Raw genomic sequence first — 67607 nt, 5'->3', positions numbered from 1 at the left:
GAGCCCCAGATCCTGCACAGGCCCTCCTTTGTGGGTGGTGACGTGGAGGCGAAGCCGGGCAGGAGGTGGGGAACTGGATTGGGACTGGAAAGAGCCAGGACAGGGAAGCAAGACCCCAAGGTGGCTGATCCTGATCAATCCAGAGGGGAGGAAGGTGCCCTAAGGGTGTACCAGGGATCTGACTGAGCCCTGAGGTGATGGTGGTCCCTGGATGTCACTTAGAGTCACCACAAGCATGGCTGGCTGCTGAAGGCTCTTCCAAGCTGCTGTCAGAGGTCCCAGGAAAGGTGGGGGAATACTTAGGCACACCTTGTGTGTTGCAATTCCGTGTAAATATGCAAAATCTGGGCTCTGCAAGGTTTTGATTCACACTTCCTCCGCTTGGTTTCACGTTCAAAAATCCCCACCAAACCCTCTGCAGCTGCCTCCTCCTCTCTCCCTCACAGGGACAACTGCAGGAGCCCCTGCTTTTACCATTTGTCTCTCAAAAGATCAATTTTCACTTTGCTTGAGCTAAATGGCTTCTCACCCTTTCCTCACACGTTTCCATCAGTGGGTAATGAGAGCAGGGGACGTTCTCAGCTCTCTGCTGCTGTGACAGGGTGCACATGTTCATGCAAGGCATGTTGCTGGGAAACCCAGCGGCCAGAGTCCCCCTTGCTGCCTTGCCCTGGCCCTGAGCACGTTAATCTCTGCCTCAGCTCAGCAGACAGACATCTGCTGCTGTTTTTCCAGGGTGATCACACACAGGGACAGCTTCTGCAGCTCAGCTGCCTCTGGAGGCCACCTCAGACCCAAGCCCAGCACCAGAGTGGGGCCACAGGGTCAAAGGCTGAGACCCACCTTGCATGGGGGTCTCCAGGAGGGAAGCTACCCCACATTTCTGCTGCACCATGTCAGGGTGATTCCCACCTGTTATTGCAGAGTAGGGCTGGGAAATGCCCCTTCTGCAGCTGTTTAATTTTGCTTAAATCCCTCTACAAGAATGTTAAAGCACTGTTTGCAGCCAGGCCAGCACCCTTGATGCACAACTCCAATTTTGGTGCTCCACCAGCTCAGTAACTGCAGGGCATTCCCATGGCACAAATCCTGGAGTGATCAACTTGGCCTAAATGTGCAGAAGCAGCTGAGACTGAATAATTTGTTTTCTAGGGGCTGCCAAGTGCTGTGACAAGACTTGTGTGACAAGAGCAGCCGTGCAGAGGCTGCAGGTGCTGAGCTGGTGCCCAGGTGGGTGTGGGAGGTGCTGGTGATCTGCAGGCTGGGATTCTCCTGCTCACAAATCCAGGTTTCACATCCTCCTTGTGCCCTGCAGCTGGGTGCACCAAGCCTTGGCTGGAGCAGTGTCAGAACTCAGCGCATCCCTCTGGGTGTCCAGAGTTGCCGAGGACCCTGTCAGGGGGCTCAGAGACCCTGGCAGGCAGCCCAGAACACCTGGGGATTTGATTTTAAGCCCTGGAGCAAGTTACCAGCTTTGTATGAGGACATGAAAGTCACAGAAGTTTAAATAGTATAATAATAAAATTATCACAGGGTGAAAATGTAGATTTTAAGATTTCTGGTATGGGGGTTATGGAGACAAGGTGGAGGAATCAGGCTGTGTCTAGTCCTTCTTTCTTCTTGTTCTCCATTTTCTGCAGTGATGTTGGCACTTTGGGATTGGTTTAGAGTGGAAGTGGACTGTCTAACATAGGTGATAGGTGTTGGAAAGTTATTGTAAATATGTTATACATAGTTTGTAGTATAAAAAAACGACACCACCTTGGGGGTGGTCAGAGTGCCTGTGGCTGCCCTGCTGAGCAGACCTTGGCTGGGCAGAAAGAAAATTTTATAGATAAGAATTAATAAACAACCTCTAGACTGAAAAGTGAAGAGTCCAGACTTGTTCTTCAGTTGCTCGGGCCGAAGCAGAGACACCCTGCACATCTTGGAGCAGCAATTAACAACAGCCAACCTGAGAGAGCAGGCAGCATTGGCACGTTGTTACATGGAGGGAAACCTGGGAATTGCTTCTCTCAGCTCAGTCAGTGCTGATGGATTTGGGCTGGACAGGGTCCATAAGGGAAAGGCTTGCCCCAAACTCAGATGGGAGGCACCAGCCCCAGAGTGCTTGAGGCTGGCAGGTTGGGATCACACACCTCTTTACCAGCCTGGAAATCCTGGTGCTGGGCTGCCCATTGGCATTTTTGAGAAGCTTTAAATAAAAGTATTTCTTATACACAAGCCTCTGCCCAGAAACCCATGCAGCTGCATGGCCTGGAGAAGCTGGATCACCTGAAACTGCTGCAGAAGAGCAGGATGCTTTTTTTAAATGGCCCCTCCATCACAGATTGCAAACTAATACCAAAAGTGAAAAAAGATACAAGAGAACACCCCTTTCAGAATGGCAAATAGCTCCCTGAGATATATGGGGATGCTAAAGCCAGGCAACAGGTGAATTAAACAACTATTAGCCACTTTTTTTATTTCTTGAAAGTGCCAAGGTGTATTTTTAGCACCAGAATTTTTGGTGGTTTAGGTCTGAAACCACCTCAAAGGCTGAAAAATCAAGCCTGCTTTACTGAGCCCCACAGCTGTGCTTGGGCAGCCAAGCATTAAAAGAGAAAAAGCCACGTAGCTGGAGAATTCAAACACAATCTGTTGCAAACCTGGTTTGCAGGGAAGATGAGGCAGGGCCAGGGGGAAAAAAATGGTCCAAGTGGGATTTTGTTGCTTTTGCAGATCTGTGCTGAGGAGGGTTTGGGGGGATTTAGCAAGAATAAATGTCCAGGTGCTGCAGCAAGGGGTATTACAGCTCACCAGGGCACTGGGGCTTGTTGATGTCTGAGGTACAGATATCAGTTAAACTAATCTTCTAAAAATGCTGTAGCATCCTCTTATTTCCTTTTAAACTGGGCTTTCCTCAGGATAGCAGGACCCTGAATCTGTGCTGCGGTTGGATGAGCTGTGCTGAGGTGTTGGATGGGGAGCTGAAGGAAGCTGGTGGGTCTCATTGTCTCCACTCTGTGAAGGGGCAGGAAATTTGGCTGGAGGGACTGTGGGATGGCCAGGCTTATTTTTCTATATGAAAATTTACAAGGAACAGGGAGAAAAGCAACTCCAAAACTTCCCTCTCCTTGCTTTCCACAAAACTCCCAGCAAAGCAAGCAGTTGCTTGAGGCACATCTCACATTTGGGCTCACCCAAGTTTCCAGAGTCAGGAAACAAGATATAAACTCCATCCCACCAAGCCTCTTCTTTCAGGAAAATGCTTTCTTCTTTCTCTTCTTTTTCTTCTTTTTCTTCTTCCTCTTCTTCTTATTCTTCTTCTTCTTCTTCTTCTTCTTCTTCTTCCTCTTCTTCTTCTTCTTTCTTCTTCTTCTTTCTTCTTATTTTTTCTTCTTCTTTCTTCTTCTTTCTTCTTTCTTCTTTCTTCTTTCTTCTTTCTTCTTTCTTCTTTCTTCTTTCTTCTTTCTTCTTCTTTCTTCTTCCTGTCATGAAGGAGGTTTCCCTCATGTGAGAACACTGTGACATACAAATTGTGGGCTTCTCACAACAAAATTTAGAGGGGAAGAAAACTTTCCCCATTTTGCAGGTAAAAGGCACTCCCAAAGGGACGATATTCCTGCATCAGGATCCAAGGCTGCTGCTTGTCCTTGGAGTTGGGCTGAAAGAAATACCATTGGAATGGGAAGGAGATAAGGGAGGGAAGAGGCAAAGCAAAGATGGAGAGGCAGAGAGCTGGGTACAAGGAGAACTGAGGTTACTGAGCATGTCAAAATCAGGTTTCCTGGCATCTTGTATGACATTATAGGTACAAAATCCATGTTTTTCAACAACAGTGGTTCAAATACAACCCTGAGACTGCTCTGGACCCTCATGCATCTGTGAGCAGTCTCTTGCATGCTGAGGGCAAAGTCACACGTGTACCAGCACTGCAGATTCATCACAGCGGGGATGATCCCTTTTTCCCCTCAGTGCCCTCCAGATTCTTTCAGGAGCTGGGCTGTGGCTGGTCAGGCTTGGAAGAAGGGCTGGAAAGAAGGTGGCCAGGTGGGTTTCTGGCAGCCAGAGTGGGTGAAATGTGGGTCAGATGATCCCAGGAGAAGGGAAAGGTCACCTAGACAAGGCCAGGAGGAACGTGGCTCCTCCACCTAAGGAAGAGAGACAACAGCAGCCTTTGGGGACACTTTGTCTCCTGGGAATTCATGCTGCTGATTGCTGCTCACTGAGCCCAGACAGGCCTTCTGGGGGAAGTCTAAACATTAACAGAGCAAGAGGTGTGCACACAGCAGGGCAGCTCAAACACAGCGTGGGTGGTTTGCTGGAGGGCATTCGCACTCAGCCGTGGCTCAGGGGGGTCCTCCCGATGCTGGGCATGCACTGGTCAAGGCTGCATTTTATCAGCTCATCAAATATTTGTTTGCATCTGTGACCTTCAGAATTTCCCATCATGGGCATGATTTTGGCTGCAGCTTTGCTGGCAGCCACTTGGACTTCCAGTACGGGCCAAGAGCAGGGCAGAGTGGAAGAGATCCTTGCCCACCCCTCTCCTGGGGACAGGGCTTTCACCAGCACTCCTTCCTTCCAGAAGATTTGTTTTGAGGAAAGGAGGGGCCAGGGAAACCTCTGGAATGGCTGTCACTCTGAGCACGAGTGAGGAGCAGTGGTTTTGTTTTTTTTTAGTGGTTTTAATGGGGAGCAGAAAGGGGGACACCCCCTTTCTGCAAGCAAGCAGAGACTGAACTCTCCTTATCGAGCCAAAGTCATCTCTGCCATTCTAGTGAAAGAAAAGCATAAATGTCTTTATGTGAACACCTCAGCTCCCTTCAGACATCTTGCTTGCCCCTCAGGGGGGATTTGGGGTGAGTGGGGTGGAGCTGTCACAATAAAGTTCCCTTTTCCTCAAAGGTGGCTGCCCTGCAGACAGATCTCTGTGCTTTTAGAAGGGGAGTTTGAGGCTCCCACACCTCAGAGATGTGGCCCCACTCTGCACAGGCTGTGCTGAGGTACAGGACAGGCTTTTCTCAGCTTCTCAGTGGGAGTGTGTTTGTTCCCTTTGGAGTTCATCAAGTGTAACCTGCAATTTTTATAAGTTATGGCAACACTCCCAGTTTATGGCTATTTGGGCAGCACCATTTCTGTGCTTTTCACTGCCTAAAAGCTGCATTGCTGACTGGAGTATTTCCTGATAATATCTTTTTCTGTGTTTCTGAGGAAGCTTTCCCTTATCCCAGACCTTTCTTCCTAGCCCAGGGCTCCCTTCCCCAGCCTGACGTGCTCTTGCTCCTGGGCAGGGTGCCACAGCTCTCCTGCAGGGTGGCCTTGCTGATTTGGTAACCTGCTTGCTCACAGGCTTATCTGAGCTTGGTCTGGCTTTCTTGGTCACTCTGGGTGTGCATTTTCCTTTGAGGCAGAGAAAGGGAATGGGCTCTGCAGCTGCTGATGGCTGCAGCGACCAGCAGTGATGCAGCTCTTGTGTCAGCTCCTGTTTCCTCTTTCCAGAAAGGCCAATTGCTGTCACTGAGCTGTCAGTGATATGGACAGAGGCCAGGATTCGGGCTGGCTGTGTGATTTTTTGAAGGCTCTTGCTTTTTTATGTGCCAGTTGGGAATTACCAGCGACAGTTCTGGTGGTCAAGGCTTTTGGCAGTGCTGAGGAGAATTCAGCTGGTTTTATGCTCTGCTGTTGAGGTGCTGCTTTCATACAAACACCCTTCCCAAGCCCAGAGGGTGCATCCTTTCCCCAGGATTTATTTTTAATATGGGAACTTGTCAGAGAGAGGGGCAGCAATGTTCTGCAGTGTTTCCTGGTGTATCTGCATGAACAGCTGGGCTCAGGCTGGACATGAGTGAGGAAAACCTGCAACAGCACCTTTGGATGTGATTGGCTTCAGACAACAACTTAAATAAAGTAATTTAACACAGCAATGTGAAGTCCACAGATGACTAATTCTCCTCCTCCTCCTCTTCTTCTTCTTCTTCTTCTTCTTCTTCTTCTTCTTCTTCTTCTTCTCCTTTTTCTGCTTCTGTTTCTCCTACTTTCTTCTTCTTCTTCTTCTTCTGCTTTTTCTGCTTGTTTCTTCTTCTGCTTTTTCTGCTTCTGTTTCTTCTTCTCCTTCTCCTTCTCTTCTTTCTTCTCCTCCTTCTCCTTTCTTCTTCTTTCTTCTTCTTTCTTCTTCTTCTTCCCCATCCTAAGCTCTTTGCTGCAGCCTGACCTCAGTCAGTCCCTCCCTTTTGTATGCTCTGGGTGGCCCCTGATATTATTTTTAAGCTCTGCACAGTGCCTGCTTGATGGGCTCCAAGCTCAGCCTTTCAAAACACATCTGTGCCCACCAAAAGCCTCCTTCCACATGCTGGAAACACAAATGAAATGGAGCACTGGGGAGCAGCCACAACTGGTCTTTATTGCCAGCTCCTCTTGGTTAGCTGGCAAGGAGGAAAGGATGTTTCAGGCCTTTTTTACATCCCTGTCCTGATTTTTTCAGTGGGAAATTGTGAGCACATGAGTTCAGCAGAGAGCCCCAGGGAATGGGAATCTCCATGGGGACGTATTAAGGACAATAATAATCCAGTATTATTAATAATATTGGAAAACTCTATCACTCTTTAAAAAATCAGTTTGAAAGGGCTCAGGGGGATAAAATGTTAAAAGAGGGGAAATGCTGAGCAGATGCAGCTCTAGCTTTGGTTTTAATGGCCTTAAAAAATCAGAACAGACACCACATAATTTAACCCACAAGACTTCTGTAAAGGGATTACTCTTAGGTGTTGAGCTGCCCAAGGATGGGGAGAAAGCATTTTGTGTGGAGAAAAAAAACTCCTGATGCTTCAAAATCCTATGGGAAAGAGGAAATAACTGTAAGAAAAAAAAAAAAAAGGCAGACCAGGCTTTTCTCAGTGACTTGGTGGATGAGCAGAAGGACATCAGCTTACAAAGAGGCAGAGATGCAGCTGCAGGTGGTCTGGCCCAGGATTTTTAGCACTTTCTGGTGTGGCTCCCTGAGAGGCTGCAAGCAGCTGGAAGCCTTTGTGTCCAGGCAGGAAAGTGCTCAGAAATCAAGAGTGAGCCCAGGACCCCACCAAGGCAGCATCAAAGCTGAGCATCTGTTAAATGTGAGCTGCCTCTGGGGGTGGTTACAATGGAAAATGTGAGCCTGGAAAGCTGGAGGAGATGCCATGGTCAGCTCTGCTGGCAAGGAATTGTAGCAATCTCCTTCAGGGATGGGACCCTTTGGTTTTGGCCTTCAGAGGAGCTCTGGGTGGCACAGGGGCTGAGCCAGTGCTGAGGTGGGTGACAAAGAGCAGCCTTGCTGATATCCATGTGTGCTTTGAGTGGAGTTAAACGTTAAAAGGGGGGAAATGCTGAGCAGATGCAGCTCTACCTTTGGTTTTAATGGCCGTAAGAAATCACACTAAAAAAAAAAAAAGGAGTTGTTTCCAGGAAAAGTTGTCCAAAGTCGCAGCTTGTTTTCCTTGTTTTCCTTTCCAGTGTCATAAAAGCTGTTCTTTGATAAAGACTGTAATTAAAACCCCAGCAGTCTTATCTTTTCTCTGATTAACTTCAATGCTATAAATCTAGAGGAGGAAGGGACGCTTAAAAAGCAAATGTCCGTATTTTCTCATATAACATATTGTTCTCAGGAAGACACTTTATTCTTTGACAAGGGTCTTTCTGTTGGAAAACCATTGCTTAGCTTTGCCCTGACAGCCCAGGGACAGCAAAACTTGTCAGCATGGAGGAACTGAGTGGCCAGGCTGGAGATGGAAGATGTTGCTATTAAGAGGGCAATTGTCTTTCTGACTTGGCCATGCCAAACAATCCCCTCCCATTCTCCTGATCCCCCTTCAGAGCTCCAGGGCAGCTGCTGGCTTGGGGCACATTTCTTTTCCTCGATGTCACCTTGGGGGTTTCTTTTCCCCCCACCCCCCTGGATTACTAGGATGCTTGAACTCGTTTCTGACTGTGGTATTGCAGATGTGCATGGGCTGGGCTGCATTTATAGGATCTGATTCAAAGCCCACTGAAGGCAGGAACAATTTGCTGTTGATGTCAGTGGTCCCTGGAGCAGGCACTGTGTAACTGCTAATTTTTATTCCAGGCAATTGCAGTTAAAAGGAGCGAAGTAAAACCCCCACATTTTATTTTAGAAGTAAAGTGGCCAGCCAGCTTCACTGGCTGCTGAGCAGCCAAAACAAGGATCCTACTTAAGCCAGGGTTTTGCACCCTGGTGCAAAGTGTGCCTTCTTCAACCTGGCAGCTCCCTGGCTGCTCCTGTCCTGTGTCCTCTCCGTGCTGTGGGATGCTGGTCCCCACTGAGTGACCCATGGATCCCACACCCTTGGTTTGGAGCACTCTGGGGTCACATGGAAATGTGCTGCTCTTGGGGCTGCTCAGGGGCTTTTTTCCTGCCTTTGGAGATCTTTAAATACCCTTGTAACTACAGGAAGCTCAAGGAGAAACACCAACTTCTCAGTCTTGTGACAAGGTCACAGACATCAGAGAGGAGCAGGACCCAGGAGCAGGTTGTGAGTAAAAAATGTATGTATGGGTACAAACATGAGTAAAAATTCCCATTGTGGGGGCCAAGCTGCAGGAGAGGAGCTGCCAGGGAAGGTGTGTGAGATTTGGGTGGCTGTTTCATTGGGAAGAATTACAGACCCATTGGGACCAGACCTCTTATTTCAGTTTCTTTGGGCGGCATCTAAAAGCTAATAGGATTTTCTTTTCCACCAACTTCCATGGGCTTTGGATCAGGATCTTTGTGCCTGGAGGGTTATCTCAGTTTCCTGGAACTCTTTCACTGTTTGAATTTGCTAAGTATATTTACTGCCAGGCTGCTTTCTTCTTTAACTCCGATTGCAAAAACGTTTTGTTCCCGGCAGCTGCCGGTGCAGGAGCGGCGGCGCTCCCTCAAAGCTGGGCTGTGCACGTCCCTGGGTGTCCGCTTGTCCAGCTGGCCCCAGGTCAGTCTTGAAACTTCACAAGATCCACTGTGGACTTGCCCCTTGCTAATTATTTGGTGCAGCTGGAGAAGGTTCAGCAGAATCAGGCAGTGTTATTCATATTTTTCATTTCTTTTTGAGCCTCAGACAGCCTCTCACAAAGACATGGGCTCCCTGGAACAGATGTTTGCTCTGAGTTAATTCCCTCTTTATTTGTTTGGTCACATGAGGAGGGCAGAATATTCAACTGGCTGAATGTAGCCTCATCAATGCTCTCATTGAATAAATAATCAAATGTTCTGGTTGGCTATTATTAAATGAGGAAAATTTTCTAGCAAAAGCCCTGGCTGTAGGTGCTCAGCACCTTCTGAAGAACAGAAGAACATGGCCTGACATTTAAAAACAGAGGAGCCTAAAGTGAGGGGGCAGTTTGGAGGGCAGAGGCTGGTGGAGCCCATGGATCCTCCTCCTTGGATGGAGAAGCATCACTGGAAGCACCAACCTTCCACCCAGCAGCACAGGTGCTGATGGTTGAGCAAGGCTTTGATGGTCAGGAGAGTGCCCTCAGTAATATCTATAGACTTGGGTATTGGAAAAAATCTGTGATTTGCTCTTCCACTTGACCTAGGGCAGGCTGGCAAGTACCTGCTCTTGATTTTTTAGGCATTGGTGGAAACATTACACTTTTAGGAGAATGCATTTCATCCAGGAGTCAAAACAGGTTTTTAAAATACAAATAGGAGTGGAGGCAGCAATGCAGACAAGCTTTACATTGTGTTTCCCTTGAGTACACAGAGCCAAAGTACAGCTTGCAGTATAAATATACATGTGTGTGTCTAACCAGGACAGCTGAGAAAAAGTCTGAGAAATGTAACTCCCTGCCCTCTTTTAAGTTTTGAGTATGTGCTGCAATGTCAGAGAGACCCCAAAATGTGTTATTTGAAAGGATTCACTGCAGGGGCTTTAAAAGATAATCTTGGCACTTATGGCACATCTAAATGCTTGGATTTTACAACATGTTGTTCTTTATAAGCCATTCCCAGGGGTTAATTAGGCTGCATGAAGAGATTTACAAGAGCCTCTGCCCCTGGCAGTGCAAAAGGGAAGCACTTCTGCTGCCTGGGAGGGATCCATGCTCAGCTCCCAGGAGGAATGAGCATGCCAAAGGCCATTGCCCACAGCGCTGCTCTGCTGTGTCAGAGCACTTCCAACTGACCAGAGTCGTGGTGACCTGGTTCCCAGCCTTCCCATTCAACCTCCTTTGCTCCAGTTTTACATTTAAGGCCCTTGTCAAACACCAAATAACACTGCCCCTTGCCAAGGGAACTGCTGGCCAAAAGTCCTCTCTGAATGTGAGCTGAAGGTTTTCCAGAGCTCAGGGCCCAGTGTGAGTGGCTGGGGATGTGCCTTCCCCTCCAGGGCAGGTTTGCTTCCAGCACAGCTGAAAAACAAGGAGATAGCAGCGAGGTGTCAGGCCAGGCTGGTGTGTGAGGTGGTGCAGGAGTACCCAGGGAGCTTAAAATGTGAGCAGCAAGTGAGCCAAGCACAGGGGTGGCACAAGCAGCCACCCTGGAGTGTCAGTTCCACACCAGCCTCCTGTGCCATGTGGGGGGACAACAGAGACACCTCTGGCAAACCTGAACCTGGACTTTGAATTCCTCCCACAACCTGCAGCTTCCCCCTGCACACCCTGAGACCTTCCCCACGTCCCAAACACCACGTTTTGACATTGTGTTCACATTGTGCTGCTGCAGCAAGATTTGGGGCTTGCTTTGACCCACATCCAGCAACAGCTTCAAGCCCCTCACCTGGCCAAAATGCTAGCCTGGCACCTGGGTGTAATTGTATATGTACTTGGATAGGAGTTGTTTTATTTTTTTTTTTTAATTTGCTAATATAAAAATCCCTTTCCTGCTCAGAGACAGGATTCTGAGTACAAAGTGTTGTGTGCAGCCAGAGAGCACAGCATGTTCTTGGACAGCAATGTGCAGGTACACGACTCTGCTCTAAGGAGACCAATTCAGAGCCAGGATTTACCTTGGCATTATTCAGTGCCACCTCACACACAGATTTAACCCCAAGCCTGAGGTTTCCAGCTACATTTTTTGGAAGCGAAACTGCTTAAAAAATTACAATTAAAAAATGTTATCATTTTCTTTCTTATCTTCTTTTTTTCTTCTTTTTCTCCTGTTTTTCTGGGTAAATAACCATCCCTAGGTATGTATGTTTTAGAGACCTTTTGACACATTTCAATGCTGATGTGGCAAATCCCAGGAGATTCAAAGTGAGGTTTTTTTTCCTGCAGAGACAGAGAGGGACTGTTGGCCCTTTGCAAAGTCCTCTTTGCAACAGTGGACGTGTATTGGATGACTGTACCCAGCAAGAGAAATTCACTCTGAGATTCATGTGGAGCAGAGGGGGCTTGAAGTGACATGGAGATAAAGAGATTTAACAAAATGCAGGTGGAGGGCTTGGCTGCTTTCTGCTGCTGCACAGGAGCAGAGGAGTGGGAGCTGTATTAGCCCAGGTGATGTTGAGCTCAGACAGTGAAGGTTCCTGTCTCCCCATCAGACCAGAGGGTGGCTTCCCATCTCCCCTCCACTGCTGTCTCACAGATCACTGCCACCTTCTATGGGTGTCCCTTTGGTGTCTGTGGGCTGGAGAAAGATTCAAACAGGACAAAGGGGAAAAAATGGCAAGTTAATTCTTTTTTTCCTGCATAAAATCCATGTTCTATGAATGGGTTCTTCTTCTCCAAGAGAATATTCCACTTACAGAGTGTATTTTTTCATGGAGCAGAAGAAAAACCCCTTCAGCTCTTGGCTTTTACCTCATGGCTCCTGTGCCTGTATTTTGCAGTCCCTCCAAGTGCATCCAAACCTCTGACTCTGGACGTGGCTCACACTTTTTCCCTGTTGGCTCCTGGGTTCACCCAGGTGAGAAAAGGCATTGCACAGGTTTTACCTGGAGGGGTGGGGGCAGTAGGCAGAGGAGCCTTGGGAATGTGGGAGAGCCTCAACCAGGGAAGCCTGTCCTCAGCTGAGGTTTCCTCTTCTTTGTGGCTTGTTACTGAAGGCTGAAAGTGCTCTGTTGTCCTCTACTCATGCTCTGCAGCACTGGCATCCCCAAAATACCTTAAATTCTCTATCTGGGGCCATGGCCCAGGATTTCTCAAAACTGGGAGCTGTGCTTGTTCCTGGCTTATTAGGAGAGCCTTCCTGGGCTGTTTTCAGTTGGATTACAGTTTCCAGATGTTGAGTCAGGCAATGAGCATGAACCCTGCTAAGCTCATCCATGGGAAGTGGGAAGAGTTCCCTTTTCAGAGCCAGAGATTGGCCCATCCCAGTCTGCTGGCAGTGGAGCAAGGCAGGCTGCACTTCCCTGAACTGCTTCACCCCTCCTCAGCTGATTTGCCAAATTCTGATGAAGTTTCTTGCTAAGCTCCTGAGTCACGTAAGTTTGTGTCCAGCCAAACTTTCAAGAGAAGCCTGAATTTTTCAGGACCTAGAGCCAGTTTGGGGATGGGAAGGGGAGAACTCTCCTCCATCCAATGTGGATGGAGAGGGTCTGGAGGGAATAGGTCCCAGGGGTTTTTCCTTGCCCAGATGGAAATGCCCTTGGTCCAAGCTGTGCCTAGCCCTGGTTCTTCAACCTGGGCGCAGGGACACCACTTTGCAGGGTGAAGGATTAGGTAATTTCCTTCCCTTCTCCTCTGGAAGGTGTTTTGATTAGCACAACCATTGTGTTCCCAAATTAGCCTGTGTTCCTGCTTTGCCCTCAGGCTGGCTTTTCCTGTTACAAGCCTGCCCTGGCACAGGGATACAGCTTTCCACTGCAGCATCACAGCTCACATCTGGACAGAGCCAGCCACACTCAGTCCCACCAGCTGCCCTTTCTGAGTAACCCTGGGCTGATGCTGAGGCTACACAGAGCTGGTCCTACAGCCCTGCAGACCACCAGTGCATGGAAAACCCCAAACAACCCAAAAATTTTGTGAGATTGGGATGGTATGTGCTGGATGGAGACCAGCAGCAGACAGGACACGGGTGCATCCCACTCCCTGTCATCATGGCAGAGGGAAGGTTAATTTCTGGCACATTTCAGGCTGAGGTGCACATCCCTGGTGCCTCAAGCCATCCTAAATGGGGTCTGAGCCTGTCCAGCACATCCTTGACCAGTCACTCACCTGTTCCTGCTTTCCTCCTGCCAGGAATTGTTCTCAGCTGAAACAATGCAAAGTTCTGGGAAAGAATTAACAGGAGAATGCAAAATATTTTCCATGTGCCAACAAGACAGACACACACACACAGAGAAAATAATCAAAATAATCAGGGCTTTGATTTAATGGCTCTTGAGTGTCACAGAGAGCAGGAGCTGCTTGCATGAAGTTACTGGTTGGGAGATCTCTTTGGTGTCAAGCCTTATCCACAGCAGATACCTCTGGGGGTCTGAAATCAGATTATTTTAACACTCCTTCATTGCTGGCTGAGCTACAGGGGTGGTGTAGCTTCACAACCCTCCCTCTGTGGAGATGAAGCTGTTTAAGTGAATCCTCCCAGAGAACAGGTTTAAATTCTGCTTAAAACATCTCCAGTGAGGGATGGAGGAAGGGATGAAGCACATGGATATTTCACCTTGCCCCATTACAAACCACATTTGTTATTCATGCCTTGAGATGGCCCAGAGCAATATTTCACCAATTTCAGATGGGGTTCCACCTGAATGGGAGCTCAATTATGGCCAGGAGGGCAGAAGGAAGGATGCCACAATGAGCCCAGTGGGCAACATGGGAAGTAGGTGGGGAGGAAAAACAGAAGTTCCCTTCTTAAACCCTTCATCAGCTGATTGGACTCCAAGCTCCTAACCAATCTACTTCTCTAACAACACTTCCACTCTCGGTGCACCCAAAGATGAACTCATTGAACTTTTGGCTTCTGGTGAGTGCCTGATTTGCACTCTTCCTGCCAGCATTTGGGGCACCTCACAGAGCAGAGCTGTCAGGGCAGGGGAACAGCAGGACAGAGATCTAAGGCACGAACACCAGGGGTGCTCCTGGAAAAGTGTTGTTTTACAAACACCCAGGGCAAAGCCCAGCTGCAGAGACACAGGGATTTAGTGTCTGCTGGGAACTGGGCTGTCCCACTGGGCTCTGGCTGCCAGCCCACTGACGTGGGGTCATCCTGCAGGTCCTGGCTCATATTTCATATTCCAGTGGTATTTTCCAATCCCATGTGGAGTTAGGTGGAAAAACAAGGAGGCCATGCAGGAGGTACAGAAGCCAATCCAGCTGTGGCACGGTGCATTTTCTAAGCCAGGCCTCAGCTGTGCCATGGCAGAAACAGGGTTGAGGAGGGATCCAGAAGCTCTTGCCACCCTGTCCCTGCACTTTGCACTCTGCTGCAGCATCCACCTCTCATTTCCATCCCTGGAGCAGAGCTGCTCCTTATTAAACCCAGGCCAGCAAGGGCTTGGCAAGGCACGCAGGCTGGGAGGAACAGCCAGGGAGCCAGGGGGAGGCCAGACAGACTGATTCCTTCTTTTATGAAAAAGGGGAAAAAGGGGAGGCTGCTTCCAGAGCCTTCCAAAAGATCAAGTGTGGATGTGGTGCTGCCTGGAGGATCAGCCTGGCCAGGAGACAACACAGCATCACGTCCACAGAGCAGGCAGCAGCTCAGTCTGGAGCAAGGGGCTGCCCTGCTCTTGTTCCTAGCAGATTTTGGGTGCATTCCTGCAGCAGGAAGAATTCCATGGTGGGAGTGAGGGGGGTGTAAGCACCTCTGCACCTCCACGAGGGCACCACCAAGGCCAGGCAGAGCTCCCTGCTCTCCTGGATGAAAGCACAAGCTGTGCCTGTCCGTGTGCTTGGCCACAGCCTGGATGTGGATCTCACAGGGTGGCACAAAGCCCTTGGTCACAGTCCTGGGTGGCTCCCCAGGTGGGATTTCATGGTCATCTCTGCACAAGTGAGCAGAGATGTGCTTCAGAAGGAGCTGGGCTGCAGGGGACCTCAGGGAGTCCTGCAGACCTTGTGGCAGCGTTTGTTTGATGACTGCTGTGCAGAGCTAAAAATACCCCAGCTATGGTTAGGAGTTCAGGATAACTAATATACCCAGTGGAAAGATTTGGAGCCGTTCCAGGGCTAAACAACAGCTTCTTCACCAACAGCCAAAGGCTTGTGGATGCAAAAATAACTAGAAACTGAAAAACTTGGGCTGGAGCAAGCGATTTTCAAACTGAACCCAAAAAAAAACTTTTCTAGTAGTGAAGACGACCGTGGAAAATTGTCAGCACTTTGGTTTTTTTAACAACAGGGTACACAGACCTCTGGATTTAGGCTGGATTCTGCTTCTGGGCAGGAGTTGGGAGAATTTAAGGAGAATTTAGTATTTAAGGAGAATGCCTTCATTATGAAGGTGAAATCAAATTACACTGATAATATGTTATCCCAGTGGTCTGGACGAACAGCATGCGTGCAGAGGGAAGCACCGTGATGGGAGGTATCCACTTGATGTCTTATAAAGTGAGGGGAAAGACCCAAGAATAGAACAACAGTGACTGTGGGTGCTGGGAAGAACTCTCTGGAATGAGACAGCTGGAAGCCACACAGGGGCTGGGGAACTGAGGGCAAGCAAGGGTTTCAACATCTGTCTACAGACCCCAAACACAGCTGGGGAAGGAGCAGAGGGACCACAGAGCAGAGTGTCCATTTCAGGTCCCCCTGCAGAAGCTGTGTTATCATAATCAGCTGAAATGTTTCTCCATTAGCATATTTTTCCTGTTCTGCCACCACATCAGCCCTCATGAAACAGTCACTTATTCTCCCCTTGCCCTTGTGTCGAGATGTGCCAGGCTGCGGGCAGGAGCTGCTGCCCTCGCCAGCCTGGCCTCAATAGCACGGCTTGTTCTCCGTGCAGGGGGTGACAATCCAGTGGCAGCTGATGTAAATCCCAGGGACACCACTGAGAGCAGCCCCAGTGGCCACCCCCTGAGAAGTTCTGGCCACTGAAACACAATGATGTTGATGTGCCAGGCCAGGAGGCTGGAAGGTTCTGACAGCCTGTGCTGTGATGGTGAATTATCACTCCCTCACAGACACCTTTAAATACATTCCTTTCTTACTCCACAGCCAGCGCAGAACCAACACCTTGGTTGTGCACCACAGCATGGCCAAGGAGGATGCAGGGTAGGGAAAGAGACAACCTTGAGCTTGGCTGATGGTATTGAGGCATGGGAGACATATTCACACTCAAGACTAGATCTTTTGTCTGTTTCGGGGTAAAAAGTGTAGCCAATGCCACCTGTGTGTTACAGAGCAGGCAGCAAACCTCTGCCCTGTCAGACCAACCCTTTTTGCCAACCCTCACCCTCCCACTCTCGGTTGGGTGTCAGGGTGTTGTTCCTGGGGAGATGATTCTTATATTTTTATTACAGGCTGGCAGGGTGCAGCATCTCCTGAAGATGCTCTGGCTCATCTCCAATGGTTCATCCTGGCGGTTGCTTCTGACGTGAAGGGAGTCCCTTCTGACCCACTTCCAAATAGAAAACTCCCTCTGGTGTGAACAGGCACTTGGTTGATAAATCTTACTACGGGAGGCCGAGAGACACACAGAAGGCAAGTGCCAAGAGGACAGCCACCATCCTGTGTGGTGCTGGCCATCGTGGCCATGGTTTTCTCCCTGTCCTTGGACCTGCAAGCTGCAGGGTGATGGACCAGTCCAGCGCTGTTTAACCGCACAACATTTGCAAACCCTGAAAAGAGGGTCCCGCTGGGGCTGAGCACCTTTCGGGTTCCATCTGCTCCCCGGTGCTCACACCCAGCCCTTGAGGAGCACGGAGCAGCCCCCCTACCGCTGGCTGGGAGGGCTGGGTGGGATCCCGCACCACGCTGTCCCCGCCGCGCCGCAGGGATGGGGCTGACACCCGGGGCAAGGCCGGCGGGCAGCCACGGCCGGCGCACAGCGATCCCCGGCGGCTCCCCCGGCCCCAACGCTGCCCGGGCCGAGCGGCGGGACCGCGGCGGGACCGTGAGGGCCGGCGGAGGCACCGTGAGGGCCAGCGTCTCTCCCCCAGGGGAGGGCCCCGCGGCCGCCCCGCCCGGCCCGGCCCGGCCCCGCGCTGAGTGGGCCCCGCGGCGCGGCGCGGAGCGGCGGGCGGGACGCCACGGGGCGGGGCGGGACGCGGCGGCCGAGCCCGGCGAGACAGCGGCGGAAAGTGCCACGACTCCACACGGCCGCGGCGGCGAGCAGGGACCGCGACCCGGCACGGGTGGGTAGGGGCGGCGGCAGGGCAGCCCTTCCTTCCCCCGGTCCCTTTCCCGGCCAGCGCTTCCGCGATCCCCCCGCGCCGCCTGCGGGACCCCCCGGCCCCGGCGCTCGGAGCGGGGCGGGAGCTCCGAGGCGCGGCAGCCCCGGCGCGGAGCCGTGTGGCGCGGGCAGCGGCGGCGGCCCCGGCGCGGAGCCGAGTGGAGCGGGCAGCGTTGGCGGCGGTCCCGGCGCGGGGTCCGGTCCGTGCGGCGGGGCCGGGCGGATGAATGGCCCTGAGCGCGGAATGGCGGCGTGTGCGGGCAGGGCGAGGTCCGGGCCCCGCGCTGCCCCCGGCCCCAGCGCCGCCGTCCTGCCCCGGCGCCGGCCGGATGACAATTGCTAATCTGATTAACTCGCTGAAGGAAGGTCCCGGCGCTCGGGCCGCTGTCCCTTGTCCCTTTTCTTTCCTTAACTAAGCCCCCCCGAGGAAACTCTGCTGGCACCCCGGCTGCGCGGAGCTTTTATTAGACAGAGGCATCGATCCCCCAGGCGGGGACCCGCGGCCGCCGAGGGCTCCCTGCAGCCGGGACACGGGCAGCCTTCCCCGCTGCTCTCCTCGCCCGGCGGGGCCGCGCTCCAGCGGAAGAGCGTGTGCTGCACACGTGGCTGAGCGATGCAGGAGTGTCGGCCCCAGCAGTGCCAGCTCGCACCTCCGTCGAAGCCCTGAACCAGCGGGAAGTGGCTGGAAGAAGTCGAGGCTACCCGGGATGTGAGCCCCAGGGAGGAGCTGATGAGGACCGCCGGTGAAATGCCTCTGCGGGCCGGGGAGGGGAGAGAGAATTTCTAACAGCCGCTGCAGGGTTTAGTCGAGCTGCAGCTGTGTTGTGGTGCTGTTACACTCCTCTCCTATATACACATGTATTTTCTGCCTGTTTTCTCACTCCTGGGCTGAGGAAGGGAGCTGGCAGCGCTGCTGGCAAGCACAAGCCAGCTGGCTGCTGCTGCCAGAGCTAATGGAGCACTAAGACACGTTCAATTAAGCCGAGCTGTAACTGTTGACGATGGGCTGATCTGGAGTTGCTCTGTGGAGTAGCACATGCTGCTGGGAGCCTGGAAGTGCACAGTCACACAGAAAATGTATTTAAACTGGCAACATGGGCAGGATCTGCTCACGGCGTGCAGGCTTTTCTCGTTTGTTTTTAATTTTTGTCTCTATTGCAGGAGGGTGGAGGGAAAAGCTCCAGTGGAGGTATCTGGTGATTGTTTTTTTATCTGCTGGCAGTGCTGTTGCTGATCTGCCTTCCCAGTTCCCTCGTCCTTGCCCTTTCCCTCTTTTTTTTGGCTGCTGGGATATGTAGAGGAAGGGATGCTGCAGGAGCTTCACAGGCAGGCATTGCTGTGGGTTATGCAGAGCCTGTCTGTGTGCATCCAGTTCTCCCTCTGCCCCCTCATCACCCCTGCTGCATTGCTCTAAACTGAGATGCCACCTTCACACCATGGCAAAGTGGAAGCCTTGGGGTGCAGGGGTCAGTGTCCTGCTTGCCAAGAGCAGCTTTTCCTGTCTGCAGCACCTGTCGACACCAGGAGGAGATAACATGTGTTTTCCTTTGGCTGTGGGAAGAAATAAGATCTCTGTAGTTACTGCACAACCTGACTCTTCCATTGCTGCTGCCCACCTGTTGTGTGGCCTGGGTGATTTAAAAGAGGGTGGGTGGAGGGGCTGGGCCATAAAATGCTGAATTCCCGTGGATTTCATTTATGGTCACAGAGGGGAGGACAGGCTGAGCAGGTGGCATGGTTCCAGCCTGGTTTTTGACACAGCTGTCAGTGACAAATGTGACCACAAGACACTGAGCATGGCCCTGGTGCTGTCATGTCACATGTCTGTGGGCTGGTTCATCCTGGAAATTGTTTAGTGCTGAAAAACCAGCAGGGCTGAGTTTGGACTTTGGCTCAGGTCAAACAGAGGTGGCTGCATGTGCAGGGAGGTCAGGTCCCTTGGGCTGTTATCTGGGATTTTGGGAAGCTTGATGGATAACAGGAAAAAGCCACAGGAGTGGAAGAGTCAGAGCACAGCATTTCAGCCAGCTCCTCTACATGAGAAGGCCAAGTGAACACCAAGTGAAGTTGTTCACCTTATTCCTGTTCTGATGTGGGGAAAGGCTTTACCTGGACCAGCTGTTTTGGGGAAGGAGTTTGTCTATGGAGATATGAGATGATTTCTGCTGTTTTGGCTGGGAGAGGATGCTCCAGAAACATCATGGAAGTAAAATGCTCAGTGTTGGACGCGAACTTAATTTTTTGAGCATAGACTCCGATGATTGCTGGTGTCCACTCACTTCTTGGGCACACAGCCCTCTCCCAGGCAGCTGGAAAAATGCCGTCACAGGAGTGATGCCCCATGGAACACCAGAAGCTGCAGGAGGGAGGATCCTGAAGTCTTTGAGCCTCTCCAAAGCATGGCTGTCAGGCTGAACATGTGAGACTGCCTTTGGTGCCCCATTTTGCTGTGTCCTGGCTAAGACTTTGTCCAGGTGGGAAGCACGGAGGGGAGCACGTGCTTGAGAGGGGGATGGTGTCTTGCTCTGCAAATCCAGGAGCAAACTTCCAGCCCTTGGAAGGGCAAAGGTGGCAAGGTGAGGAAATGTCAAAGCAGAACTTCTCTCCTGGCCGCTGTCACCGTGGCACAAAGCTTCTGGCATCTCTGCACCAGGAAGTTCCTGCAGGAAGACTTTTCCTTATCTCCCAAATGCCAAGGCCAGCCTGGCTTGGTTTAAGCCTGTCTGTGCCCCTTTGGAGAGATGGGCTCTTCCCTAAACAAGGGATGGGCTCTTCCCTGAATGAGTTGCTGGGCTGGTCGTGCCAAGTCCCAACCCCAGGAGGAACGCTACAGGTGGAACTCGCTCCTCCCTCGGGGCACGAGCGCTGGGACAGCACCAGGGTTTGCTGCTGGCAGGGATCATTTCCTGGCTGGCACCTCTCTCTCCTTCCTGTGGATCTTCTGCTGGCACATCTGTCCTCAGCAGCAGCGTGGCGTTCCCCTGCTTGAGCTTGGATGGCCTCTCTGAGCATCTCGGCTGCTCTCAGGAGCTCTGGCAGCTGCCAGGGCTCTTGTGCAGGTCCACAGCTCCTCGGTGCTCTCAGCTGCTTTGTTCTGTATTGCTTTTGGTCTGGAGGGGGTTGCTGGGGTGCTTTTGTTTCGATGGGAAGGACTTTAGTGCTCATTTACATCCTTATCTCAGCCTGGCTTTAAAGCAGGAGGCAAGGTACAGGCAGCTTTTACTGCAGCCCGTGGAGCTGTGTGAGGCTCTCTGCCAGGGACCGAGGGTATGGGGCTCTGGAAGGGCTTGGGGGACAGTCCTGTGGGGTGAGGATGGGCAGGCACACGGCTCTGGTGCCGTGATGCCACATCCAGCACTGCCATCTCAGCACCCCTGTCCTCTCATCCATCCTCCCTAGTGGAGATTAGGATTTCTTGCCCCATTCCCATCCCCTGTGGGCTCCATCAGGCTGCTTTGGAGGGTGGCAGTACCAGCTGGTGGCGTTGCAGTGTGTTTGTCAGCACTTGGGGATGCCCTTGCCCCAAGGTGCATTTTTATCTAGATTTGAAACTGTGGTGCTGTGAGGTCAGGAAGGGCTTATTTTTACAAATATATTGGGGTTGCTGGGTGAGGAATGTAGGTCACCTTGTCCTGGCCCTAAAACAGCTCCTGGGTGCTTTGGTATAGCCCTAAACTCAGCACAAGATTGGGGGTTTGTGTTCTCCAGCCCTGCTTTCTATTTACTGACAGGGAGAGAAATTCCAGTCCTTTTCACACTGTGGTTAGGAATTACCTGTCTGTCCTGGTTGGGACATCCCAAAGCAGTGCTCCCCAGTCAGGAGGCAATGGCTTGGCACCAGATGTGCTGGAATAGAGTGGGCTGAGGCCATTCAAGTGCCAAATGGCCAGGGTGGATGTGAAATAGTAATGAGGGATGCCTGCAGTATCAGCTGGGATCTCCAGCAGTGCCCTGGGGTAGAAAATTGGCCCTGACAGGGCTGGCTGGTTCCAGCTGGCATGGAGAGCCCTCCTGCCTGCCAGCTTCTCTCTCTGCTGCTTTACCTCAGAGAGGTGGGCAGGGAGAGCTGCTTAGAACATCCTTTCCCAGGCAGATTGGGTGTCTCCAGTGGGAGATTGCAGCTCCTCCCAGCCCTGCACCCCCTGCTTGGGGGCTGGAGGTGAGTTTTCATTGCCCTGTCCCCACCTTCAGATGCAGATTCAAGTTTGCTGCTCCAGCACTTAGAAAGGAAAGACTCTGAGGTGTCTCCCTGCAAGCATTGAGGTTTGAAGAGATGCTGATCTCCTTAGTTTTAGTCTTATTTCTGCCTCCTCCCCTTCCAGCCCGTCCCTCCCTTCCTCCCTCCCTCCCTCCTCGACCCACACCCCCTTAAAGAGGAAATTTGATAGTGTCACCAGTTAATCGTGGGGATGAGAGCTCCTGGTGGCTGAGGACTTCCTGCATTTTGCTTGTTCTGTTTTGAGTAACAGTGATGAGGAGCCACAGCCATGGCAACTCCTGGAAAATGTCCCTTCCCACATTACCTGCATGACAACAGCACCTGGGGGACTGGGAGCCACCTCAGAGCCACATGGAAGTGATGCCCTGGTGGATGAAACACATGGATGGGCCAGCAAAAATTGGCTTTGAAACCAGGACAGGTTCAAGTAGCCATTAAGAGGAGTGGAGATAGCAGCATCTTCCCCCAGGTGTGGCTGAACCCTGCTGGCCAGAGCTCAGAGCAGGCAGTGTGGGCTCTGCTGCTGCTCCGCAGCGAAAAGGAAGGGTTGCTGCAAAGCTTTCTCCTCCCAGGGGGGATATTTTATCCCAAAGATGGCACCTGGATATGCATCTGGGGGCAGGTGCTCCAGGGAAAGCCCAGATTTTGGCCAACCTGCTCCCAGAGGTCTGAGAGTGGGCTCTCTTACTGCTGCAGGTATGGCTTAGGGTTGTACAAAACCACCCCACTGGACATAGAATGAGGCTCTTGGCTGTCTCTGATTGCATCCCTGCTTTTATTTCCTTCTCTCTGGTTCTTCTGGAGATGAAATTTAGTCACTGAGGTACAACTGGACCCCTGTGCACGGGCGGTGTAGCAGAGGAGCACAAACTCAGGGGTGCGCAGGCAGGTCAGGATGAGCCACGTGAACCTGGAGTGTTCCTCTTCCCAGTGGAAGGCACAGATGCCCGTGTGAGGATCCTCCTCAGAAAAGCCATTGCGTTTCTTCCCTCCCCTGCTGCCCCTAACTGCTGTCCTGGTGTCTTGCAGGCACAGAGGAGCGAGGCAGCATGGACGTGTACGACCCTCAGACGCTGGGTGTTGTGGTCTTTGGAGGCTTCATGGTGATCTCAGCCATCGGCATCTTCCTGGTGTCCACCTTCTCCATGAAGGAGACATCTTACGAGGAGGCTTTGGCCAAGCAACGCAAGGAGCTGGAGAAGAGCCAGCAGCAGAAATTAGAGAAAAAGAAGAAAGAGAAACTGGTTGAGAAAAAGGGAAAAGCGAAGAAAAAGGAAGAGAAACCGAATGGGAAGATCCCAGAGCAGCAGCTCACTCAGGAAGTGACAGACCCTCCCAAGGAGGTGCTTCCTGAGCCTGCTGTGGTGCCTGAGCCTGTGACAGCTGAGACTCCCATTGCAGCAGTGGCAGTTGTCCCCCAGGAAAAGGAGAAACCTGTCCCATCACCTAAGGAGAAGAGGAAGAAGGAGAAGAAGGTGGCAAAGGTGGAGCCTGCTCCTAGCCCGGTGCTCGCTCCACCCCCTGTCAGCGTCCCCAAAAGTTCTCCTGTGCGGGAGGTGGCCCCCAAGGAGGTGCCTGTGGTGGCAGTGCCCCCAGTTGGCACCCAGCAGAGTGCTCCTGTCATCAGCTCTGTCGCTGTCAAGAAGAGCGAGGCTCTCCCAGCCCAGGAGGACCAGAAGCACGATACACCTGCCAAGAAGAAGGCTGCATCCAAGAAGAAGAGCGAGCCAGGTGAGGCCAAATTCCTCTGCCTGTATCCCTCTGGTCCAGCACAGGGGTGTTGGAGAGTTACAGGCTCCTCTGGGATTTGTGTCTGCAGGTGGGAGTGAATGAGAGCTGCATGTCCCTGTCCTGGGAGAGGGACAGTGCCAGGGTGCTGCACATCTGGGTGGAAAGCCAGGGTGAGGTGTTTTCCCCATAGAACCCTGACTGTTAAAGCACAGAGGAGCTCTCCCACACTTGGTCACTGCTAGCATTTCCTCCTCCTTTGGTGGAGGTGAAGAAGGATTCCTCAAGCAGAGAGGATTGATGGAGTTCATACTGCAGGGGATTGATTGTAGAGTAATTAGAGGGAAGAGACTTTGGGTCTGCCACAGGGAAGGGAAAACTTACCCATCAGAAGTCATACCTTACTTGATTGATTTAGAGATTGCAGAGTTCAGGACTACCTGATCTGTTCTGAGTATAAAAAAAGTGTAGGGAGGGGAAAATCAGCTCTGTTGCTGGATTCTGGCCTCTCGTTGTACCAGTGGGAACAGTTTGGGATTTATTTTTGGTTAAGTGATAATTACAGGCACTAAAAACATGAATGCTTTTAGTCCTGTGGAAGGGTTCCCGTGTGGACACATGGCAGAAATCTCTCAGGTGTTCTCAAAGATGTCATGTGGTGTGCATAGATTTCTTTCTTTCTTTACAAAAAACCCAAACAACCCACCAAACTAAAAGACATCCCTTCTTGCTGCCCTTCTGCAGCACATCCAAACCTGCTGTGCAGCCTGGCAGTTTCCACACCCACATTTTGGAAGAGGGTTTCAAAGGTGGGTTAAACCCCTTGAATCTGCTCCTCTGAGGGAAGGATTTTACTAAAGACCATCTCCACATGTTGACAGGGTTTGGAATGACTGGAGAAGCTGCTCCTGGAGGGTATTGCTGGGGTGGTGGGCTTGGGGGAACTGCAGGTGACTGGCTTGTTGTGTGCATTCATGTGAAAAATACACAAATCCAAAGCCCTAAATCCAAGCTGTAACAGCTGAGGGAATGTGACTGGGAGGTGACCTTTTAGCATTTGTTAAGTTGGGAGGTTTTTGGGTGCTCCAAACTTAGATTCCCTTGGGTATGAAGTGCCAGTCCTGCATGTCCTGAAACTGAAGAGTGATGTCTTGGCTGCTCCTGTGGGATTTTGCCAAGGAAAGCTCTTGGTAGGATTTGTGCCACGAAGCCAGCTGCAGTTTGACCAAGGTGTTTTCAGCAGCTGTGGTCTCTCCTCATCAAATGCAAAGGAACAAATTATCCTGTGGCAGATAAAAATGGGTGTTCAGAGTGCTCAAGGACACATCCTCAGCACTGAAACAGATGGCAAACCTGACAGGAGTGGCTTGGGGTGTTTTTCTCCTGCGACTCCACGTGGAGAGGGGCGGAATTCCGCTTGGTGTGTCCCTGCAAGCCCAGGGCTGAGCCAGGGGATGCCATGTGCTGTCCTGCAGCCCTGCCCTTGCCAGCATGAGTAAAGTGTGAGCCAAGCCTCAGTCCTGGTGGCACAAGGGGTTGGAGCTGCTGGGAAGTGGCTGTGGCTGGGGACACAGACACGGCTGTTGCCAGGGCTTGGCACTGCTGTTCCGGATGGATCTACCAGTTACTGTCACTGGCCAGACAGACTCAGCTTGGGGAAAACTAATTTATTCCTCATAAAAATGGATGAGAAACAGAGATTTTTTTAGAAGTGAAAACAATGCCTTCCCCCTCACCTCCTGTGCTTATTGTCAGGCTCAACTTCACTCCTTCCCTCCTGACTCCTCTGCCTCCCATCCCTGAGTGGTGCAGGAGGATGGGGACTGTGGTCAGTTTATTACAGCCACCCTCTGCAAGCTTTCCTCCTCACACGTTTGCCCTGCTCCAGTGTGGGGCCTTCCATGGTCCTTTGGGAGGAACCTTGTCCAGCATGGGATCTGTTCTCTAGAGGAGAATCTCTGCTCCAGCACCTGCAGCACCTCCTCCTTCTCCTCCTTCTTTGGACCTTGCTGCTTGGGGCATTCCAAGCTTTGTATTCAGGAGACTCTGGTGTTAATGACTTCAGGGGCTCTGGAGCTACTGGATTCCAAACTGCTTTTCCTTCTGTGGTTTTCTAGGAAAAAGAGCCCACAGGGCCATAGATATATGCAGGAACCCCTAAACCACAGCCTCTGTGTATTGTGACCATGTGCACTGAGGTCCTACAACAGCACCATGGTCCCTGATGCTCCCTGGCTTTCCTAGGTTAGCAGGGTTGAAGTCATGTTGCTCCCTTAGCAAAGAGCTGGAACAAACTTGGCTGATGAAAGATGGGAGATGACCTCGCTGTCACCAGCACCACTGCATGGAGTGACATCCTTCAGCAAGGTTGTGTTTTGGTGTGGTCCAGCTTCTGATGCCTGACATGTCTGAGCCCCCTGGCACTGGCAAAGCACTCCCAGCTCCTGTTGAGAGTCTCTCAGTTTGGTAGAGGGTGATGGCAGGTGCTGGGACCAGCTGTTGAGCCAGGCAGAGGTGACAGCTGACTCAAGGAGCACGTGTGTGGTGTCATCTCCAGCATTTTCTCACTGTTCTCACTCAGAGGTACCAAATGTAACACTGGAAATCTGTTTGGATGATGGTTTGAGATGGCAGCTGTGGGCTTGAAGCCTGCTGAGATGATACAACATTTCTGCTGTTGTCCCCAGAAGTCCCAATCCCTTCTCTCTCCTCCCCAGCACCCACAGATTCGGATGGGGCCCTGTACCTGCCCTACAAGACTCTGGTGTCCACAGTCAGCAGCATGGTGTTCAGTGAGGGGGAGGCCCAGCAGCTCATCGAGATCCTGACGGAGAAAGCAGGGATCATCCAGGACACCTGGCACACGGTAGGGCTCTGCTGAGCCTCAGGAAATGCAAGGGGGGAGATGGCACCCCATTTTCAGACAGGCTGAGGGTGTCTGGGAGAAGGGAGCTGAGCTTTCCCCTGGAGCAGAGGGCAGGAGGTCCCCTGTGTGTGTGGGGTGGAGGGGATGGCTCTGGAGGTGTTGGTCCCCACTGATGTGCACCCCATGCTGGCAGGCCACGCAAAAGGGTGACCCTGTGGCTGTCCTGAAACGGCAGCTGGAGGAGAAGGAGAAGCAGCTCTCTGCTGAGCAGGAGGATGCAGCTGCTGCCAGGAACAAACTGCGGGAGCTGAGCAAGGTAAGGCCTGCGTGCCCCTCCTGCCATCCCCGCTGTGGCCTCTGCTCGTGGTGGCTCTCCATGTGCCTCTGCTCCCATCTCAGCCCCCTGATGGGGCTCTTTGCACCCTTCACCTGTTGGCTGTTTTCTTCCCAAGAAGCAGAGGAGATCTCCCCCTGCCCTCCTCTGTTGGGGCTGCTCCAGTCTGGGGAGGTGCCAGCCCAAAGAACTGCAGGGTAGTGCCCGTGGGCAGCCATGGGAGAAGCAGAAAAAACCCTTTCTGTGACAGACTGCAGCTTCTCCTTCAGGGAAAAAAGCAAATCCTCCCTCATTTCAGCTCCCCTGAGCTGAGATGGTGCCTTTGTAAGGAACCTGATCCTATTTACAGTGCCCTTCCCTGAGTCAGACCCCTGCCCCCAGCTCTATTTGGGCGTTGAAGGCAGAGCAGATCCCTGCCACCCCGAACTTGTGGCTGTCAAGTCCATCTGCTTAATTTTTCTTCTTTGCCCCAAACGTTGTGTGATGTTATTTATCCTGGGGGAGGAAAATAAAATTCCAGGCTGTCTTACTCCTTTCTCTTAGCTGGCCCAACATGGAACAACAGTGGCATCCAGTGGCCACAGAGCCCAAAACAAAATGCAGGAGGAAATGTAAGTGCTACATGTACCTGGGCGTGGGGGCAGCGACAAGAGGGCTAAACTTTGTATCTGCTGAGCTAGGAGGCCACATGCTCTTCAAATGGGGAGCCCTGTGCTCTGAGGACTAACTGGGGGCCTCCTTTCTGGAAGGAGCTGGCAGCTGAGCGGGCCAAGGCGGGGGCCGTGGAGGGCAGGCTGAAGGAGCAGCTGCTGAACCGCGAGCGCGAGATCGTGGCCGTGCAGGCACGGATGCAGGCCAGCTACCAGGACCATGTCAGCGAGACCCAGCAGCTGCAGGGCAAGGTGAGCCCCAGAGTGAGCCCTGCACCTGCCTCTTCCTCTGCCAGGTGGCTGCTGGTGGCGCATGGGTGACATTCTGGAGACGGCTGAGCCGTGCGAGGGGGCGAGACCCTGCAGTGCTCCTGGGCCATGGTGCTCAATGTCCCCCCAAAACCCCTTTAAGGCCCCCCTAAACACTCCTTAAACTCCCCCAGATCCCGTCCCAAACCACTTCAGAGCCCCCCACACCCCTCTAAGAGCCACTTAGTACCCTCCACACTCCCTAAATACCCCCCCAATCCCTTTAAGCCCCCTCCAAACCTCTTTGGAGAAGAGGCACGTTGGAGCATCTTCATGGGATGTCACACCCCTGGGGGCTGTCAGCATCAGCACTCACTCCCCTGCATTGCCAGTCCCTCCTGCTCATCTCCTGGGCTTTGGCAGGGGCAGCAGAAGGGCTGCTGGTGGCAGTAACCCCTGTTGGGCTCCTCTAGATCCGGACCCTGCAGGAGCAGCTGGAGAACGGCCCCAACACGCAGCTGGCTCGCCTGCAGCAGGAGAACTCCATCCTCAGGGATGCCCTCAACCAGGCCACCAGCCAGATGGAAAGCAAGTAAGGCTGGGAGGAGGGGCAGAGCCTGGGGCTGCCCTCTGGCAGACCTTGGCTTGACCACCCCTTTCCCAAAGGTTCTTCTGCAGACCCTCAACTAGCCGGAGGTGGAGGAGGGAATGAGGGAGGAAGAACTTTGCCAAATGGCTTTTGGGGCTGCACCAGGAGAAACAAAGGTGTTCTTCCCAAGTGAAAGGGCAGGGAATCCCTCTCTCCTTTGGGGTCACCTGGGCTGATGCCAGATCCAACAGGCAGTGGAGAGGAGAGAGGGCATCAGAAGGCGCTGTGGTGTTTTTCCCCCATAGGGGAGCTCATACTCTCAAACTTGAGAAGAAATGCAGCCAGCTCATTGATGGGAGTGATGCTACAGAGAACAGAACAAATAGGAGCTAGGTAGAAGGATTTCACACTCCTATTTATAGGCAGTCTGAAATGACTGGTGATTAACAGCAGGCCAATAATTACAGAGTGGACTCCAGCTGCAGTGCTTCCTCTTGTGTCTGGGAACACAGATCCGTGTGTCCTCTACTTCATAAGAAAGGAATGTCTCCTGTGACTGAACAGGGCTTTTAAAAAGTGATTTGTTGGCTCTTTCCACCCCCTCCCTGAAGGACCAGGAGTGTCCTAGGAACAGACAAACAAAGTTTTCACCATTTCAAGTCCTGTATTAGGCCCACAGGAGGATGTGTTTCCCCCGACCAACACCAGGGAGGCTTGGCTGGCCTGTGGGCTGAAATAACCCTGCTTCTGTTGCTGCAGGCAGAATGCTGAGCTGGCCAAGTTGAGGCAGGAGTGCAGCAAACTGATGAAAGAGCTGTCTGAGAAGTCAGAGGTGCTGCAGCAAGAGGAGCAGCAGAGGAAGAGCTGGGAGATCAAAGCGACGGCCTCTGAGAAGCGAATCGAGCAGCTGCAGGTCAGGCAGGCACTGGCACACCCTGTCCCCTTGCAGGGCTGGGTGGCTGAATGGGTCCATGCGCTTGGCCATGGAAAGTGTTAGGAGGGTCAGAAGTGTCCATGGTTGGGAAGGGAGCTGCCTGGCAGGTTTCCTGATTGCTCTGCTTGTGACATTCCCTGTGCCCCTTGTGTAGCACCACCATCAGAGCCCAGGGAGCAGCATGCCCTGCTTGAGGCCTTTCTTCTGCAGGTGCTCTCTCTCTCAAACTCAGATGCTTTTGAGCTTGTTGCTCTCTCTCCTTGGTGTAGAAGATGGAGCTTGTGGCTTTTTTAGTTGCCAGCAGGGAGTGGCTGGGTTTGGGGGTTTTAGGGGTGTTGAAAGGACACCTCCAAAGCAGAGTTCTGAGCACACAGAAGTGTGTTGCTGGCAGGCAGGCTGTACTCACACAGGGAAGAGCATCTTCTTGGGATGCTGACAGGGCTCCTGCTGGGATGTTGCTAAGCTGTGTGCTGGGAGCATTAATCTGGTGTAGCAGACAAGGTGAGGGATGTCTCTGAATTGCTCTGGCCTCTTCAAGAAGGGGCTGTGGTGTAATAGACCTTTACCTGCACATGCCAAAATAGTTTTATACAGGAGTTCCTAAAGCTAGGGGCCTTCCATATCCTTGCTTTTATTTTCTGTGTGCCTGAGGCTCACAGAAAATAAAAGCAAGGATATGGAAGGCCCCTCTGGCTCTCATTTTGGTGGGCTGCATTTGGCTCCTGCTGCTTTGGCAGGTGAGGAGCAAGGAGGGTGATGTGAGCTCACAGCTGGTGTGAAGGCAAGAGCTGCCTCTCTGCTCAAAGCAGGAGCTCCTAGACATACTTTTGGGAGAACTCCAGGGCTGTCAGCTCTCTGCACACCTTAATGCTAATGAAATAAATCACACTAGCGGACTCTAAAGTCAGGGATATGCTTAAGGTGCTAGGGAGAATGTGTTCCACAGTAACACCTGGAGCTCTGAGCTGAGGATATTGAGTCAAATCCTTAAAAATCAGAGCAGCTCTGCTTTCCTGGTGGTGCTGAAAGCATCCCTTGGACAGACAGGCCTGGTTTACCTTTTCCTGTCCCCTCCATGCAAAGCAATTTTTCTCCCTCTACAAGAGTGCCACTTTTACCTGTAAAGCTGCAACTCATCCTTCCCCCCTTTGCCTTCCCCCTCAAAACTCTTGCCCTTGCCAGCCTCTTCCTTGCTGCTTTCCATGATGGAAAATAAAAGTATTCCCTGGCTGAAATTGCACAGCCAGTTCCTCCTCCTGTGGAAGCGCGGTTGGGTGTCTGTGCTCTGCAAAGCCCCGTGCCAGCACCTCTCCCTGCTGGGCTGGGGCAGTTTGAACCGGGGCTCTGGGAGCTTTTTCAGAGCTCTCCAGAGGAGAGGTTGGCCATGGAATTGGCCCAGGACTGACACATTTGGGTATTGTCTGCTTCCCAGTGTGGGGGCTGGCACGGGATAAAATGTGAGCGCGACGCGGGGCGCTCGGTGTGCACCGGGAGCATGGTGGGAGGGTGACTTTAATCCCCCAAAACACAGCTTAAAAATAAGATTATGTGACACATAGAGCTTTGCTTCAAACTGGCTGGGGTGTCTGTCCCACTCCAGGAAACCTTCTCTTCCTGCCCTGCAGGCTTACCAACGGGAGGCAGAGGTGATGCTGCAGAAGAGGCTGGATGAGGTCAGCGACGAGCTCCGCAAAACCCAGAGCAGCTACAAGAGCCTCTTGGCAGATGCAGAAAAGACCAAAGGGCAGCAGCAGAGCATTGCTGGTGAGGAACTGGGATCCACATGGGGCGGACTGGAGACTTTGAGAGCTTGGAGGAACCACTTGTGGCAGGACAAATGGATCCAGGGATGAGTTAGGCTGGTGTTGGTGTGAGCAAGACATGGGCTGGTCCGTGGTTCTGTCCCTCTCCTGTGCTGGCCTGCATCCCTGCCTGCCCTTTCTGTGCCTCCTCAGAGCATCCTTGGCCAAGGAAGGCTTCTTTGGCTAAGATCCTGCATGGGCAGAGCAGGGTGGGGAGTGTCCAGGTTTGTTTGCACCTGCCCTACTGTGTTTGTCACCCTTCCCTCCAACAGAGCTGCAGGCCAAGCTGCTGAGCTCCGAGGCAGAGGTTAAAAGTAAGCTGCTGGAGTTGGACAGTGTGAAAGGGAAGCTGCAGGATGCCAGCTCAGAGAATGCAAAGCTTCTGGAGAGGATCAAGTCCATTGAAGCTCTGCTGGAGGCAGGCCAGATGCGGGAGGCAGAAAAAGACAGAGACCTGCAGGTTGTGTGTGTGATTGTGGGGGGAGGAGGGGAGTGGGTGACACTGCTTACACAATCCCTGAATTGTCTTTGCTCTGGGATGCCACAGAAAGGGCTGACCTGTGTCATCCCATCAAAGTGCTTTCTCTCTTCCAGGCAGCCAATGAAGCAGAAATGAAGCAGCTGCAGTCCAGGTGGGTCCAGGTGCACACCTTGCAGTGGCACCTCCAGCTTGCTGTCCATGTGTCCCAGGCTTCCTTGAGCACTGAGCCTGCGTCTGAGGGCTTCCTGCCTTCCAGGCAGGCTTGGGGCTTTATTTTCAATTAAAATATTAATTAGTTCTGGTGCTGGCCACATGTAACAGCCAGTCTGAAGCAGGACTGAGTTGCTGGCAGGCACATGGAGCCTGACCACTCCTACAGAGCAGGAGGTTCTGCTGGTGTTGGGGCTGGGTGTGGGATGTCTGGTGCAGGTCCCTGCTCAAGGCTGGGCCAGCCAGAGGAAATTTTTTGAAGATGGATGATGGGGACCAACACCTTTGAATCTCCAGGGATGGAGATTCAGCACCACTCTGGGTTCCTACTCCAGTGTTGGATCACCTCTTCCCCCACCCCCCAGCACAGAAAGGTTTCCTGGCATTTAACTGGAGTTTCCCATGTCCTGAGTCCTGCCTGTTGTTCCTTGTCCATGTGCAGGGCACCTCCAAGAAGTCTCTGCATGGGGGGAAGATTTCTCAGATGCCCCCATTGCCAGCAAGCATCCAGCATCCCTCTAAGGAAGGCAGATGTTGAGTTGTCCTGAGACCCCAGGAGATGTGTGTAGTTCTTCTCAAGGACCTTGGTTTGCTCTCACTGAGGGTCCCTTCAGGGCAGATGGAGAATCTGAGGGTGTGGAGGGAACCTGCAGCTTTCTGCTGTCTGGTTGGCAGCCCTGATTTAGGGTTTCTCAAGACAGTGGGATGATAGTTTCAAAATGCAGAGCTGTGGGCTCTCTCAGCCTAATGAGCCACGGATAGGAGCAGCCCCAGTGGTGCAGGCCAGAATTCCTGGCCTTTGCATCAGGTTGCTTCTTCCCCAGCATGTTAAGTGATTGCATTTTATTGCTGGTAAGGGGGTAGAAAACCAGATCCCACTCCAGTATTGCCCTGGCTGTGGTTTTTAGTCCTGCTCCCTCTTCCTCCTGCTGTGTGTAGATGTCAGAGCAGACCAGGATAGGAAGGGCTGTGTCTCCATCTCGGGAGCTTGCTGCCCGTGAGGGGGGTGACTGCTCAGACTCACTCCTGCATCCTGCCCTTGCAGACTCCAGGAGAAGACAAACCAGCTCTCAGCCTTGGAAAGGGAAGCCACACAGCTTCGGGAGGCAGTGGAGCAACAGAAGGTGAAAAACAATGTGAGTGAGTGACAGACAGCCCGCCCATCGTGAGTGAGTGACAGACAGACAGCCCATCGAGAGTGAGTGACAGACAGCCCATCGAGTCACCTTCTGATGGCTCCAGGGGTGTGGCCAGAGGCTCTTCCAGTCCCATGGAGCCCTGGAGGCATTGCCTCATCTGCCAGAGGGCAGGAATGCCCCTGGTGGGCGGCCTGAGGTGACATGTCTGTCCCTAAACCTTGGAAGGTTTAGAACCCGGTAAGGCAGGGAGATCCTACCCTGGTAGGGCCAAGGCAATCTCTGAGGAGGCTCCTTCACACCTTCCTGCTCCTCTGCTCCTTATTCCTCTACTGCAAGGGGGTGTCACTTGTGTGGAGGCCACCTTGCATCCCTGCTCTTGGCCTGTGTTCCCTGCAGGCATCCTGAGCTTGCTTCTGGAGCTCCTGTCCCATCCCTGCCAGAGCAATGGGCTGTATGGAGCCACTGGAAAGACTGGGGAGAAAGGAATGCTTATGGACAGACTCCTGACCAAACCCAGTTCCCTCAGCAGTGGCTTTGAAATAAATCCCCTGCAGTGCCAGCAAGCAGCTCTGTGTGGCTCATTGCCCTCTGTGTGTGTGGTGTCTCCACAGGACCTTCGGGAAAAGAACTGGAAGGCAATGGAAGCGCTGACCACGGTGGAGAAGGCGTGTGAGGAAAAGCTGCTTGCTGCTACCAAAGCAAAGGTGAGCCTGGCATTGCCCTGGTGTTGGAAGGGAAGCATTCAGCTTCCCAAGCCACCAGGGAGGCCTGCCCTGGGTTGCCTGCCTGCTTAGGAAGAGTGTTGGTCCAACTCTTTTGCAAGCTTCTCCAAGATTTTTCTTGAGGGCAGTGCATCCCTGGTACTGGTCATGGGTGGGGAACCAGGGATGTTGTTGACCTGGAAGTGATGCTTGCACCAGCAGTTTTCTGTGCTGGCTGGTTCCCCAGCCCTGTAGGCACAGAAAAGCAGGAGCGGTGTTGTCAGCCTGGCCAGCAGGTGCCCAGGAGCTCCATCCATTGCAGTTTGTCCCTGTTTCAGGAAGAGCTGGCCCAACAGCTGGACGCGCTCCAGACGCGAACCAAGCAGACGCTGCTCTCCGCCCTCCCAGGGGTCACTGTGTCCTCACAGCAGGTGGGACAGCCTTCCCCAGCCCTCCCCAGAGCCTCTCCTCATGGCAAGGACGGAGGTCTAAGCTTCCTCCTTCTTTCTTGTCCTCTTTTTTCCAAACTCAGGACTATAACACGTGGCTACAGGAGTTTAAGGAGAAGACCGTGGGTGTGCTAAAGCAGCAGATGATCACAGCAGAGCCACCAGTAAGTGGTGGCTGGAAAGTGGAGGGCTGAGGGTGTGCTGGAGGGTCACATGTTTCTTCTTTTCATCTCTCTCTCCTTCCTTTCCCTCTCCTTTTAGGATTCAGCTCTTAAATTAAAAGAGGCAGAGGAAGCACAGAGCACTTTACAGGCAGAGTGTGAGCAGTACAGAACGATCCTCGCAGAGACTGTAAGTTCCTGCCCTTTGCACTGTGTGGGAAACCCCTCTGGAGAGGTCTCCTGTCAGCCCAGGCTGCCCATGAGCTCAGGGTGGGCATCCCTTGGTGTGGTGGGGGAGCTGCTATGGGGTGCAGTATTTGTCAGTGAGACAGAGGAACAGGATAAAGGTGAATTTCTAGAGCTCTTCTTCAGCCTGATTGTGTTGGAAACCTTGCTGGTGGTGATGGGATGAGACACAGCAAGGGCTCTGATGAGCTGGTTGAGCCAGAATATGGATTAGGAGCCCCCAGCCCCACCTGATTCCAATTCTGTCCCCTGTTGTTTGGCCCAAATCCTTGGAGAGGCTTTGGAGGCTCCCAGCCCTTACCCTGCCCAACCTGCTGGGGCTGCAGGAGCTGTGGGCTCAGCTGAGGCTCTGCCCACAGGAGGGGATGCTGCGAAACCTGCAGAAGAGCGTGGAAGAGGAGGAGCAGGTGTGGAAGGCAAAGCTCACAGCCTCTGAAGAGGAGCTCCAAAAGGTGTGTGCTGCTGACACAGCTGGGTTTGGTGCTCCTGGAGCTGGACTTCCAGGAGAAGGGGCTGTAAATTGGTTGGTGGCCCTCAGTGTTCTGTCAGCTGTGAACACTGAGACACAGGAACTTTTTCTTCCCAAATCTACCCCTCCTGTCACCAAGCCAGCTGACAAAAATCCCACCTCATGTAGAATCTTCCCTCCTGAATGCAGAACTGAGACTGAGCTGTTTTCCATGGTCTGGCTGCTCCCCATCCATCACGTGGGGTTTTGGAGTTAGCTGGGGCTGCAGGGAGCTGGGGGAGGCTGTTGTGCAAGAGATGTTTGATTTCTCAGCCCACTGGTGGCTCCTGCAGGGCCAGCACTGCTGAGGCTGCTCTGGGATTGCACAGGGTGACATGGCTGCTGCTGCTGTTCCTGATGGGAAGAACGGCTGGTGCTAGGGCAGCTCCCAGAGCAATCCTGCCTCTCTGTGGAGAGCAGGGGAATTCCTCCTTTCCAAACACTTCTGCAGAGTCCTCCTCAAAAACCAGCCTGGGTTTAAGTGCTTTTTCTGGCAGCTTGGCCTCTCTTAATAACGAAGCCCTTGCCACCTCATTGGAAAATTGCTGCTTCCAGACCAAAAATTGCTTTCAGCAGGAAGCTTGTGCTGAGTCTCATGATGGTTTCTCGGGTGTTGAAACCTGAGTGCAGCCATCTGAAATGCTGCAGGCAACAGCTGCTGCCTTGCTCCACCATTTGTGGCCTGTGTGTGCTAGACTTGTCCTCCCTGGGAAGGAAAGCTCTTCCATGGAGCTCTCCTTGGATGGGTACAGAATGAAGTGGGAAGGGTGGGAGTCAAACAGCAGCTAGTTTCTGATTGAGCCAAAGGTGCTCAGTGTCCTTCTCTGACCCTTTCTGCTTCAGTCACACCTGCAGCTGAAATCCCTGGAAGGTGTGGTGGAGAAGTTGAAAGCAGATCTGCAGAGCACAGATCAGGTGAGGGTTTTTGTGGAGGGGACATCTCTGCACAGGTTGAGTCAGGCCCCATCTCCTGACTTGCCTTTAGCCACAGCATGTTTGGGATGTGTTGGACCTCACACAATCACCCCCCTCCTGCTTTCCTCTCTTTCCATGCAGCTAAAGGAATACACCTCTCTTCTGGAAACACAACTGGAAAATCACTTGGAGACAGCCAGCTCCGAGCGCCAGAACTACACAAAAGAAGTTGAAGCTGTAAGTGTGGAGGCTGCTGCCTTCTTCAGCTTTTTCTAACCCTGACTCCCCACCCATGCACGATTTGAGGATTTGAGGAGTGCCCTGGGGGTCATCTGGGAGGTGCTCCAGGGATCTGCAGCTTTGCAGAGAAAGGGGAAAACAAATGGGGATGGTTGCTCCAGTCGGGGTTGTAGACTCTAAAGCCAAGAATCATGGGCAAGGGGATGGGTCAGGGACACAGGACAGATCTCTGTGGAGGTGCTGTGTGGTTTCTGTGGCTCAGGTGAGACAGACCTGTCCCATGGCTATATTTGCCTGAGCAGGCACATCAGCATGTGATGACACCAAGACCTCTTTGGGAAGATGTTGCATCATGAAAAAGCTTCCTTGGGCCAAAGAGTTCCTAAACCAAGTGCATAAAAGGAGTTGGGTTTTTTTTTCCTTTCTTTGGCAGTTGAGGCTGCTCTTGTCAGAGTCCCAGGAGCAGCTGGAGGCAGCAAAGACTGAAACACAGAAGCAGAGCAAGGAGCTGGCTCTGGTAAGGAGGGACTGTGGGAGTGCCCTGCTGGGTCCTTGGGGCTGGCTTGCAAAGCAGCTGTGGGGCCAACACCCTTCCTGTGGGCTGAGGGGGGCAGGGAGGCACAGCCTTGGCAAACCTGGTGCTGCTGGGCACCACACGTTCAGAGGGGATTGCTGGGAGCCAGGGGAGATTTTTATTTCATTGTCTTTCCTCCTGTGATGGGGTGGGAAGGGAGAGCAGCAAGGCTTGCTCAGGCTGGTGTGTAGCAGAAAAAGCCAGCTGCCCCACCACTGGACACTTGTCACCAAAGCACCACCCTGGGGCAGGGGTTTGGGGATCCATCCATCCATCCATCCATCCATCTGTCCATCCATCCATCCATCATCATTTGCTCTGCACCCCTGGGAGCTGTTGAGCCTGCAGCTGCCCAGCTCAGATGCCACTGTCCTGCTCTGGCAGAAACTGAGGTGGTTTCCCAAGCATTCCAGCTGGTGTGCAAGCCAAAAATCTGTCAGGCTTTATCTACAGGCTCGTGGGAAGGCTGTGGCACAGGGATGTGTCACTGAGCCAGGCTTGCTGCTCATCCCTCAGGTCAGGCAGCAGCTGAGTGAGGCAAGAAGCCATGTACAGGAAGGAGGAGTGGTGGGGTTACCATGTGAGCCCAGTGAGGCTGCACCCCTCGAGGTTAGGGTGCTGAGGCCACTCCTGGGCAGGCTCTGGCCCTCTGGATGCTGAGAATGCACTAACCATGTGTCCTTTCCCATAGCAGTTGGCTTTCAGCAGGCTGTTTCCCTTGGGAACCCTCTGGCAAGCTTTGGGGGATGGTGGCAGTGCCCTGTGGGGTTCAGAGTCTCCTCAGAGGAAGGGGACACCCCCCTGACAGAGCTGTGCCAGGATCCCTTCCCTGCCAGGGAGGATTAGGCTTACAGAGGCTCCATAACTCCTGCTGCAGCTGGGCTGAGGGCATCAGCAGCAGCCGTTCCCTTCCAGGCTGACACCTCTCACCAGTGGCAGGGCTCTGTGTTCCTCCTCTAATCCTGTTAACTGTGGAGCCTTCTCCCAGGCATGGGGGCCTGCCAGGCACATTTTCTCTATGGGATGCCTCTCATCCCACATCCCATCTGCTGCTGCCTGAGGAGCAAGCAAAACTGGGCAGTGCTAAGCCAGGCCCCAGGCTTGCCATCAGCAAATCTCCCTGCAGAGCGGGGATGCTCTTACCTCTTGCCCTTTGGAGCTGTGGGGAAAGCTTCTGGTTTTATTTCTTCTGTCCAGCCCAGCTCTCTTGGTGCTGTCCCTGCTAGCTCATTTCTTGAATCTTTTTTAAAATGCTGTTTCTGGGTGTTTTCCCCTCTCCTCAACACAGTTGAAAACCCAGCTGGAGCAGAACGAAACGCTGGCGGAGAAGGAGCAAACGCTGCGGCAAAAGCTGGCACGGGAGCTGGAGGAGGTGGGTGTGGGTGAGAGGATACCAGGGTGTGCAGAGCCTTCCTTTCCTGCATTCTTGGCTGCTAATGAAGCCCAATAATTAATTTGAAGAATTAATCTGAAGGCTTTTCCCCATCACTGTCCACACCTCAGCCATCCCTGTGAGACGTTCCCTCCCACGTCTGAAGGAGTTCTTACAGCAGCTGTGCTAAAGCCATGTGGCATCACTGGCCCCTCAAATTCAGCTCTCCCAACCCCCCATGTCTTGTGCCAGCTTTTTCCTTGGAGGGTTATGGGCTTGAGCTGGGTTTCCTGCTGCTCCAAGTGAGAAATGCCATCTCCCTGCTGGAAGCAATGCCTTGTCTGTCTGCAGCACCCAGCAGGGCACACCCAGCGGGCACTCAGGGTGGCTGGAGCTGGGTGTGTGGGAGATGCTGGCACTGTTGGCCTCTGTGCTCACTGACTGTGTCCCTTTGCAGGCCCAGAGCTTGGCACGCAGCTTGCAAGCAGAGCTGGAGAAGCTGAGGCTGGCTGAACACGCAGCAGCTTCAGACAAGGAGGAGGTTCAGCATCTCAAGGTGGGTTGGCTGTGCCACCACAGCAGAAGACACACATGAGCAGGACTGTGGGCATGATTGATCATTTCTGAGCTTTGGGGAGTGAGGCCCATCCCATGGTCACCCTGCAGGAGAGGGCTGAGAGCTGCAGGGTGGCTGAAGGACAGCAGGGCCACTCATCCCTGCAGGTGACATCAGTGTGGTGCCCTGAGCAAACACTCACAGGCTGGGCCTTTCACACACTGGGAAACCATCCAGTGCTGGCCGATGGCATCTCCAGAGAGCCACAGAGAGCTCTGTCTGTCTGTTCTCCCTGCTGAGGTGGGAACTGGGTGTTCCCCTGGCCTGTGGTCACTGAGACAGCTTGATGCAGACCTGAGGTGTTTTGAAGGGTTTGGGAAGGTCAGCAGGTGGCAAAGGGAGGCTCAGGCAGGTGCCTTCTTTTGACTGCCATGTAGGAAAGACTTGAAAAAGAGAAAAAATTAACAAAGGACCTGGGCCAGGCAGCAACCAAACTCCAGGAGCTACTGAAGGTTTCCCAGGACCAACTGGCCAAAGAGAGAGAAATGGTGAAGAAGTTGAAAGAACAGCTTCAGGAAATGGTACTGGTGGTGGCCATGTCCCTCTCCCTGGTGCTGGTGGAGGCCCTGGGGCAGTGTGCAGCAGGCAGGGGTTTAAGAGTGGAGGCAAGAAGATCCTTGCTGCCAGAAACCATTTTTGGGTGGCTTTTGGGAAAGGCTGAGACCACAGGAGATGCTGGTCAAGGACCTGGCCCATCTGTGAAATGCTTTGGGCCTTGAGCTGCCATGAGATTAAGGGTGAGGCCAGCTGAGTAACCCACTTCTTTTTCTTGTTCTCCAGGGGCAAGAGGACAGTTCAAAGGAAGGGACTTCAGTTTGATGAGTCTTCACCCTGGACCTTACAGTTAACTTACCAAAATGCCTTACACATTCCTAAAAATAAAAATTTATGCTAAATTTACTGTAGATAAAAGATACAAGCCATTAGTGACCCAAAACCTAGTTTTGAAACTTACAAGAAAACATACAAAAAAAAAAAAATCCAAAAAACCAACCAGTAAACACTGCAGTTTGTAAGAAAATCTTCATACTGTTTTGTACAACTCTTCATTTCCTGGGGAGCTGCTGTGGCCACGCTGGGGCTTCACCCTCCTGTTCCAGCAGAACCCAGCAGTGTGTGAAAAGGGAAGAGACTGTGCTTGTATGTCAACCAGTGCAATTATATATTTTTTTCCGGTTTTTTTTTCTTTTATTTTCTTTTATCTTTTTTTTTTTGTTTTGAGTGAAAGGAGTGTGAAAGTAAGACCCACCATGGAAGGATGCCTCTTGGCTGGGTGGCTCTTGGCACGTGGATTTCTGGGTGTCGATGCAATTAAAACGACGTAGTGAAGGGAGCTTGTCCTTGCTTTATTTTTCTTGTTTGTGTTGGGTTTTTTTAAGTTTGTTGTGTTGGGTTTGTTTGTGTTGGGTTTTTTTAAGTTTGCAAGCCAGGTAGGGCTTTGGGGTCCCTGAAGAAGGACTTTGCTTTGGCCAGGAGTTGTGTCACGGAAGCCATCCCGTGGTTTTTATTCACTACAAGGAGAGAAACTTCATTCCCACTGTTTTCCCACTGCTGGTGCAGGGCTGGCCTCCCTGTGGGGTTTGGCAGAGGGATTGACACTTTGCCATGGCAGTAGGGGCATGGTGGGGACAGGACCATTCCTCCTCCTTGCTTTAAACCTTAGTGCTCCCCTGTAATCTGTCCCTGTGTGTGCAGTGTGGTGGTGGTGCCCCTTGGTTACTGTCAGGCTCTAGTCCTCTGCTCTCCCTTCTTGTTGCTTTCCTTTTTACTTTTTTTCCTTTTTGTTTAATTGTTCTTTTATTATTCTTCTTTTTTTTTCTTTCTTTTTTATTTTCAAGCTGGTTTCTTAGGAAATGGCAGAGGCCACGTGACAGCGTGGTGCTGTCTCCCCACAATAAAGCTGCTGAGCCCAGTGCTGACATCAGCAGGCTTTGAGAGAGGGAGGAAAAAGGGCCCTCAGTCCCTCCAGTGCCTGCAGAGAGCCAAGGCCAGGAAGGAGGATGAGGGGCAGAGCTGCTTCCATTTTGTTCCTGGGGAAGGCCAGTGTGTGACCAACCCCTGTACCATACCCTCCACAGGACTGGGACATGCTGTCCCTCCCTCAGCACTGTGGCTTTTGGGGCTGTGGTGAAAGCTGGGGCAGGGCTGTGTGTGACTCAGCTGGGACCAGGTGAGAACAAGGGCCAAGGAAATGGGGAGCTGAGACCCACCCCTGCCCCCTCCCCTCTGTGTGTGTCCCCACTTCTGGAGGGACAGAGGAAACAGACCTTTGCCCCACAGCCAGGGTTGGCCCGTGGTTTATCTTCCTGGACTTTGTGGCACATGTGGAGGAACACATGAATCGAGGGCCATGGGTGACCTCAGCCTGCCAGCACTGTCACTTCCCCCAGCCCAGCAGCCCTGACCTGCTGGATGGAAGCTCCCAAAAGCAAGGGAATGGCTGCATTGTGTCAGGATTGCACCAAACCCCCACCCAAGCCCCAGGCAGGACAGAGCTGTGGAGCACGGCAGGGTGGCTCTCACCCCCAGCAGCCAGGGCAGGAAGGGCCCTGCAGCTGCAGGTGCCGGGAAGTGACGCAGTTCCTTTGGTTTTGCAGTTTTTGGCTTTTGCAACAACTCTCTCCTTTCTTGTGAGCTGCTGTGCACAGAGAGCAGAGACCCAGGCCGCCCTCAGCAGCAGTGCCAGAGGCAGCACAGCCAGGGCAGGAAGGGCAGTCGGTGCTCCAAGTGCACTATGGAGCAGGCTGGCTCCAGTGGGGGCTGTCCCCGTGTCCCCAGCCCCAGGGCACACCATGCCCTGCTGGCACACAACACCCAGCTGCCTGTTCTAGCAACACAGAGAGGAGGACTGCTCCTGTGAAGCAAAGCTGAAATAAATGAACTTTTTATGGGGAAAGACATTCATTGGACCTTTTTACACCTGGAATGGTACTGTTGCCATGTTTTAATCCTCCTGGCACCTTGATGGAAGGGGAAGGACATCCTGAGGGCCAGAGAAAGCCACACCTTGCCCAAGAGCACACGGAGCTGAGGCCTGGCCAGCTCCTCTTTCCCCATAGCTGGTGGGATTTGGGATTTTGCCATGTGCCCACCCAGAGTCACCTCCTTTCCTCCAGGAGAGCCACCCGGGCTTTGTGCTTGTCAGCCCATGACTCAGAGCAGCCCCAGCACTGCAGGCAGGTACCGTCATTGATAAAGATCAACAAGCTGCTGAGCTGGAGTGACTTGGAATGAGAACACTGGCTCCTTCTGCTGATTCAGCCATGCCTGGAATTCCCTTTCAGCCTCGGTACCTGGGCTTATCAAGGCACAGTTGAAGAGACTCAATTTAACCCTCCTTGTAAATTACATTTACACTGCCTGCTGTTTACACTTAGGCTTGAATTAACAGTCTCCATTTCCTGTTCTCATCTTCTCACAGGCCAAATGACCAAAAATGGCTTTTGGGAAACCATTGCTTGCATGTGTACTTCAAAATGTTCACACTACCTCAGCAAGTGTGACTGAGCTGCCTCCCTCAGCTCAACTCCTTCACCTTTTCCTTCATGTGCCCCTGTTAGGAAGTGATTTCTCCCACCAGCAACCAACCAGCCAAGTTACAGGAAGCATTAATGTTGTTTCTCCCTTCTTGTCTTGCCTTTTCAGAAGGTCTGGGTGATTTGGGAGAAATCTTAAAAACAGTCACAAGAGTTTCATCCCCTCAAAAACCAGAATAACCCTGAGAGAGGAAGTTTGCCCACAAACCCCACGATGTGGACAAGCCCACAGCACTGTGGCTCTGAGGATTAAGAGTTACTGTTCGTTCTGGAGCACAAGGATCACTTTGGGACTTCTTGTGAGGGCCCTAAAAGCTCTCCAGTGGGCTGAAGCAATAGCACCACACCCAGCCAAGGCCCAAAGTGTCACCTCTTATCACTCACTTCTGGGACTAAGGTACTTTGAACCCAAGTCCCTGATCCAAGGGCTTTGACGTTGAGGGAAATGCTCTCCCTACCTTACAGGTCTGACTTTTGCAGTGTCTCCTGCTCCATTTTGTGACCAAGGAAGGAAATCCCAGGCAGAAGTGTCCACAGCATCACCTGGGCTAGATAAAGATGCCTGCAGCCTGGAGGCACCAGCTATCAGCTGGATCTTGGCTAGGAGGTGCTTGTTTGTCAGGCAGCACCACTCCCAGCGTGTCACAGTGCTTTCCTTATCTCCAGGTGGACTTTGGACAGGGATCAGAACTGCAGACACCCAGGCAAGGAGGAGCTGTTTATGGGGATCATTACACACTTGGGTGAGGCCCCAGTTGACTGGAAGACAGGCTGGGAGCCCCAGCAGAATCCAGGCCAGTTTGCTGTGCACACAATCAGGAAGCTGCACTCCAGTGGAGAACCTTGTGCTCCCAGCCCTGTGACCCGTGTGGGTGCCAAGCCAGAGCAGTCAGTCCATGCCTGTCTTTAATGAAGGGTTTTACCCACCCAGCCTGGCCAGAAAGGGTAAAACCCTGAGTTAGGCAGTGGCCCATTGCTGCCCTGGCCCCCAGCACTGCAGCACAGCCCTGCCAGGAGCTGAGGGGACACCACAGCTTCTGTCCCTGCACAGCTGGGAACAGCTCAGGGAGCAAGGGCCAAACTGTGACTGCCCTGGCTCCATGGCCTGGCCAGAGAAAGCTGCCTCAGTCCTCACAGGGCAGGCAGGGCACAACACCCAATGCACGGCTGGGCTCCTGGGCTCACACTGCAAACAGGGAATGGCTCCCAGGACAGCCCAGCCAACGGGAACTTGGGCCCAAAGCCTGAAGGCAGAGAGAGGTCTGGGAGCCTGTAGCAAGCAGAGCCAGAGGGGAACACACTGCAGAGACAAAGCTGCTTTCCCCCAGATCCCTCCAGCTTCACCAGCTCCTCCTTGCAGGCTGTTTCCCCACTCCAGCTCCCAGAGCAGGGCAGGCAGTCCCTGCAGAAGGCACAGCAGCTCCCTAATGCTTACCCAGATCCAGCAGAGCCAGCCCCCTGCAGGAGGGCTGATCCCGAGGCTGGAGAGCAATCAGTCACTGACCCAGGGGAGGGAAAGCCCATTTATTTAGGCTGTTCAAATTTGGCACGCACAGAACATATCACAGTAATGCACTGGAGGCTAAGGGTTTTGGTTTTTTTTTTTCTTTTTCTCTACAGACATACAAGAAAACTCTATGCAACTCCCATGTACACATTACACAAAGGAAACAGCTTTAATCAACCACTGATGAAACATGGAAGCTTTTAAGATCTCTGTAGCTGGCACAGGAATGTTCTCTACCCCCCATACAAAAGGCATTTCAGGTCAAACTTTCTAGTAGGTGATATTTCCATGCATTTCTACAGAATTAAAGAAGCTAACAGACAAAAAGCCCAGATCAAGCCATATTAGTCAGGCTGATTGGTTCTACTAAGTTAAATCAATAGTAATTATGGACAAATGGACCAAGTGACCAAAGACTGGGGCTGAAAATACCATTTTTAAAGTTGTGGTTCCTTTTCATTTTACTACCCATAACTGGAGAGCTCTGATATAAGAATCTGCATTTATAAAAGCCTCAGAAGCATCTGATCCACTAGTAAGTGTATATTAGAGAAAGGTAGTTCTAAATTAAACTGTGTCAACAGAAAAAGCAATTTCTATAGAATCACTCAGGAGGAAAGAGACCTCAAGACACTTCATAACAAGAAAATTGAACCTACAGAACAAGTGAACCTTTAAATATTATTACTGCATTGTGAGTTTACAAGAGAGTGGATTAGGACTACTTCTCCAGAAAAAGTGTCTGTTTTATGTCTAGCTTCATAATTAGGCTTTTTTAGTACAGCTCTGCAACTGCAAGCACTAAGAATTTAACCCAGTTTGGTGCTCACAGGTTGCTCCAGCTGAAGTTAAACTACAGGTTTTAAGTTTTGTCTTAAATGGTTAAAGGGAAAGTTTTTGAATTTCATTTTTTACTGTTTGGAAAAGCAAGAACAGGAACCAGATTATTCTCACCTCTCCACCTTTCATGATACATTGCTCCAATTTTTAGAGACCTTTAGTGTTAATCCATTGGGGACAGTACTGGGCTGGACAACCAATGCAAATATTAATACACCAAGATAAATCCTTAATTTGATTTATTTAGGGTCATTTTTACATACAAGCTACATCTCCAAAATCTACTTTATTCTACATGACAGCTTCCCTACTGTTAGTGAAACCCTTGCCTAGAATGTTTGCTTTATATAACTGATCTATTAAAACATGGAATGCTTGTAGAGTTGTGGCACTGTATGACATCTACACAGGACTTCCTTCAAAAGCTACGACTAGGGAGCCTCCTAGCTTCTCAGCAATGCAAGCTCGGTTCAGGTCCTCTGGCCCATTTGCTTGGCATTCATGCTTTATGCCTAAAAAAAGAGGCAAAACACTCAATAATGCAGTATTTCAACATGCTGGTAAGCAATCAAAGAAAACATACCTGGTAGTAATATTAGAAGAAGCAATCCAGTCACTCAAGCAGACAAGTCCTGCCTTAGCTTAGGGAATTTGATGGTTTTTCCCTGCCTCGTCCCAGGAGACATCTGGCTGCACACCAAATGTCACTGAAGGGACACGAAGGCAGGAATCTGTCACTAGCTCAGTGCTCAGGCTCTCAGAGCAAATCCCTCATTTCTTGTGCTGCCCTGGATACAGCAGGGGAGGGAGCTCCAGGCAAGCACATGGGGAGGGCTGGCTCAGCTCCTGCTGCCTCTGCACCACCCTGCAAACCTGAGAGGCACAGACTGAGCTGGGCTACCCAACCAACAGTGCCTGCTTTTCCTTTTTAGGGCTGCAGAGCCCAACCCATGTCTGCTTTACATGGTGGAAAACAGAATTTCCTCGGGATTTCTTTCTCCCAGCACACAGCAGTTTCCCATGGCAGTTCCAGTCCCTGGAAGGCTGGCACTGCTGCACAAAGATCCTGTCAGTCTTGCACAGTGCAAGGTTTTGGCCAGTGCGGCCTGAGGAGCTGAAGAGTGCTACCTGGCTATCAGCCAGACTGCCTTACTACAGCACTGTAAGTTTATGAGTCTGCATTTTAACAGACACGGGGATGAAAGTGCTCTGCCACTGAGGCAGCTCTGCACAAAACCCAGTGTTGTGTTATCAATCTTATGGTTTCTAGCCTGTATGGTGCAATGTGCTGCTCCATGTGGTCCATCGCACATTGCAAAACCTGCTATTGTCCTGAGCACTGTCCTAGTGCCTCTGAAATTTTGTCAGATAATGTAAATTTGTGGTAGAGCTCATTTTAGCTCTGTCACATGACACTTCACTTCTCACTAATATCTCAAAACAACAATAAAAAATCCGCCAAAACCTAAACTAATTAAGCCTTGCTGTGTACTCCAGGGACACAGCAGAGTTAGGAACATTAGTTGTATTACATACCTTGAAACTTCTTTTTGATTGCATCCTTGGAGCTTGCGTAGATCATCTTACTTTTGAGAGGTGCTTGTTCTGGTGCCCTAGTGGAGACACCACAGAGAGTGAAATTAGTGACACTGATGATCCACCCCAGACAGAAGCAGGATCCTACCCACCATGGACAACTGGAACATCTCATGGCTCCAGAACACAGGGATCAGGCTGCCCAACCCACTTTAAGCCTGACATTCTCCTAGCCTGGGCAATACAAACACTCAGAGACCTCACCCACAGAGCCTGCAATGCATGCTAGAAATGAGAGAGTTGGGAAGATGGCTTACCACAAGAAAAACATCAGCTCTTCTTTTTTGGATTCCTTGGTCTCGAAGCTTGCATCATACAAGGCATAGCGGCAATCCTTCTCGGGAAGCATCTGCACAAAGTGCTTGAAAGGGTCGGTGACCGTCACTCCGACGTCTCCCACCAGAATCTCTTTGCCTTCCTCCACAATAATGCACTTTTTGTCTGGACTGAGGCAGAAGATGACAGCCTTCTTCCTCTTCTTGATCTCCTCCGGCGTGGAGCACTTGCGCACTTTCATGTCGTAGAAGATGCGGCACACCTCATCGGCCACTTGTACTCCGGAGGCCTGCGGAGACCACAGCAAACACCTTCAGGCTTTCCACCCCTCCTGCTCCCAGCTGCAACATGGCACTGCCTTAAGCCCAAGGCTAGGAGACAACAGATTCCTGCAATAGTCACTGCAGCCCCTCTTTTCCACAGCCAAGTAAAGAATCTGGAGTCTGGCTGCTGCCCGCAGCTGCCTGCCAACCCAAAAACTATTCCAAAGAAGGCACAATCCCACTTACACCAGAACATTGTTACAGGCGTGCCAACCCCTTGTTCTCTGAGATTCAGTTGTGGCAGATCCTTTGGCATTAGAGCAGCTTAATTTTCTTCCCCGTTTCAGGCTGGCTGGACAAGCCCACAAGGATCTTCTGTTCAAAGTTTCCCAGCCATTTCCAGCACGCTTGCTAGGAGCTTTAGGAACAGAGGCAAAACTGGCCAAATTCCACACTTGTCACATGGACTCAGTTTAGAGATCAAGGGAAATGTAGTGGGGTACTGGGATTGCAGTGGAAGCTTTCAGCTGAACAAACCAACTTTGGGAAGTTGCTCTGAATTCAGTATTTCAAACAGAGAATTTGCAAGTCTTAAAAGTCTCTTCTTCTCACACCTACTGCAGCAGTTTTTAAAGCAAGCTCAACCCTTCTCAATATTTCTCCCCCACCTTGGAGTCAGCTGGGAAATTGTAGTGAGTGGTATCGTGTTCCCCTGTGTAAGCTGGAACAAGAGGTGCACATGCAGCATTATCAATCTGGTGTTAAAAGCAGCTGCACAGAATAAAGAGGACAAGACCTAGCAAGAATGACAAAAGGCTGAACTGCGTTTTCAGCCTGATGCTTTTCTGGGAATGAGACAGAAAAAAAGAAGTGGGAAGTAGAAACATTTACATTTGAGTTTTGTTCTCAGACTGCACCAAGCTGGAGAGTTTAAGGGCAGCTGTGCAAGAGTGAATATTGCAAATGTGGGAAGCCAGCAGGCACTGCTGGAAGGACATCATGGCCAGAGCAGTAAAGACCAAATTGAAGCCTGTCCAGTACTGAACAACTCTATCTGTTCAAAATGCTACACACAGTATAAACAATGAGATTCCTTTAGAATCCTGCTTCCTCCCTCACTGCTTTTGTGTCTTCCACATTCAAATGACATTACTCATCCCCATGTATCAGAAGGAAAACTGCCTCCCTCCCTCCCTCCCTCTGTGCAAACCACTGACACGTCACTGCTGCGAGCACAGTCAGCAGCACCAACACTCGGCTACAGCAGCAGGTGAGACACACAACTCAGAAAGGACAGAGGCTGCTCTTCATTTTTAAAAATTTTATCTTCAGCCTCAAAATGTGAGCTCAAGGGATTTCTTTTGCATTTTGAAGGAGCAGCAGAGTTCAGCTGCAAAACCAGGGAGACAGAGGTGCAGTGCTCAGGCTGTCCTTGAGAGATGGTTATGGAATGGACACCTACTTTAATGTGTGAAAGCCTTGACCAGTGCCTACCACAGAGAACTTCAGATAAGCCCAGATTCTCCTCTTTCTTCCAACATCCCTCCTCCTGTAACTCAGCTAACCCAGTGAGGAGAGGTGGCACAGCTGGCACAATCTATTGCCATGGAGTTTGGTATCTAGAGCTCCCAAGTGCTGGCCACAGAAAACCAGGACAATCTCACACACCAGCAATCTGAGACAGCTTTTGTTTAGGGTGGAGAGCAGTGCTTTCTCAGAGTTTACCTAAATACAAAGGGAGCTCCCTCTAGGTTTACAATGCATGCTCAGTCTGTAAGTGGTAACTTATGCAGAATTGCTTGCAGTTACTTTGGGACAGAAGAATAGCAATTCACAGTGCCTCAGCTGTGTGGCAGGCAGCCATCCTCCTGCATATCACCAATAAGGTGAGGGAAGCACATGGAGAAAGCCTATTTCAGGACAAATTCAAGCTACAGTGCAAACATGGACCCAAAGTGACTCATTCTGGTGTCACCTCCTCCATACAGACATGCTGCACTTTGTCAGTGTGACTGAGAGCTAATGAGGAATAAAGGTCTCCTCCTGTCCCTGTGTTTGGTGTGGGCAAGAGCCTCTTTGGGAAGACTTTAAATAACACAAAGTTAACCTAATAAAGCAAACATTGCAGCAACTGCAGCTATTTCATCATTCACTAAGGACAAATCCACAGTGAATTCAAGAGAAGCCCTCTCCTCCCTGAGGTTTATTTTCTAACTAATGGCACCTCAGCAGCTGGCAATGGGTGGCAAGACTCAGGTTTTAGTCACAAAGCCCCCCAAGGTTCTTAGAAAAGGCACAGAAAGTCTGCACTGCCATGGAAATGAGGCTATTTATAATGAAAAAGCACTGCATGTCACCTACCTCTACCTTTGACAATTCTTGAGCTTTGCTCTAACACTACAACAAATAATTGCCTTGCACCAAGTCATGTTAACTTTGCAAGCACAGGTTACTGCTCAGCTCAGAGCCAGAAACAGCAGCAATAGAGCTGCAGCTTGATGCAAACTGTGCAGTCATGTGCATTTGCTTGTGCTACTACACAGCCAGAAACACGTCTCCAAGTCAGGAGACAAGTTGTTTCTTTAAAAAGAAACTGAACACTGCTAGCAAGTCAGTTCAGATTCCAAAAATGTAGAAAGTATTTAGTCTGGAAACTCAAAATTCACAGCAACCCTTCAGCTGATAACTGGGACTGACCAGAATCTGAAGGGACAACAGTGACAACTGATTTTTCAGTTTTCCAAAGCAAAAGGTTGTTAGTAGCTGGTGCTGCTCCTTTTCACAGCTGCTGTACAACCCCTGGATTCATCACACAGGCTGACATTGGCAGCCATTGTGTTGCCAGGGACAATGCAGATTTGTTCCATCTGAGAACACCCTATAGCTGTGCTCCAGCATGGGCTGAGACAGTGCAACAAACCAATTCCCTCTGAAACCAGACCTGCTGTCCTGACTGCAGGGCTCCCTCTTCAACCCAGCCACAATGGCCTCACAAACATACTTGAACAGGACAAAACTCAAACCCCAGGCAGCTTTTGTTTTAAGGTAGCTGCAACCACTCTGTGTAAAACAACAGGATGACTGCTAAGAGCACTGGAACAAGGAGAAATTCCAGACTCTAAGTATGTCCTCAAGTGACATTTTAACCTCGTGTCTGCTGCCTTGTCCAGAAGAAGAGCTGGTGAGAAGCCTCCACCCTCCCAGTAATGACAGAGTAAACACTTGTTAGTCTGGATTTTCCCTCTTTGGCCAGATATGGCTCTGCTCAGAGGATTCAATGCAGCACATTGGTTATTATTTTGTGCATTGTGGCTTGAATGCTGCAGAGCTCCAGCAGCCAGCCTGGTCCTGCTCCTGTTCCAGGATGGAAGCAGTTATCCAGCTCTGGAGTGGCACATGGGGCTGGTTCAGGCACTTGTGGGATCCACGACCATCAGCCAGCTGGTGACATTTCACTGAGGGGACAGACCCTTCACTGCAAAAAGGCAGCAGCAAGCAGGCAAGCCACCTAATTACCAGATGGGAAAATCATGGCAGGACAGCACATTCAGGAAAGAAGAGGCAGAACAAGTTTCTCTGAGGCAATCAGCACAACAGGGTTGTCCCCCAGCACCTCCATGCACACGCTGGGGGCTCAGCCCCTCACCCATGACCCCGTGGCACTGGTGGCAGTGTCCCCACTGGATGTCACCTGAGGCAGGGACTGCACTCACTGCCCTGCAGCAGGCTCTGCAGGAACACAGCAGCTCTTGTTCAGAGCCTGAAGTGCAGAGCTCTGCACGATGCCCTCCCTCCACAGGCAGCCAGAGAGGGAGCCCCGTGCCCAGCCAGCCTCCACTGCAGGAACCAGGCCCAGCTGCCCCACCAAGAGCTCCCAGCATTCTGCCTCCACTGCCAAGTAGCCAAACTGAAATTTAATCTAAACTGGGGGAGACTGGAGAATAACCCAAAGATTTCTCAAGAAAATCCCCACATACAGAAAAGCCATTTCAGAAGTGAGAGATGTCAGACACCTGATAAACTGGATTCACAGCAAGCCTGCACTAAAACACAACTTTGACACAATAAAGTTCTACATATCTTTTGTTAGGAAGTGAATACTGTGAGCACCAGTATTTTTCTTGAATACCTAAGATATTTTACCTAAGAAGAGTCCTTGTTTTCCTCAACTCTAAGACAGCTAAGACCTTAAACTAATGATTTAGTTTGCCTCAAGACAAGTTTGAAGGGCTAAATTTGAGTTTAAGTCTTGAGAATTTCAGACTGTTGGTTTCTCTCCTGTGATTAGAGCCCAAGAACTCTCCCCAGTGGTGCCTGGGCATGCATTATCTCCAGAGACATTCCAAGACACAGCTCTTGACTTGTTTTGTCTGGGAACCACTCACAAACATTGTACACATCAGGGTGAACTATCCACAGCTACTCAAGTGGAAACTTTTGCTTCTTGGAAAAGTATCATCAATTTTTTCCAGAATCTGACACCAAGAATGTATTAAAGCACGCCTTGTTTAATTGCAAGGGCAGATGTGAGAACACTGCGCTCCCATGTTTGCTGGCCACATTATTGGCATCTATTTGGTTTTTAGTTTCTTCAGCAAACCCTGTTTCCCTCATGCCTGGCTTAGCCTCCCTCCTATCTACCTCTGAAATTCCCTGCCACTGCCAGAGCTGCCTGTGCAGCCATGTGGCACTTCCCTCTGACTCACTCATGTGTCATAGTACATCTCTGCAATAAATACTTTTCCAATCAAACCTATTTCCACCCAACTGCTCTGGGACAGCACCCTTCAGGGACAGAGCTGTCCCCTGCACTGCCACACAATGGAACCTGAGGGAAAAACTAAGCCAAGGTAGCTGTGGGAGCACTTAGGAGAAAGAGAGAGTTACAGCCTGGCTGAAAGGAAGTGTTGCCAAATCAGGCCTCTGGAAAGGTGTCACCACCTAAGGCCAACAAGCCAGCTGAAAATGTAGGCAGTCAAAACCATAAAGATATTAAATACTGCTTGGCTTTCAATCTGTTATCTGAGCACTCAAGAAAACACATCTGATGTTAACATCCCCGCTTTTCTGAGCAGGAAGGAGGAAATGCAAGGAGCAGCTACTTTGACTTCATCCCAGAGACCAGAACAGTGTGGGAACCCCAGGAGCCTGGAAAAGCCCACATTCCCTGCTTACCTACAGATGGACAGAGAGACACCTCCATTTACAGGGGACAGCCTGTACATCTCAAAGGCCAAGGTTTCAACTCAGATCTGAAGCCTGACAGGAAACAGAACTTGCAGCCTTTTGCTACTGTTGTATAAGAGGCCATTATTTGCACACCATAAACCAGCAAGAAGTACAGAGTCATCTGCATATCACTTGTAGAAAGATCTTGAGTCTAGAAGTTTTAATTTTGCATTATTTGGTCTCTTTTGGCAGGGGGAAGGTGTGAGGGAAAGAACTGAAACTCTATTCAGCTTTTATTTCCTGCCCCAACCCCCAAGAAGAAAGGTTATTGACAAGATGAGATGAGTCTAAAAACAATTATTTAAAAAAAAAAAAAGAAAAAACTCTCCTTTGAACTCCTGAAGGTCATTTCTTCAGCTTTTAGCCAAAGAGGAAATTATCTCCTTCTCTGAGCCACCACCAAGTTCACTCCCAACTGAATTATCAAGGTAGGCAGAACAAGCAATACCCACAAAAGGCAATCCCAGCAACAGCACTGAAAAACAGGAATTGCAATGGCCAGCAGCAGCAGGGCAGAAGTTTTGAGCAGCAGCCATTCCTGTGCTGAAATATAAGTTTTTAAGGTAATGCAGGTGGAAGCTGGTGTGTAACAGTCAAAGCTTCTCAGGAACACACTCAGCACACAAATCAGCTGTTATGAGCCTAAATGCCTATAGGAATTTTCTTGTGGCCTTTCAGGCACCTACAGCAACCTAAAGCTTAAATGCCACCCTCAAAATGAGGCTTTGAAGGGCAGCTCTGGGCATCCCTGGCACTTTTTAGTGAGGGATCCTCCTCTCCTGAGGGGATTGCTGTGAACACTGAACAACCCGGTGAGGAAAAGGCTGAGCACAGCTTCACAGCAAGGCCTGGTTGTAGTCAGGCTCTCTCACATGGCATTGCTTAGGTCAGCCCGTGCACCCAGCAGGAGCCTCTTGACAGTGATCCTGCCAAGGCGAGCAGGAACATGCCAGACATCAGCAGCACCAATTGTCAGGAGGCTGTTATCTTGTATGTGAGGCAGATGTACCTTGTAATTACACAGATCTGGGAATAGCACTAACAACCAAGAAAAATCATTTGCACGGTACTCCAAAGACCTTGGACTCATTTAATCCAGCAGCAAAGAAACTGAACATTGTGGCAAGGCACAAAAGCTGGAAATCCAAGCTCCTTTGATAGCAAAGGATGCCCTCCTGCTGGCACTACCACACTTTGCCAGAAGGCCTCCACTCTGCCCAAAACCAACTTCATTTGCAGCCTCTCAAAAGAGCCCCCCTACACCCTGTTGCAAAAAGGAGATCACTATGAGAAATAGTAGTTTTGACTGACTTGGGAATTCCCTGGTTGCAAAGCAAGATGAAGCCTGACACGCTGAGTAGTCACACTTAACTGGGTTTGCATAGTGCAGAGGTGGAAGCTGGCTTGTTGAGACAAGCCTCTCTTGAACAGGAGCTGTGAGTCTCATCAGACTTTTTAGCAGCTTCATCTGCAGCTCCCATCAGCTCTGCTCCATGCTGCAGCTTGGGGGTTGGAGAAAGCAGGGACATGAGCAGTACATCCTGTCTGCCACCCTACAGACCAAAAATTTATTTCCTGGATATACCACATGTTCAGTGGTAAATACCAAGGGAAGGCCTCAATATTTAAAACCTCTAATACAGGTAAATAACACAGTATTTATGAGTGTATTGCCACTGGGTAAATAACCCAGTAAGTGTGTGTTGCTGGACAAGTGCTCGTGGATGACTCAAGCAAAAACAGGGCAGTAGTTAAAGCTGCATGAGCTAATAATTGAGGCAAATTTGCCATCAATTCCATCTCCTGAGTCAAACGGGGATGCAAACTCTGAGCACGGGCAAAGCAAACAGAAGGAGCCACTATGAGACCGAACACGCGTTTACTCTATTCTGCCCCATTTATGCAAGGAGAGCCCTAACACTTTTTTCTTTTGAAAGCCAGGAAACACAAGCAAATCACTGCGGATCCTTAATATTTTTTTTGTTTCTTTGCTTCCAGCGTTATGTCTCGGATGAATGTTTTCAGCACTGTCCGGAGAAGCAAAACAAATAAAAAAAAATAAACCCCCCCCCAAGTCGTTGCACCAACTGCCTCAAAATTTCAGCTTCCTGGAGCGGCCGCTGCGACATCCTCCCTGTTTTTTACACTCAGCGATTCCCTCCGCGGGTTCCGCTTCCCCCTTTTGTCCGCCGCCAGCGCTGCGGGCTCGGGCCGGGCCGGGCGGCCCTGGCAGGGGACAGGGCCCGTGCTGGCCCCGCCGCCGCTTTCTAGGCCAGGCCCGAACCCCGGGCCGTGCGAAGATGGCTCCCGCCGGGACCGAGGCGGCGGCCGCGCTTCCTCCCGAGCAGGGCAGCCCCCGGCCTCTCACCGACACCGCTCGGTGGCTTCCTGCGGGGTGCGACCCCCTCGCAGCCAGCCAGCCCCCCGTGGGGAGCGGCGGGGCCGCCGCCTCCCGGTCCCTCCCGGCCGCGCCCTGCGGCGCCGCGCACAGCCCCCCCTTCCCACCCGGCCTTTTCCCGCCGCGCCCTCGCTCCGCGCCAACCCCCCCCCCCCCCCAGGGCCGAATGGACGCGCCCGCCCCCAGCGCCTGTGTGCGACGCGGAGCGTACCATTACCTTACGGTGGGGGGGAGAAAAAGGAGGGAGGACAGTTCCATCGCTTCAAGGCGGGGTGGGAGTAACCTTCCGTCGCCTCATGGCGGGATGGGGGCGGGGGGGAAGGGAGGAGAACGGATCCGCCGCGTCAAGTTCAAAGGCGAACGGGAAGGATCGGGAGAAAGGGAAGGAGAAGAAAAAGGGGGGCACGATACGGCCAGGCACAGCGGCGCCGCCAGCCAGAGCGCCGGCCGGGATGCGGCGGGCGATACCGCCACCCCCCTCCCCCCTTTTTTCCCCCCAGGCATGAAGGCGGAGGCAGGAGACGGAGAAGCCAGAGGCCCGTCCGGCGGCGCGCGGTGCCTACCATGGCGTCAGCGGGGCGCGGCGGGCGGGCAGCGGAGCGCGGTGCGGCGGTGGCGGCTCCCTCGGCTGTCTGGGCGCGGCGCGGGCTCCGGCGGCAGGAAGAGAAGCTGCGAGGGCGCGAGCCGGGCGGAAGCGCTGCCGACGTCACGGCCGCCGTGCCCGGAGGAGGAGGAAGCGGTTGCTATGGCGGGAGCCCCGCGTGGCGACGCCCCGGCCCCGTGCGCACGCGCGGGCGGGGCGGGGGGCGGCAACACAGTCGGCACGCAGGGCCCCGCCCCTGGAGAGTTAACCAATCACAGGGATATTTTTGCTGATTGACGTTCCAGCCGGCCAATGGCGTGCGCGCTCAGCCGGGTGGGCGGGGTTACCTGCTCGAAGGTGTGCCGGGTGGGGTGCGGGGATGATCGTGAAGGCAGAGCTGGGGGGCTCGGGGGGCCGTGAGGGACAGCGCGGGGGGCACCAGCGGGAATTGGGCTGCTGGGAGCGCGGCTGGAACCGACTGGGGCGGCCGTGAGGGCAGCGGGGAGCCTGCGGGAGGAGGCGGCAGCAGCAGGAGCGGCGAGGGGCGGGCAGCCGGGCGGAAGTGTGGGAGTTTTTCTCTTTTTTTTTTTTTTTTTTTTTTTTCTCCCTCCGAGGGTTTTTCACTACCTACTTTGGTGCGATCGCAGGCGGGCGGTGCTGATTGGCTCGGGCTGAGGCTGCGGCAGAGCCCGGCGCTTCCCGCCGGCACCCGCGCATCCCGGATCCCGGCACCGCTTCATGCCCGCGGCCGGAACAACGGGCGGCTTGTCCTCGGAACAAAGGCGGCCCTGAGGCAACGCGGCTGCCGAGGCCGGGCCAGCTCCCAGAAGCTGCTGCTCCGTGCTCATGGCAGCCCTGACTGATGAAAATACTCATTCCTTAATGTTCCTGGCCGGCAAAGCTCGGGCTGCTTGTAATCAGAGTACAAAGGCATCTGCTGATGGTACAAAATGTATATATAGAAAGTTAGGTTTTTATCACCGAATCGTGCCTGCAGTGATGTTTCTGGCTTGAGTCCATGAGCAAAAAGCCCCCCGCATCAAAAGCTTATTTGTTGTGTACGTGCCTTCCTGTAAGAAGGAAACAAAAACAACACTCGATGGCGGCGTTTTTAGGGCTGGGGTATCAGGGAACAATACTTCATTACAACTGTCATGAATCTTCGCTATTAAAGATGTGGGCAATGCTTACACACCTTACAGTTTTCATCCATATTGCTGTTCTAGTTAAAAGGGTTTAATTTTTATTTGATTTATCCCCTATTTCGAGGCTCCCCCACTAGATGCTCTTTGTAGATGTTCATATGAGAGAGAAGTTGCTGGAAGACCCCATGCTGAAGATGGGTGCATTGAAAAGTCCATCCTGTTTCATTAGGCTCTTGTGCTGGGTGACTTACTCCTGCCAGGGGTTCCTTTTTTGCAAAAGCTCTTGCATCAGATTTGTAATGAAACCAGCAAAAAGAGCTACCAACACAACTAAGACTTTAACTGGTCTGAGTGGATAGTTCTTCCCTAGGCGACTTTTTGATACACTTAATCAAGGAATGCTTAAATTTAACCCCAAATCTTGACTTACTTTGAAAGTATTACCAAGAAATGATCAGGGTCATGTTTGATATTTTTTTTTCCATTTGGAAATGTAGTTCTAAAACAAGTTCAGATAAAGTGCCTGTGTGGTAGGGAGGGCTTCAATCCTGTCAGTAAGTTTCTCTGGACAACTTCTGGTGCTGCCTCCTGCTGTGATTGTGGCTTGCAGAGGAAATCAAGGCAGTGGTGGGTGGCAGTCAGTGCCACAGCAGACCTCGCTCTCTGGTGGTGGGTGCAGAAACCCGGGGGAGCTGTGCTTTCTAATCAACACTGATGTGGGTAATCAGTCTGTTACTGCTCCAGGCTTGCTCTTCCTAGCTGGGTTTCACTCTGACAGAGGGGTACAGAAGTGAGACATCCTGGGGAGGAGGGGAGGTGATGATGCAAGGCCATGAGAACAGGGCTGGGGCTATCTCATGCTGTGTACTTATAAGGGCAAATGAGGTGGAACTGGCCTCTTGGCTCAGTCTGCACTGAGAGGTGGTTTTGGAAACGTTGCAGTAGGTTGAGAAAGTATCTAACCAGTTAAAGGAAATTCAGCAGGGACAAGAACTCCTTCACCAGGAGGGTAAGAGGAAATTCTCACTTTTAACCTGCCTGGTGAGAAAGATGTGCCTGCTCTGGGAAGGGCACTCACTCACCAACAACCACAACTGCTTTTTGAAATATTTAATTCCCCAGAAGACAAAGCAGCGTAGCCCACCAAGGTAGTCACAATGACAGACAGGAATGCTGTGAATACATTGTAGAGAAGAAGGTTTTTTACTAGCTCTGCTTTTCAACAATGAACCAGCTTTGCCCTTTTTTTCCACAGTGTTAGTGCTATAAATAATCCAGGCTGGAAGCTCAGGCTGTACATTTGGATGAACCATCATGAAAGGTGAATCCTCCTCCTGCTCTTAAGGCAAATGGTGTTTGCAATCAGCCTGAAATTTCCCCCTCACACACACACACTGCCCCCCAAAAATCCATCCCTCAGCCAGGGGGGACCCTGAGAGATGCCAGCAATCCTGTAGCTGTGGTGACCACTTAGGTTCCTGTCAGAAACACCAGTGTGAACTGCAGCTGCCAAATGTCTGCCCAATGAAGGATGGCTCCAAAATCCAGCATGGGCAATATAAAAAGTCACCAGTGCTCTCCATTTTCGAAAGAGACCCAACATCAACAAAAACCTGAGATCAATACATCCACTTTGCTGACTTTGTAGCTTTTGAGATGGTGACTACTTGCTTACTTTCTATGCCTCAGCTATTTGAACTCCCCCTCCCGTCCTCCAAGCTACTGACTCATTTCCTCCTCTAAAACCTTCCTTTTTTAGCCTTTCGCTCTGAAGTATTTAGTGTCTGTTTTGAGCTGCATGCTCCATGCCTTACTTAGGCAAACTCCTACATCAAAGCCCTGCAAGCCATGGTTTTGTACCATGGAAATGGTTTGTTTTCCCTGATAGTTTCAGTCCTGAGGGGCAGCCTTGGCTACTGGCTGTGCTCGTCGGCAAATTGCTGCTTTGCTGTTGGAAATCGGGGATGCAGACAATCGGCAAAGCAGCTGGTGAGCTGAGGCTGCCGCTGCTTATGCTAATTGCTGTTGTCTCCCTCTCAGCCCCGCTTCCCCCATCTGCCTGCATCCACCTGCCGTCTTTTCATCCCCTTTTACCCCGAGCAGGGATCACAGAGGCTCCTGTTTGGCTGAACAACCACACAGCACCCAGATCCTGACTCTCTGTGCTCTCTGATGCCGCAAAGGAGCAGGCAGTGTCCCCTGGTGCACGGGGGTGACCCCGGAGCTTTGGTGGTGGCTGATGGATGCTGCTGTACCAACACTGCCTGAAATACAGTGCCTTTTTCTCAGGGCTTGTGGAATATTGGCTCTGTGGTCTTGGCGTCGCAAGGATCAGCAAAGATAATTTTAGACAGGAACAGAAAGTCTCTGTAAACCTTACAGTCATAGCTATTTCACTGGCAGAAAAAGCCCCCACGAGGAGCCCATGGCTGTGCATTGCTGAGACATTCTGCTTAGCAGGTGCGCTGGAGTAAAAATTTAAAGGGAAATTTGGGGACAGGAGAATCTAAGGGTGATTTCCAGAAACTGCTGCATCACTTTTCTGAGGAGGTGGTGCAGCAGACAGGATGCAGGAACCAGAGCCTGGTGTTTGGTCCAAAGCCCTATCCTAGTCCATGGCGTGAGTCTGGACAAGCTGCTTTTCCCCTTTGCATTAATTTCCTGTTTTTGAAGTGTTAACTTTGTTCCTGCTTTTTCAGTGTTACAATTTGAGATTTAGTGCAGATCAGAGCTAGATGTTGCTTATCAATACTTCCTATTTTTACAGTAATGAAAAGGCTGTTCCTAAATTGCTACAGATGAATGCCAGAACTCGTATTCCCTTTAATTTGCTGTCAACCTCCACAACTGCTGCAGGTTGCAATCCTTCTGACTTCTGCATGGTAAGAACTGCAGGCCATAAGCAACCAGACTAAACTTTGACCCTGCTTGCTGCTGTAAAACTGGGTGAATTTTATCAGCCTCATCAGAACTGGTCTGGATTGAGTGGGATGGGGAAGTTAGCTCAGTGCTTCATTACCCCCGGGGCATTTTCTCCACTAGAAAGACAAAGGAGGAAATAACACAAGAAGGCAGCTCAGCAGTGGAACAGCTTCATGTTAATTTAAGTAAGCAAGAATGTCATCAAGCTACTCTCCTACCTGGCTTATTTTTTTTCCCCCTTTGGTTTTGTTGCCAGTAAAGCCTGCCTGTTGCCAGTAAAGCCACATAAAAAAATACTTTTTTATGTGAGAATGAAATGCATCTTGCTCCAGAATCAGCTTAAGGGCTGGCCACTGCTCAAATCCTCAAAAGAGGCAATGTGCAGAGCTTACAATGATGTGTTTCCCTTGCATACACGGGGATTGGATCTTAAATCCCTGCCAGTCTGAGAAGGGAGGCTCGCCTTGAACCAGCGGGTAAAGCTGTAAGCAGCATCTCTGCCTGCATCACCCGAACGCTTTGCAGCATCCCTGGGGTCGTGCTCCCGAGCTTTAGCCCTGAGACAGGGCTGTGTGTGCAGTCCCTTCTCTAGAGGGGGAGGGCTGAGCCCAGAGAGCTCCCACAGCCTCGGGCAGGAAATCTGTGGCGAGCGTGATGAATTCTTCGCTGCCTTAGCAGGGTAACACCCGACCCTTCGGGCCATCTCTGCTCTGCGCATGTAAGGGGATCAGATCGTGCTGCTACACCGAATGCGGCACGACTGCAGGGGTTCCTTGGAGAATAAGCATTTGTGGCTCATGTGGGCTTTGTTCCAGGTGTGGAGGTGGCTGCTGCTGATGCCATTAGTAATTGCTATCTGCAATGCCATTAATAATTATTTTATTTCCTGAAGTTGTGAGCCCCCGCTCTTCACAGTCTGTAACCCAGACAGAAGGTTGTTGTAGCAGTTTCATTTTCTTATGACAGGGTTTGTGCTCAGCTGCATCAGAATAATGAAACTTTTTGGAGGTGTGTTGCTCATGCAGGATGGCCCCTTGTTTTGGCTGGGGAACTGCAGGCCTGTCTGTGTTTGTCAGGGCTGTGGCCACTTACTGAACCCGTCTGGGTTTGGCTCTCTGGAATGGGGGGAGCTTGACTCCTGTTAAAATTGGGAGCTCATTTTATGGAGGGCTTCTGTGGGTAAGATGAGATGGGAGGTGAATTAGCCCTACCCCATGTATAGGGCAAGGTGATGTACAGGCATAGGCTGGAAAATCCCCACCCCTAATCTGCTTACTGTCTAACCATAAGAAATGCATGGGCTAATGAAAAAGAAGCAATGAGACATATTAGTCAGCATGATGGATGTTCATCAACAGCAGCCTTATAGCTGTGGAGGATTTGCTAGAGGGTAGTGAAAAGCCCTTCAAAGCTGTCAAAAGATAATTAAGTATCACTGACTATGATTTCTGGGGAATGCTCTGGGAATTTAGGGTGGTTATGGGAGGCCTGAGTTGCAGAGGTGAGTCTGGAGAGGTAAGCACTCATTTCCCAACAGCAGCCATGGCTGCTGTGACGCTGGAGAGAAGGCACAGCACTGGCAGTGCCTGTGGAGCACAGCTGGGATGGGCTGCAGGACCAATCTGCCCAGAGCCTGGGTCTGATGGGTCTGAGTGCTATGGGAGCTGGCTGTGCCACCACTGATAGGGGTGGGGCAGGGGAGAGCAAGCATATCAGTGGTTTTGCCTTCCAATACATCAGGTAGTTTCAAAAAGGGATTTGCTTTCCTGGTGAACCTGAGCCTCACATATGGGTGGATAACACTTCTACCACTTGGGCTGCGCCAGGTGAGGTTGAGGAGCAGGAGGACATTGCAGAGAGACACACCAGGAAGGAAGAAGGTCTTGCTGTGTTTCCTGTGAGTGTGAGTGGATGGGAATCTCTGACAGTTCCCTTCACCTCTCTCCTCTCTGTGTTGTGGACAGATTATGAATGGAGTCAAGAGTGGCTTGATAGCTGTATCTCTGCTCTGGCTGTATTTATAGCTCTGGGTTGACAGCTGGGTCATGGTGAGCTATATATACCTGCTGTGGTTGGTCTTGTCCAGGCAAGTGGCTGTGGCAAGTCTCCACTGAAAAACAGGGTAGTGTGAGTGGAGTATTCCTTTCCCACCACCCTATTTAGATCTGTTCTGTGTGCCTCAATCTGTACTGGTGTCCTGTGCTTGGTGCTCTCTTCTGGCACATGGAGTGTTGAAAGGCTGGCTGCTGTGGGGGCATGGACCATCTGGGTGAGCCTGTGTATTCCCAGTCTTCAGCAAGCAGCATTCTCCTTCTGAGCCCTTGCGTGGCCTGAGTGGCACAGCTCACATCTCTGGATGGGTGGTCACCCAACAAGCTGCACGCGGGTGCTGGGATGGAGCATGGTTACAGCAGCACTTCTGGAGGGAGCCAGGAAGCTCAGCTTGCCAGTCGATGGTGTGTGGGCTGAATCTGGCCAGGCAAAGCAACTTCTTCCCTGAGCACACCACCCTGTCATCCTTCCCTAGGGCTCTGACACTTCTGCTGGACCAAAACCACTTGAATGTAACCAAAACACAACTCCTGGCCAATGTTTCCCCTGCCAGGTTGCCCATCACAGAAGTCTTTCTCCCAACATATGATGCTTTGTTCTTGCAGTGCTCACAAAGGTACTCCTGACCTTCCTTCCAGCTCCTTGGGCTTCCAGGCTCATTTCCCCTCCTCTCCTGCATCCCGACTGTCTCAGGCCCAGATTCAGCATCAGCCTGGCCCCTTCGAGGTGGAATTGGCCGGGCAGCTGGGAGGTGTCGGGCTGGGGAAGCCGGGGCAGAGGGAGGCTGTCTGTCCCTTTCTCCCAGCAGTGAGAGCAGCGCTCGGGAGGGAGGGCTGCTGGCCCAGAGCTGCTGTCCCAGAGCTGCTGCCCGCTGGTGACTGAAGGCACGGCACCATCTGGTGGCCTGAAAGGAATTTGTCTGTAAGTCTGTCAGAGAGCAGTCCTGACTTTCTCAGCCTGATGCAAACTGGCAGTTTCCAACTATTTTTTTGGTCTCCTTTTTATTTCCCCCTCTTCTTCTCTCCTCTCTTCTGAGGCTTTGGGTCCCTCTGTGGTTTTGCCCACATTATGTTTTTGTTTATCCCCAGCTGCTCTATTTCTTACAGACACAAACTTGTCCAGCTCTGGGTCATTCCTGGATCATGGTGCAATTTCTCAGTCTGGGAAGAAGCGTTAGAGAGCTGCAGAGGGCACTGCCCAAGGGCAGGCTGCTGCAGCCTGAGATGTGACAGCTCTGCTCCCCCTTTAGAGCTGTCCTGGATTGGATCAGAAGTCTGTCTAACCTGGTGTCCTCTTCCTGGCAGGAGATACCTGGGAAGAAGGGCTGTGACAGTGTTCACAGGGGTCTTAGGATGAGGGAAGAGACGAGGATCTGACTCCATGTTTCAGAAGGCTTGATTTATTATTTTATGATATATATTACATTAAAACTACACTAAAAGAATAGAAGAAAAGGTTTCATCAGAAGGCCAGCTAAGAATAGAATAGCCAAGAATGATAACAAAGGTTTGTGGCTCGGGCTCTCTGTCCAAGCCAGCTGGGCTGTGATTGGCCATTAATTAGAAACATCCAACATGAGACCAATCACAGATGCACCTGTTGCATTCCACAGCAGCAGATAATCAATGTTTGCATTTTGTTCCTGAGGCCTCCCAGCTTCTCAGGAGGAAAAATCCTAAGGAAAGGATTTTTCATGAAAGTTGTCTGCAACAAAAAGCAGTCAGTTGGCAGCAGGAGATCATCTAGATGGTCTGCCAGCTTCCCATGTGCAGGCAGGAATCTCCTGAGTTTGGCATTGTGCCTCTACTTTTGATAACCTTCTGTGGATTTCATCCTTTTTCTGGTTTTGGCTCATCACCACCTCAACCTGTGAAGACTCCTGGAATTTGTTACACCTTCTGGAGGTGCAGCTGGGCAGGACAGGACACCTCTGCCTTGGGCTGGGGGTTTAAAGAGCTGTCCAAGGTTGCATGAGCATTGTTCATCTGTGTGCTGGGGCTGCAGGGCACAGCACCAGCCAGAAAGGATTGGTGATATGTCACTGTTGTCTCTCTTTTACAGGTCCCTTGGAGGCACTAGATACACCAGGAGTGTCCAGATTGTGAGTCTGCTGATCTTCAGGCACAGAGCAGTGGTGGCACCCAGCTCAGAGCCAGGTGTCAAGGTGGGTGTTAAGGAACAAACCCTGTATGTGAGCTGTCTGTGTGAGATGGAGTGGCTTGGTTCCTGCAGATCCCCTGAGACCCTCACTGTTTAAGGGCTGCTGGGCACTAGATTGGGACTGTTGCCTAAAAATCAGATAGGAAAAAATGGAGGCCTCTTTGTGAAAATCATGGCAGTCCAAGCTCTTTTTCACCCAAATTCCATTGGATTTTGGCTGGGTCTTGCCTCTGGCTTGGGGTGTCATGAAACCTGGATGGGTGACAGTAATCTAGTTGCTGTTGATTTTGTCACTAACCAAATACAGGTACCTCCTGGCCTGCGAATGTGTGTCCCAGCACAGCTTGCATGCCTGGGCTGGAGGAAGGGATGCCAGGCTTGTGAGGAGGAGCTGGGAGTTGTGCTGGGCTCTGAAGCAGGCACCCCTGCACTAGCCAGCATTGTGTTCAGTGTTCAGGTCTGACTGCTCTCAGTGCACTGGGAGAGGCAGCACAGGGCTGTGCTCCTGTTATCCAGAGTTCCATGTGAGCAGGGAAAAGCATGGAGCCACTGCAAGTCCATCTTTGCAAATTCACATTTTGCCACCAGGGAGCTCCCATTCCTCACACCAGTCCTATGGTAAGAAAACAAAGTCCAACATGGCAAAAAGAAAAAAATCCCTCAGTCTCCAGCGTATCCCAGCTCTTGTGTAAGGGCTGGACTCTGTGGTGCTTGCTCTGGCTTTAAAAAAATATTATTTTAGTGCTTGGATGGGTTTTGCTCTTTCATTGCAGGTTTCTTAGGAATAGGAGAACATTGAGGCTAGGAATATTGAGGCTGATTGACAGAAAACACAGTGAGCAGGTGGAAATGTGGTGACTGCAATGCATTTTTCCTCACTCTGGTGGTTTTGGACAGTCTTGATAGAATAGCAGAGCTGGAGAAGGTCTGCCTGCAGCCATGCCCTTATTGCTAATTGACCTACAGAGAATAATGTGGCAGTTGTGCTTCTAGAAAGAGTGTTGACACATGCAGTAGGTTTAGTTTGGTACTAATTAGAGTTTTTAATCACCAGTGATATGACTTTTTCTGTTTCATTACAGGGTTGAAGCATTTACTCCCCTAGACAATGCAACTCTTACCTTTTCCATGGACTCTCCTGCCTTCCAGTGCCTGGTTTCTTTCCTGCTCTTACCTGGCACTTTCACAAACACATATTTCAACCTCCCACATTCCTGCATTGCTGAGGAGACAAGTTTTTCACACTTGGAGGAAAAGATAATTGGTATAGTTGAAATACAATTGGTATAATTGAATAATTATTAATTAATTAATAATTGATGAAAAATTAGTAGTCAGAATACTACAGTGAGTTTGGAAAAATGACTCTGCTCCCTTTTGGGGGGTGGTGTGAATGATGTGAGGTTAGCTGTGGCAGAGTAATGTGTTCCCTGTGTTCCTGCTAGATAACAGCAAGGGACATCAGAGTTTGGAACCAGAAAAGTGTTTCCAAGGATGAGGATAGCAAAGCAGTCGACCAAATTACTGGGGCAAGAAATGAATGTCCTTTCTTGGAGGTTTTTAAAAAGCAGCATAAAGATGGTGTAATTCCTGTCCCTTTCCTCAGATAGTCTGTCACAGGACATCCTCAGTAAAGGTTTCTGTAGCTCACAGACTGAAAGGTGGAAGGACATCTCTAGAGACCTGCCTGACAAGTCTCCTCATCTGAGGCCGAGATTCTTTCCTGTCAAGGATCCACAAAGGTTGTGTGCACTGTCTGCTGGGAACTGAGTCACATCATGCCAGGGAAGAGGAAAAAGGCCTTCAAAATCCAAGCAGTTCCCAGGAGAACAATTTTTCTCCAGGAAACCAAAGACACAGCTCTGGCACTTTTCAATCCAGTGTGGCTTCCTTCTGGCCCTGGCTGGACTTTGCTGTCCAGGGGAGACAAGGGGAAATGTTTCAAGTTAGGGTGAGTTTAGGAATATGTTGGAAGAGCAGCATATGCTGGCATGCATCTGTGTGGGAATATCTATGGGTTAAAAAAACCAAAGTTCTCCTAAAGTGTGAGAAGTTGCTTCATCATTTATTTACATGCTTCAACACTTGCATTTTGATGAGGGCTTAGATATTTCATGTATTAGCCAGAACAAACACAGCAGAGGGCTCTTCTAAACTCTTGATGAAATCATTGAGGTGTTTTGTGCCTACCTGTGATTTTCCACTTATTTGAGTTTCCTTTGAGAAGTGAACCTAAAATCTGGCACTCATGGGCCCCATGTGACTGTGTGGTGTTCTTGGGAGCACTGCTTCTCCATAAAACAGTGTCTTGATCCCATCCAAGCACAGATGTTTGTTTGTCTATGACAGGTATAGTATCAATGATATTTGCTTGTTGAGCCATCCAAGTCATGCTTCAATGGAAATTCTTTAAAGAAGTTAAAAATATTCATTGTAGTACACTGGCTCAGCAAATACTGCAGTAAAACCCTTGGAATAGAGACTAAATGACAGAAATAAGTGAGTTATGTGTGGAGGGGAAATGAAAAGCATTTTTTTTATGGCTTATTGCAGTGGTTACTAAGCTTTATGACTTTCTCAGCAGTCTCAGGATGTTGTATTTTTTTTTCCTTAAAAGCTGCTGGAAGAAAGACATTGCATAAGAAACTCTAATTTCTAATTTAAAAACAAAATTCTAACTCTCATGGTTGCTTAGAAAAACATGAGCTGAATGTTCCAGATAAGATGTTGAAATCAAAACCAAACAGGATGGAAATCTTGGTTCATAGTTTTATACTCCAGACAGCAAACAAACAGCCTTAGATTGGCTTAGAAATTCTGCAGTTTGGAAATGTATCAATATCTGACTTTTGGGACCTGCCTGCAGGCATGAGGACACATGTGATTTTGGAATCAGAGCTTAGTCTCTTTTTTGTTGGACAAAATTGACTTTCATAAAAAGTAAATACTTCTGTAAAATAAAAGATTTTTTAAAAAAAATATTTCTCTGGTGGGAGCACTTTTTTCCCCCAAACTTTCCTTAGCATTACTTGAGTCCCTTTTTGTCTCTTGTTTTGTTCCCAGCAAATTTTTATTCTGTTCTGAGTTGAGAATATCATCCTGAAACTTTTTTTTGTTCATTCATCTTTCCTTCTGGACTTCAGTGTTTTTGTCTGGAGATTTCCATTTGCTTAGATTTTGATGTTGACCTCAGATTTGGTGTTTTCCTCCATCCCGCAATTTGGCTTTGTCACCCTGTTCTTTGCTTTCCAGCTTTGATTTGTACAATTCCACAACTGGGTGGTGGGTGATGTTCCACCTGGATGTTGCCTTTTACCAGCTGAGCACAGGACATTTCCAAGTGGCTCAGTGCGGCACCCAAAGTCACATTTGAGATCATCTTCTCATAGCTGTCGCCTTGTTTTGTTTTCCCAGAGGAGATGACTGAATTTTTGGTGAAAGACATGCACAGTGCAGGAATTCACAGAGAGGGAATTACAGTTCTCCAAGCAGAACTGACCCTGAGGCTGTGTCGTGGCAAACTTTGTGGTTGCACTGCTGGTGATGCAGTGGAGTGGTGTGAAAGTAGCTGGAGGATGAAAAACATTCTCTCTATCCCCCACTGTGTTTAGCATCATTTCTTAGGATATACAAAGTGCTATCCCTAGTGTGATTTTTCTTTCCCAGCTGTTTTTTGTTACTTTTTTAAGGTAAGGTCTGCAGCTTTGGGCATCATATACATGAGATAGAAGTCTCTTAACCATAGAAAGGCTGGCTAGATCTTATTTATCAGAGTCTTTGTCTTCAGAGCCTAAGTGTATCTGTCATCTCCTAGTTTATCCCATAGTGGACCCCTGGCTGTCCAAGGCTTCAAGGTCATATGGATAATTAGCAGTAAAGCACTTCCATTCCATCTAATTCAGGCGTTTCCCAGTATTATTGACCTCATATGGCCCTGTCTGGGCTGGATGCAAGTCAAGGGCCAAACCATGCATCAAATGCAGGTATGTCAGGCTGCCAGGAGGCAGAGGCAGGGGTAGAATCACTCCCCTTTTAAACCAACATTCCTTTCAGCCATACATCAGGTCGTGCCTCAAAACACTTATCTGTGTTTGCCAGCCTTTAATAGGTGGTGAGCACACACATTTCAGAGGAAGTTGTTGGATGGTATATGGAGATTAGAAGTACCTGAGCACACAAAGAGAGAGAGGGAGGGAGTTAGAGGTGGCATGGCCAACTCTGTAGAGATGTGTAGTGCTTGCTGGTCTCCAAAGCAACTCATTAGGCCTTTTCACAACACTAATTGCTGAGTTGCTACTTCAGATTCCTAAGTGAGGACTTCATAGAAAGCATGACCGTAGAATGGGGCTGGTGGGACTCAGAATTCTTGCTGGAGCAAGTAGAATGTGGAGGTTTGGAAGAAAAGGAGACTGCCTTTGCATGCACTCTGAGATGTGTGTGAATTCAATGACTCAGATGGAAGGAGCCCAGTGAGAACACAAAACAGCACTGAGCTCTTGTCCAGGTGGGAAGGAAGCTTGGAAAAGAGCAGATGGCTCACTGGCTTTTATGTTTCTTGGTAGCCCCCAGCGCACATGCATTTTTGGAGGTATATCCTAGAAGCATCCAGAAAAGTCAAGAAGATACCACCTGGATAAAGGAGAAATGTGAGTCCTGTGTTCCCTAGTTCTCCAACAGATGTCAAGGAGAGGTTTGGAAAACACTGGCCTTGCACAGTGGCAGACAGGACCTATGGCTGAGATGATTTGCAAGCAATGTGACCTCACTTGTGACTCCAGATGCCTTTACAGAATTTGGCATCTCCCTGCACTGCTTCCCCTTCCATGTCTGGTTCATCCTGACTCCTCTGTACTTGGCATTGGGGTGTTGTGTTGCAAAGACACCTCACTG

General features: G+C 51.0%; 2 protein-coding genes across 5 annotated transcripts; one reads left to right on the top strand and one right to left on the bottom strand.

Annotated features, from left to right (window-relative positions):
- The first annotated feature begins 17108 nt into the window (after positions 1 to 17108).
- RRBP1 (ribosome binding protein 1) lies at positions 17109 to 39359 on the top strand. 4 transcript variants are annotated; one of them, XM_054290341.1, is made up of 22 exons: positions 17109 to 17189; positions 22476 to 23177; positions 25892 to 26040; positions 26234 to 26356; positions 27124 to 27276; positions 27747 to 27865; positions 28622 to 28775; positions 30422 to 30560; positions 30871 to 31058; positions 31193 to 31230; positions 32335 to 32413; positions 33040 to 33132; positions 33468 to 33560; positions 33662 to 33742; positions 33840 to 33929; positions 34345 to 34437; positions 35337 to 35408; positions 35550 to 35645; positions 36082 to 36165; positions 37511 to 37594; positions 38052 to 38150; positions 38991 to 39359. In XM_054290341.1, the coding sequence occupies exons 2-22, from the start codon at positions 22496 to 22498 to the stop codon at positions 39027 to 39029; spliced, it is 2748 nt and encodes a 915-aa protein (XP_054146316.1). In that variant the 5' UTR covers positions 17109 to 17189; positions 22476 to 22495; the 3' UTR covers positions 39030 to 39359. The 4 variants fall into 4 exon arrangements, with proteins under 4 accessions (XP_054146316.1, XP_054146314.1, XP_054146318.1 ...); XM_054290339.1 differs by having other exon boundaries at positions 32335 to 32425; XM_054290343.1 differs by lacking the exon at positions 38991 to 39359 and adding an exon at positions 38588 to 38972 and having other exon boundaries at positions 32335 to 32425.
- A 3897-nt stretch (positions 39360 to 43256) lies between these two features.
- On the bottom strand, positions 43257 to 54516 carry DSTN (destrin, actin depolymerizing factor). The gene is made up of 4 exons (XM_054290239.1): positions 54419 to 54516; positions 45947 to 46254; positions 45630 to 45706; positions 43257 to 44605 (listed from the first exon to the last, which is right to left on the bottom strand). The coding sequence occupies exons 1-4, from the start codon at positions 54419 to 54421 to the stop codon at positions 44496 to 44498; spliced, it is 498 nt and encodes a 165-aa protein (XP_054146214.1). The 5' UTR covers positions 54422 to 54516; the 3' UTR covers positions 43257 to 44495.
- Between the last annotated feature and the right edge of the window lie 13091 nt (positions 54517 to 67607).

The sequence above is a fragment of the Melozone crissalis genome, unplaced genomic scaffold, assembly GCF_028551555.1.
Source record: "Melozone crissalis strain CALT ecotype California unplaced genomic scaffold, PUWL_Pcris_2 ptg000081l_1, whole genome shotgun sequence".
NCBI lineage: Eukaryota > Metazoa > Chordata > Aves > Passeriformes > Passerellidae > Melozone > Melozone crissalis.
This window is presented reverse-complemented; position numbering and strand designations above follow the sequence as displayed.

What these genes read in the sequence shown, in the direction of transcription:
- RRBP1 (XM_054290343.1), top strand. Translation starts at nt 22,496, where the DNA reads ATGGACGTGTACGACCCTCAGACGCTGGGTGTTGTGGTCTTTGGAGGC. An exon ending in AACTGCGGGAGCTGAGCAAG is followed by an intron (nt 26,357 to 27,123) that starts GTAAGGCCTGCG and finishes CCTTTCTGGAAG; the next exon opens with GAGCTGGCAGCTGAGCGGGC. An exon ending in AAAAAGACAGAGACCTGCAG is followed by an intron (nt 31,059 to 31,192) that starts GTTGTGTGTGTG and finishes TCTCTCTTCCAG; the next exon opens with GCAGCCAATGAAGCAGAAAT.
- DSTN (XM_054290239.1), bottom strand. An exon ending in GAGCTGATGTTTTTCTTGTG is followed by an intron (nt 45,707 to 45,946) that starts GTAAGCCATCTT and finishes TGTCTCCACTAG; the next exon opens with GGCACCAGAACAAGCACCTC. An exon ending in AATCAAAAAGAAGTTTCAAG is followed by an intron (nt 44,606 to 45,629) that starts GTATGTAATACA and finishes CTCTTTTTTTAG; the next exon opens with GCATAAAGCATGAATGCCAA.